Raw genomic sequence first — 72,089 nt, forward strand, 5'->3', positions numbered from 1 at the left:
ATATTTGTTGTCATTTTATATACTGGAAATAATGGTGGTGATGGGTTGGTTTTAAAGGACAAGCCAAGTTAGTGCAATAAAGTGCTCAAAGTCCTATGCAAGCTACTATTTAAAAGGTACCAGTGTGTAGAACCTTTGAACTCAGATTTTAAAACACACTGGAAACTCCACAGTTTTTCTGTGCTTGGTTTGTCTGCACCATCATCTGTTTTCTAGTTTTTCTTATAGCACAACAACTTAAATATGGAGTACAGCAGTACTGTATAAATATTCATATTGAGGATACCAGCCTTTATTACATGTAAAAAGCCAATTTCCTGGTTTTATTATGGCTTGTAGACAAGAGCGCATGTTCCCACTCATCCAGAATGGGAACACCTCTCACATCTGTCATAAGCTTGAAGAAAGATGAGAAAGATATCCTGGTGTCTGAATTAGTATAAGCAATTTGTAAATAACGGGCAAATCAGAAAATCAAAAAACCATGTATTTGAATAAATTGTACATTAGTAGGTACCAGTGAATCATTTCATGAAAGAACTAAACTAGTTAAGTTTAGAGCTTTAGTTCTTTGGAACTAGTAAGATTTAATATATTAAATGTTAGACTACAGTCTAAAATAAATTCCTTCTTAACTAAATAGTAATTACCCCCCCCCCCCATCTTTCTAGACAATTTAGTACACCAAATGAATATTCATCTACCTGATTTTTTTTTTTTTTTTCATTCTTCCAGGGCACTTTTTGGTCAGGGTTTTCTGAATCTTTAGATGTTTTTTGCAGCCCATCATCTCCAAACTGGAAGGCAAATTCTCAAGTCTATTTACATTGTTTTCTGTTGCTAAACAAAAATGTGTTCTTCACTTGTTTTCTATTTCAGTTCTTCTTATGCCTTGGATATGCATAGGATATGCACCCTTATGCAGCTAGGATCCTTCCCACAATAAAGTGACAGTGACCAAGACTGTTATCTTTATTTGTATTATACTATTGCTTTCTTCCTGTGCAGCAGTGGACAGAGTCCCCTCATCCCATCAGGTAACCAATCTGCCAGCAGTTACCTGTATCCTCTGGGGACCCCTATCAAGCATCCTTGGTAGGAGAGTGGGCTGTGTGTTCTGAACCACAGCATTTCAAAGTTCCTCAACCTCAGCATATACTTGTTTTTCTATTTCTGTCGATGGGCTTGCTTGCTCTATGACCCTCCAGTTTTAAGACGAGTCATATATAGATCACAAGTGGCTTTCCACTTGTTACCTGCAATCATACTGTTAGAGCTTGCAGAAAATGCTGAAGTACTGCCCTGGAAAGTCAGATCTGGCCTCTGTTAGATGGTCTTCCTCGTAACATTTCTCAGCACTTTCTGTTCCTCACCAGTTTAATTGTATGTAGATTACCGTTCATTTGGACCTTTAAGGTGTTTTGTTGGACTTAATACATTTACAATTAGTTTACAGCACATCCTTACTGTGAGGTCACACTTCTTAGTTACTGAGGTTGGATGGTAAAATCTGACCTGTTAGTTTTCTGACTTGTCAGGCAAACAGCGTTTGCTTTATTTTATCTCTGCAGACTTCTGATGTATTTAGCATATAAATTATTCTATCTTGACAAATATTCTAATGCTGTTTGAAGTTGCTATAAGTTGAACGAAATTTCAGTGTAAACTTAGCTTGTTATCTTATTTTTTTAGCTAATAGCAGTTATCTATTTCATTCACCTGTGACTATTCTAAAGCCTCATAAACAAAATAATATGAGCTAAAATAATACGAGCTAAAATCATGTTTATCTAGTATCGCTCTGGATACCAGTATTTTGGAGATACTGGAGCAACAAAGCAGATGGCAGCTTACATCAGTATTTCACACCTCTGATAAGAGATAAAGTAGAAGGATTAATAATAAAGTCTCTGAAACTTCACATAGGGCCTTAGTGTATGTGTTTCTAAAGAAAAATACTGCATCCAGTTTCCAGAGACTTAGTAAAGGGAGGGTGTCTTTGCAGTATTGATAAATTAAGAAAGCAGTATAAATAATGAGGGGCACATATAAAGAAAACATGCAGTGGAGGACCTGAGTCTGCAATGACAGTAAGGCATTTCATTAAATTAACTATTCTGCTATAACCCAGATGAAATTCCCCAGATGAAATTCTGACAGTATTTGAATAAACATTTGAAGGTTAACTCCTGTGGAGAATGCAGTGCACAAAGCAGTATATTGAACTGTCAACAGATAGGTACTGTGAAGACATAGGGGTGGTTCTAACTATACCTGGAACTTGTAGTAAACTGAAGACAAGTTAATCAACAAGCCAAGTAACATGTGAAAAACATGCATTTAAGTTCTGAAGGCTAAGCATAACAGCATTCTTTGTGGGAACTAATGGAACTTTCAGTGCAACAAAGTACGCCATCATTGTATTTATTGGATGTTAAATGTAATAATGAAATTATAGAAGAAATGCATTTTTTTCCTGTATATCTTGTTCCTGGAACGACTCCACAGCAGTGCTAAGGAAGAGAGTGATGAGTAGGCTGAGACAAGTAAAACTATAAGGCAAAACGGGATAAAGCTACCCTGAAAAAAATGTTTTCCAGTGTTGTTTGTGGCAGTGACATTTCATTTAAAATACCTGGGGGGCATGGTGGTATGGTGTGAAGTTTTAATTTTAGAATGCTTCTAGTGGAGGAGTTTATCAATGTTTCAGGGATTAGGATAGAACTTTTTTTTTTAACATTAGATTATTTCAAGGTGTAATTCCCCTTTATTTTGAGTAACAATGAGAAAACCGTACAGAGTTATAGCACTATTTTACTTCATCATCTTAATTTTTATGGCTGGAAAGACTTGTTTTTATATTCTTCATACTCTACCCTGTAGATAGTGATAATTCATTGCAATGTTTCTGAGCTAAGGGCAAACTTCTGCTTCTGTCAGACTTCAGGCCGTTTTATGTTAGGTACCCTAGCTACTTTTTCTTTCTGCCATCACTAATCATCTTTGTGCTCGTCATCTAGTAACTACTCTGTACTTGTCTTACAAAGACTGCCAACTGAGACATCAGATTGAGCTCTGTATCTGTAAAAGAAAAATTCAGCACCCCTGGGATCAGTAAAAGCACTTGGAAAAGTGGTAGGCTAGTCAACATCAGACAAACTAGACTTATCCTTGTGGTATACTGTGGTATACTTAAGGATACTTTTTTTCGTGATATGGGATAAGGTCACTGCACTTCCCAATGACATCTCTGACCAGATGGTTGATGGCAGATGAGTGAGAAGCATAAGAACTGCTGCATATAGGAACAAGGTACATCAGTACTTCTTAGACTTTGCTATCACAAGAAGAATGTATACAGATTTAGCAAATAGAAGTACAGATATCTGGCATAAAGTGGCATCCTAAATATCTCAGCATTACGATGGTTTTTTGGATCCAGCTAGGGTTCCCATAAACACTGACCAACTAACTTAAATAATATGGCATTATCTGTCATAACATTAGCACAGAAAACAAATCTTCTATTTCTCTCAAAAAAAGCACTTTGGCATTTCTGTACCCAGGTACCTTGGTCATGTTTAACAACAGAATTAAAATCCAGAAGACTTTTTGACCTTAACTTTTAGGGCTAGCTTGATCTTCTCTGGATGAAATCCTGACCTTTGGACTCTGTTTAGCAATTGGTGACATGTTATCTGTCCCCTACCTAACTTTACTACCTTGGACAGAAGACAGTTATTTAAAACTCCTATCTGTGAACGGGGTAGTGCTCAACAAGATAAAGTCAAAGAGCCAGTTAATAACTAAAAAAACCCTCTACAAGTAGACCATTGAGCCACTGCAGCAGGATCTGTGGTACTGCTCTAGTAACGTAAAGACCATATGTGGCTTTAGACCCTGAATAATTGTAGAGAAAGAGGGGCTGCAATTGAAAATCTATGCTTAGACTCCAGTATTCAGTAATACAACTGGCACGTCCTGTTACTTACAGGACAGACCTCCTCTTGCTCTCTCAATAGACGTATTTCAATATAGTATGGTTTTTTTCCCTATATGACACGTTCTAAAGCTGCGATGGGATTTGCTTGTCAGGAAAACTAGAGCATACACTGCATGTTTAATGTTAAGAGAATGAATATATTGTATTGCTTCTAATGTTTGCTGTATTACAGGATAGTATTACACGTCTACTTTGCTTTTCAGACCCTTTGTAACTATATCTGACACACTAGAAAAATTTCACTTCATCGTATGCATGTCAGCCTTTCTTCGGAAGCAAGGAGATACATCTCCAAAGCATAAGCAGTTAATTAGTCTGAGAGCTACAAGACAGAAACATGGAGTTTTCCCCAATCTTACACACTTAGTAGCAGTAGCTAGGTCCAATGCCAAAACCGGGAGAACAGTAATTGGTTGTTGCTATTGAAACCTTTTTTTTTTGTTGCCCAGAAAAAGGTATACCTTGTTATTCTCCCTTAGGATATCATCTCTGAAGAATTATTGACTCTATATGCATCAAAAGGTGTGGTTCTTTGAGGTGTGTAATGCAGCATTGAACACACTTTTTGTTTAATCCTTAAAAATAGGTAATCTGGGATTTGTGCAGTTTAGCAACTGAATACATGTCTATCTATACACATACCAGGGATTACTGTCTTTAGAGTGTTTAAAGACTGACAAGTCTGGTGAGTTTCAAATTTCAGAACAACACTGTATTGACAATAATTAACAATAAACACTGATAATAATTAGTTCTTACCCATTATCCATTATCGTCACTCCATATAGAATACAATTAGTCATTTAAGAGTTCATCTACAATTACCTGTGAGTATGCTACCCCAGGGAGCTGATGCCATAAAGCTAGCATTGATGGCTGTGATCCTTGATGGTCTTAGCTGTGGAGATCAAAGTAATGAGGCTTGAGAACTCTCAGTGAGGGAACTGCTGTGGGCTACTTCTTTATTCCTGCCTTTCCAGTTTCATTCTTTTATGTTCCTCAGCCTTCTCCCCAGAGGAAAATAGGAAGAATCTATCTGCTTCTGACATAGCTTATCTTAATTTTTTTGGATCAGGACTCATTCTGGTTTTCTCAGTCATTTTTCTTGTTTGTTCCGCAAGATTATTCTGGTTGCACCAGACACCCTTCTGCAGGATTATCTTGGTTTTACCACATATCTTTCGTGCTTGCTTTCATCCTTGGTTCTCATCTTGCAGATTTTACTATGTCCATGCTTTCCTGTACCTTGTTTGGACAACTATACCACAAGTCCCTATTTGTCCTTTTGTGGTTGCCTATTATTTATACTTAGTAGCGTTACAGTGTTAACAAAAGCTTATGTAGAGTCACCTGTTATGCATATTTCTATGCCTTGGTTCAAGGGAAGCTGTGGTGGGTTAGCCTTGGCTGGCTGCCAAGTGCCCATCAAGCCGCTCTCTTAATAACCCCTCCTCAACAGGAGGGTGGAGAAAATACAATGAAAAAGCTCCTGGATCAACATAAGGACAGGGAGACCACTTATGAACTACTGTCATGGGCGAAACAGACTCAACTTGGGGAAATTAATTTAATTTATTGCCAATTAATAACAGAGTAGGATAGCGAGAACTAAAAATAAAACCAAAACCACCTCCTCTCCAACCTCATTCTTCCCAGGTGCAACTTCAGTCCTAACTATTCTACCTCCTCCCCGTCCCCAAGTGATGTAGGTGGAGGAATAGGGGGTTGTGATCAGTTCATAACACTTCGTCTCTACCACTTTTTCCTCCTCACACTGTTCCCCTGCTCCAGCTTGGGGTCCCTGCCACAGGATACAGTACGGATATCTGCTCCGACATAGGCCTTCATGGGCTGCAGAGGGACAACCTGCTTCACCATGGTCTTTTCCGTGGACTGCAGTGGAATCTCTGCTCCAGTGCCTGGAGCACCTTCTCCCCCTCCTGCACTCACCTTGATGTCTGAAGTTGTTTCTCTCACATTTTTCTCACTCCTCTTTCACAGCTGCTGTACAGAATTTTTTAGTCTTTCTTAAATATGTTATCAAAGAGGTGCCACCACCGTCACTGACTGGCTCAGGTTTAGCCAGTGGTGGGTCTGTTTTCGAGCTGGCTCTGTTGACATGGGAGCAGCTCCTGGCCTCTTCTCACAGAAGCCACCCCAGCCCACACCCCCACTACAAAAACCTTGCTACATAAACCCAATACAGAAGCAAATGTCAAATGTATCTTGCTTAATCTGCTTCTGCTTCAGGAGTGCACAATGCTTATCTTAGAAGATACCTGCTCAGCACTTGAGACAGAAGGTCACTATTAACTAGTTACTGAATATTACATCAGAAACCAGTGAGCTGACAGACCTGATTTATTTCCATTGTCCTGAACTCAGACAGGAAATGTGAAGAGGAGTGGGAGCAGGTATATGTACCGTGGTCCACACTTAGTCTTCATTTTATTTCTGCTGAGGACCACTAAGCCTGAGTCCTAAGGGAACTGGGGAAGAACAACAGCCAGTCCGTATTTCCATACTATATTTAAAAAAAAAAAAAAAAAGCCAATATACAAACAAAGCCAAAACCAACCAAATAGGATCATAGGGGATAAAGGAATTACGTGATGAAAAACAGGTATGAGACTTCTAAAATAGTAACCAATATGATGAGAACAACTGCATGTAGGATTTGCTTGTACTTCTGCATAGATCTAAAAATGAAAGTAAACTGCAGCAGCCTTTTCTAGGCTTTTCAGTTTTATCCTACAATATGTTTCTGACTAATATTGCTTGAAGTCTTCAAATTATTTGAAAATCAAATACATTGGAAATCAGTTCTTTAAGAACAGAGAATCACGCTAAATGAGGAATTAGGGCAAACAGTTGTGTTGCTAAAAGTCTGTGTTTATATTTTATAATCTGCTGTCCAGCTCTTAGGTATTATGAGTACATGTCAGTCAGATGTGATTACATGCCTACTTTATCATTCAATACTATCTGAATTAAAGTGATTTCATCACTATCATAATTGTGTGTGTGATGCTATTTATTCACCAGTCTTTCATATGGGTGTTCCTGATTTCAACTATACTGAACTCAAGTGACTGCATTTCTTTTCTAGTACTTGGGAAAACAAAAGGGTTTGCATAATCAGGCATCATACCACACTCTCTCCTCTTTGATGGCTAAGTGACTCTGCAATCTGTGAAGAATCTATGCCTGTTGGGACTTGTTCTTTTTGATGCAGCTGTTCTTTATTCAACCTTGAATTTGCATGAGATATGCATCTAGTAGCTATATTTTCATGCCACAGATAGAAGTAAAAAACCCTTATATTTTTATTTTTAATACATTATTTCAACACTTTTTCCCTTCAGATATTTTCAGACTTTGTGTAGCAACAGTTTGATCATACTGTAGTTCATACTTCAATAGTATCTTCTGATTCTTGTTAATGTTTTTAACATTTTAATGGAACTTTTAGGGAAGAAAACCTTTTCTATTTGTTTTCTTTAAAGAAAAGCAAGTAAAGGTGTGAGATGATTTTATAATGAATTTAGAAAATAAATTAAGTATGTCTAGTTTGCCTTAAATATTCTTAAATTTGCCTATTTCTATGTAGGCTTTGCAGTAAAACAAAAAACCCAAACCAAGGAAAACTTTACAACATGAAAAGAAATATATTTCTAAAAGTTTATTCACTAAGTTCCTTTTTATTTCTAATCATTCTGCATTAGGTGCATTCTGTGAGACAAGGGATATTGGGTCGTCACTGAAAATTTAGAGTGTAGTAGGAATCGCTGGAGTTAACCTAGTTTTCCTGAATAAACTGTGAATTTGAGCTTCATACTCCAAAAGAAATATTTGCATTTTCAAATGGATATAATCCATTTACTGGTAAGTATAGCAAGCTCTTCTCTGAAATCTCACTGTCCCATATGCAAATGTAAAATTTGATTGCTATTCCTTTGATGTTGATATTGGAATCAAGGAGGTGTGCTAAACTTGAATCAAAATACCATGACTGTGGATAACAGGAAAGTAGCCAAAGCTTTTCTGGAATAGAATAATTAAAGGTAGTGCTCCATACATGAAAGGTTGAAGAGAAATGTTTTAAAAATTCCTTCCACCTCTGGAGGGAGGGGGTTGTCTTTAGTTACTGGAATAAAATAAAGCTAACTCTCTGTCATATGGTTTTCTGAGTAGTGATTGTACTCAAGTAGATATCTAAACCTTTGGGGGATAGGGGAAGGTACTCTGCAAAGGTGCAAGTTTTTACCATTTACATGAAAGCCTGGGTAAAATGTCATATATTATCGTTACTTTATGGAGTGTATATATACATATAAATATGTCTCTCTCTATATCTCATTACTATACTGGAGTATAATGGTCATCCTTACAAATTCCCCAAAAAAGGTTTAAAAAAAATCCTCAGAAATTTTCTATTTGGCTTGTTAAAAGAAACGGTGTTGCAGAAGGATGTAATTAGCTAGACACAAAATAACTATTTGGGTCCTTCCACAGGCTGCAGCTTCCTTCAGGAAATAGCCACCTGCTTGGGCACGGGCCGCCAGGGCCGCAGTGCAGACACCGGCCCCAGGGGGGGGGGGGGTCTCTCCCGGGGCCGCAGGGCCATCTCTGCCGGGGAGGGGGGCCCGGAGCCCCTCCTGCCCTCCTCCCGCTCTCCCCTCGGGGCTGGCAGGGCTGTTTCTCACCCCGTTTCCCTCAGCCCTTTTGCCCTTTCTTCCCCAGGCTTTCTTTCCCCGAGGCTGAGGGGCTCAGCTGTGCCCGGCGGTGGGGCCGCTGGAGCCGGCGGGAACCGGCGGGAACCGGCTGGGTCCGGCCCGGGGCAGCCCCGCCTCTCCCCTCACAGCCGCCGCCGACCCTGCAGCCCACTCTTGCTATCAAAACCTGGATAGCTGGACCTAATACAAATTTTTTTTTAATATAGAAGCCTTTAAAATCCATCTGTAGTTACAAATTAAATTTATTATAATTTTTTAAAAATAAGTTGGACATAGACATCACGTCCTTTCTTCTTCCCTCTTCTCCCTGTTTTTACACACACACACACACATCCCAGGGTATTTTTTGCCTGCATTTTTAGGGTATATTTCAGAGTTTTCCAGAGATAATTTGGGATGCCTTCATCAGGTAAAATAAATGGTTGCAGCTTACTTGTGTCTTTGTAGCAGGTGAGTGCTACTCCCTGTGTGGTGGCTACTCCAGGCCATGTCTGCCTTGCCATCCCTCACCTATGAGGAATGCTGCTCAGATGGGCTCCTACTTAACCCACATCACAGGCAGGACAGTTTCAGTGCTTCACAGGGTGATGTGTTGCATAGAACGATAAATGTACTGAAACGCTGAAATCATGTACTGAAATCAGAAGAAACAGGGAGATGATGAGAGGGGGAATATATGAGAACACAGGGAACATACAAATCTGAGCTTCTCTAGCACTGTTGTTTATTCCATGCCATGTATGAGTCGTTTCGGGTCAAATCAAGTCTGTAGTTTAGGCTTCCTTAGTCAAATATTTTTTTGTTCAGTGTCAGAGCTTAATGAATGAACCGAAAATTTTTTTTTAAAATTCTCTAGTCTGTTTTGTCCATTAGTTCAGCATCAAATTCCACTGGATTAAAAATAGTCCTTTTACATTCATCTGCCTCTTCATTGGTATGCCTTTGCCACATTATTCAGTGTGTGCACGCAATACTTCTGGGTTTGATCTGTCATTAGCAATGCTGAGAACTCATACAATTTTCTGAGCACTGTCATTTTAAGTAAGCATTAACGCTTCATGTTGACTGATGGCAGTAACTGTGACAAAACATTTCTTGATATGCTAGTAGAGAAAGTATAGTACTTTTCAACATGTCTTATGAGTGCTATAAATTAAATGTCGGTGTATTCACAAAGGTTCTTCAGAAACTTGAATTCTGCGGAGAGTTCTTAAGGCATTTATAAACTCACTGTATTCTTCTCTTGGTTAAAAACTTCATCTTTTCAGAGTAAATATTGTATACACTATATTTAAGTCAAAAGTATACTTGTTCTAATAAAAACTTTAAGGTATCTATGCCTGACTGTCTTGGAATCAGTTTTAAGTTCTATAGCAACAGCAAAAAATAAGTAGAAAACAAACTGTTTGTTTGTTTGTTTTCCTGTGCCCCCCCCCCCCCCCCCCCCCAAGGTTTTGGTGAAATATTCTTAGTCAGGGAGAAAAAAAACTTTATTACATCCTAGGACAAGAACAAATTTTTCTGCATAGTTGAGCAGCACTTTTTTGCAAAACTACAACAAACTTAATTAAAATTCTAGCTTTAAAATATTGAAGCATTCGAGCTGAGAATTTGAAACTATACATGTGAGTGCCTCATTGTCAATTCTGAAGCCTGCCCTGCTAGAATATCTAGCTTTAGTTGATTTCTGTTCCTACCAGAAAACATGTAGTTCACTTAAAAAGTGGGTTGAATCTATTTTTTTGTGAAGTTTATAACCAAAATGATAAAATCTACTTTCCACAAATATTTTGTTTTAATCAGTTGACCTTTCTGTGCTCTTCTGTTTGTATTATAGCCATAAGCTACTGTATTCCTGCTAAGAAATATGAAAACTGCTGAGGATGCTTTTTAAAAAAATTTGTATTAAGGTATTAATGATTTAAATTCATATTTTTAAAGAGCTAAGAGAGATAAGAACACTAATAAACAATGGTCTGGAGCTTTAACCCTCATGAAACAATGTATATGCCAACTGACTACCTTTGACAAATGGACTTTTGGAATAAGAAGGTCTGTTTCTGAAATAAACTACTTGATCTCCAGAACAAAACTGCAGATGGCTTTGGTAGCAAATCAAGACAGCTGAATGCCTCTTCTGTCCTTGTATCACAGTAATTCCTTTCTGTCCCTCTCGATATTATCTGTGAAATAGAGGGAGAAAACTGGTTGCTGCATCAGTAACCATCAGTTGATTTGATATGGTGGAATAAAAGACTTTCTGAGAGTAAGGGACGAGGCAGATAAATTGAGGAGGAAAGCAATATCAGCATCTAGAAGAGCAAGCATAAAGTTAACATAGAGATTTGGAAGTAAGAAAATCTGAAGAGCACTACTGATTGCATGATGAAAAATGAAGAGGACAACTGCCTACTTCTGGTTATTGAACCACTGCAGAATGTTTTCTTGCGTTGTATCTTCCTTCTGTTTGCTAGTGTCACTGTTTCATCTGTGAAAAAATATTTAATAATTTGAGGAAAATACCAACTTTCTTAAAAAAAAGACCAATGTGTGTGCATGCAAAAACACTTGCTAACATTTCAGATCAGATATTTTTTAAGTTTTGCTATTTTAGAAATATGTTCTAGGGGAATATGAAGCCTCTAAGAAAATTTATTACCCATTTTTGTGTATTTCCATACTATTTATATGATTCTGTAATTTATCCCCCTTTGTAAAAAGCCTGGCCGCACCTTCTCAGTAACTTCTCATAGGTATTGAAAGCTGCTCATACTTCCCCCTAAGCCAAGCTGAACAAGCGCCAGAGCCTCAGCCTCTCCTCACTCGGCAAGTGCTCCAGCTCAGATCTGCTTGGGGGCCCCCTGCTGAACTCACTCCAGTTTGTCAGTCTTTCCTGAGCTGAGGAGCCAAAAACTGGACAGAGTATCCAGATGTGTTCTCACAGTGCTGAACTGAGGGGGATAATCCTTCCCCTTGATGTCACAGAATCATAGAATGGTTTGGGTTGGAAGGGACCTTAGAGATCATCTAGTTCCACCTGCCCTGCCATGGTCAGGGACACCTTCCACTAGACCAGGCTGCTCAAAGCCCCATCCAGCCTGGCCTGCAACACTTCCAGGGATGGGGCATCCACAACTTCTCTGTGCAACTTGTTCCAGTGCCTCACCACCCTCACAGTGAAGAGTTTCTTCCTTATATCTAAGCTAAATCTACCCTCTTTCAGTTTAAAACCATTACCCCTTGTCCTATCACTATACTCCCTGTTAAAGAGTCCCTCCCCATCTTTCCCATAGGCCCCCTTTAAGTACTGGAAGGCTGCTGTAAAGTCTGGAGCGTTCTCTTCTCTAGGCTAAACAGCTCCAACTCTCTTAAGCCTGTCCTCATAGGAGAGGTGCTCCAGCCCTCTGATGATTTTTGTGGCCCTCCTCTGGACCTGGTCCAGCAAGTCCATGTCTTTCTTATGTTGGGGGCCCCAGAGCTGAACACAGTACTGCAGGTGGGGTCACATGAGAACAGAGTAGAGGGAGAGAATCACCTCCCTCGCCCTACTGGCCACATTTCTTTTGATGCAGCCCAGGATATGATTGGCCTTCTGGGCTGCAAATGCGCATTGCCAGCTCATATTCAGTTTTTCATCCACCAGTACCCCCAAGTTCTTCTCTGCAGGGCTGCTCTCAATCCACTCATTGCCCAGCCTGTATCCATGTGTGGGATTGACCTGATCCAAGGGCAGGACTTTGCATTTGGCCTTGTTGAACTTCATGAGGTTTGCATGGGCTCTCCTCTCTGTCCTGGCTGTGCCTGTATAAATACCGTCCAGGGCACCGTTGGTCATCTCTGCAGCCAGGGCACGCTGCTGGCTCATGCTCCGCTTGTGTCTGCCAGGGCCCGCAGGTCCCTTGCCTCAGAGCTGCTCGCAGCCAGGCAGGCACCAGCCTGTGTCCTTGCACCAGTGCTTCCTGCCCAGGGGCAGCACTCCGCGCTTGTTCTTGAACCTCATGAGATTCCTGTTGGTCCATTTCTCTAGCCTGTCTAGGTTCCTCTGCATGGCCCTGAGTGTATTGACTATTCCCGCTAGTTCGGTGTCGTTGCAAACTTGCTGGTGTCCTTTTCTGTGGCTTGTTGATAAATACATTAAACAGGTTGTTCTAACGTTGCATTTCACTGAAGTAGGTCATAGGTGGTTCCTTCTTCATTGTCAATGGTAGTTATCAATATCACGTAAAAATCCTAGTAATGGAGTGAGAATATTGTGTTCAGACATTTTTGCGGGTGGGTAACCCAAAATTTAGTCTTCCTTTTAAACTTCCTTTTTGTTCTTTTTAGTTCTCTGCAATATAGTTCAGGATTCACAATTTATCTACATTTATTATTTTTGTTAGGATTAGTGCGGGTCTAAAAGATCTATTTATCCAATTCTATATCCTTCCTTTGAAGAATTGAATGATTATATATTTTCACATGCACAACTCAGCTTGTGAATATACTTGCATTAGCATTATTGTATGATTGGCCTCTTGTAATAATACTTAGAATTTCCCACTCCCAGGATGACTATGACAGTAAACATTCTTTTAGTCAAGAAATTTTAAAAATAAGATCCAGCTGTGACTACTTTTTCTTTTGTGTTATTAGGGATTCTAATAATAGTAGGCAATAGTTTCCTGGTGTATGACTAAAGAACTTCTCAAGGCCAAGAGCTTATTTATTTATTTATTTAACACCTGAGGCATGTTCATTTAAACATGCATTTATTCAATACTTTGTGTCTGAAAGGGAGAATGACTTGAGGTTTGTCAACATCTATGTGATAATAGATGTTAGTCAATCTTCTGAAAGATGTATGAGGTAGGCTTCTCTCTTCTCTGCCCTTTCACTTTCCTGATGCTATCTAATTTCTCATAGCATTTTCAAATAGTGTCTTAACTGAAAGATTAATTTCTGCTACAGAATCAGTACCCACTTTAAATGTAGTTGAAATGTAAGTATTATTTTAATACCTTTTGTTCTGGGAGGTGCTGGGAGGGTGGTAGTATTTTGGAAAAGGTTCTTAGAATCTAAAAAAGAAAACAATTTCGGTTGCCTACTTACCAAGATTTATTTCTGTTTGTAGAAATCTGGAGTTAAAATTCTTGACAGGATGAAAGTCATTATTTATCTGTAGAAAGATGTTTCAGATGCTTTGCTAATTTTCTTTGAAAACCTGTGCTTAATTAATTAAACTTTAAAACTGCCACTTACCCCTTGATTGCAATTAGCAGAGCTCTTTTATTGCTGTTAAGGCTTACTGCTACTCATTTTCTTCATTCTTTGACCAGATGCAGTACCTTTACTGGAATACCTTTTACCACAACTTACTCTTCTGGTTATATAATTATGAATACTAAGGGTGTATGTTCATTTTACTTTGTCTTTATGGAGTAATGCTTACAGCTATCAGAAAGATTGTACAACTTGCAGATTACTGAGTATCCCTCATATAGTAAAGGTACATGTTTGTTTCCTCCTGTTTAATTCTTGCAACATTTCCATTTTGCTCTTCTTTGGATTTGCTGTCTCTTCTTTAGTAACTCATTCCTTCAGATTACTGGTTGGAAGATTTGGGGGGAAAAAAAAAATTCCTACTTGCATCTCTTCTTTTTAGTTAGTATATAACACAACTGAAACCACCCAAAAGATGACTGTTGAATCTTCTTTTATAACTATTACATATGTGATGTTAGCTGTTACTTCAGCTTTTTTATATCAACATGATCATGGTGGTGCTACTTGACTTTCAGCTTCTGTGAAGGGCTTGAAAATTTCTTCTGTGGTGGGAAAGGGTCCATGAATACCTGGCTTATTTCAGGAGCATTGATGTTGATTCCGCAGAGAGAAAAAGGAGATTTTCTAGAATATGACTTCATACAATTCAAGGTTGGTCATACGGCTCTTTTGAAGGCAGCAGTGTGACAGTGTGATTGATACAGTTAAGAATGCTTCTAGCTGGTCCAAGTTGCAGCATGCACTTGTTTGATCAAAGTGCTGCCTTACTCTTGCATGTTCCTAAATAAACATTTTTTATTTTTGTAGCATGTAAATTCTAGCATTCAGAGGGGATTTTTTTCTGCATTGAAAGCCTATTTTGCAGTGTAGTCATGGGTCATTGATAGCACTGCACAAGGCACATTTGCAAGGGAAGGACTTAAGTGATTGATAAACTAAGGGGATTTTTCAAGAAGTACTTTAAAGAAAAATGCATATTCATGATACTCTTACTTTATAAGCAGAGTAAATCAGGGCGAGAGCTAGATTTTTAAAGCATGAAGCACTCAGCTTTAACTGGGGAGTCAAAGAAATACCTGTATGGTGTTGAAAGGAGGGAGTGGTCTGGGGTTTGTTAAATGGAGGTCCACTGAAATTAACTTTTCTTATGTTGTCTGTATTAAAATTTAAAAATAAAATTGTAGTGTTAGACATTTGTCTACACATACATGTTTGCTCTCCAGGAAAAATGTTTATAAGATTCATTTGTAAACATCTGCTGCAAATCACCTACATTCTGGTTTATTTCAATTTGTAACTATGTGTTGGGAAGTGAGCGTGCTGGCAGGAAGAAGGAAAGCTATGGTTTCTGCTGGTCTCAGGATAGTAGCAGCCTGCCTAAGCCTCAGATAGGGCACAAAAACTAGGAGAAATAGCAAAGTGTCTTTTATCTCTGTGTACCAGGCAAAGGAAGCATTTCTCTTCAGGTATGAAAAAGAAGTCACATTTTACTGATTAATTACTTTCAAACTGGTACTGATAATTTATGGTCCTAAAAAGCCTGCAGCAGCATTTGTGGTCTGTTTATTCCCAGTGTCCCTGAACAGTTCCAATTTGTGGTGAAAAGAAGAATTAGAAAGGTATGTCAAAATTTAAAGTTTTTTGCTTTTTTTTTTTTTAAATTTTTTTCACTTAGGTGCGTACACACTGTGTAATTGCTTTTCACAGAAATACCTAGTAAAAGACATGAAAAGCAAAAGAAGAAATAATGGCAGCACATAAATGAAACACTAAAGATACAGTTACATAAAACAGATGTGAATTTTTAAATCAGTTCTGATAGAGGAAGATTCTGAGAGTTATTGAAAAAATGTTTTAAGTCAAATCTTGAAGGGTCAAATGAATCTGCCTTACTGGGGCGACTTTAAAGAAATTTAAAACAAATCTATACCTCGTAAGTAACTTTTTCTACACTTCAAAATTAACTGATACTATCATCAGTGCTGTTTACTGTAACCATGAAGAAGATTGCTTTCTTCTAACTGAAGTACAGTTGTATCCAAAGTAAGTAACTGTTTGGCATCGTTTAACCCGAAAGAAGTTTCTTACTTCTCTTCTAAGTGATACTCAGGAATTTGGATCAATAATTATTTTAACTTTTAAAATGGAACTTTTATCTACAAACCAGGAGACATCACTGCTAGAAGTATTCCAGCACACATGCTTGACAACACTACTAGTGACGACCTCTCGTATATTTCCAGTGTGGTCCTACTCTACTCTGTCGACCATAGACAGTAACAAAACAATTTAAAAAAAAAGCACCATTGGGATTCAGGACTGATAGGGCTCTTCAGAGAAGAAAAAGCCAGGAGGATGGTAGACAAGTAGAGTGGGAGGTGTGCTTGTTTTGCATTTGGGGGGTGGTGGTGGTGTTTTTTTTAATGGTAAACTGCTTTCTTTGAATGGTTTTCAGACTTCAAAAGTATCTTACAGGCCAAGCTGAGGTGGTATTGCTGAAGTGGTGGTGTTCTCTTGCAGAGAGGAAGGGCTGTTTCAGTAACATTTAGGAAGCCATTTGTGCCTACAGCCTTCTTTAGGAACCTCCCAGGAATTCTTCTACAGAGATACAGGGCATCATGGCATGACTACTCCTGCAACTTCAGGAAAAGTAGGATGAGGAAAAGGATCTGGTTCTTTCTAGAAAAAACGTAGTACCATAAAATGGATAATGCCGGGTGCCTGCAGAAGCAGTGTCCCCTCTCCATAACTGCAGAAAATTTCTTTTGTTCTGGAATGAGAGCTGGAGTGCCAAGTGAACCAGAGCTTTTAGTGTGTTGAGCAAAATCACTTTGCTTTCAAATTCCGTATGTAGTTCTTCCTGGTCAACCCCTGTAGGACCAGTCAAATGTTGCTGAGTCTGAATCAAAGATGAAGTACTATTCAGGAGGAATAATATCTTGTGCAATCTCAGTCTTCATAGTATATAGAACTGCTGTGTGACAGACCAGTTGAATTAATCAAAGGCAGAGTAAGTCGGGGAAGCACTAACAAATATCCTCCTTTTGGATATTTATTACTAAAGGTTACTACTAAACTAACAGTTCTAGATACCACAAGTATATAGTTATGGAACAATCATGCTATATGTATCCTGGTTGCATGTTCTTCTACTCTTCTCTACTGTAGTGACCTATTACCCAGAGAGGTTCTTAGGATGAAAGTCTCTGTACTAAAACAGCTGGGATGTGTAGTGAGACACTGACCTAAAATTCTATCTGCTCCCCCCCCCCCCCCCCAGCTCCGGTTTTTGTTAAGGTTAATATATTCTGCAGTAAACATATCAGCCTCTGCAAGATTCAGTCCTTTCATTTTATTTAAAAATATTAATATCTAGTTATATGTTTTTATTTAAGGTTTGACTGGATTTTTCTACTGATAGATAATTTAAGTTAGCACTATATACAAGGGATGTGACCTTACTCACTACTCAAAGAAAACTACAAGATTATGCTGCACATTAGCACTTTAACAAACCTAGTTTAATTGAATTGTGTTTGTTATTTTTCTTGCAATGACTTTTCCCGAAAGGATGAGGTGACAGAGAATGCTAATGTAGAATTGTTCTGTGAAACATGATAGTATGCTGTAAATGTTTGACCTTTCCATCATTTAAGCAGTAAGACACTCCAGGGTGTGCTGTTGAAGCATAATATTAACACAGCTCACCTACATTGAGTTTCGTATGCATGCTGATATCATACAGTAATAGGCACCCTGGAGTGTTTTATGGAAGTATAAAATGCCAGATAAATTGTTAGAGGGGGTTTCTTATGTCTGTAATGTTTTTAAATGATTAACACAAAGTTATAGTTAAAAACAAAACAAACAAAATGCTTCACCATGAAGAGCTCCTAAACAAATCCAAAGATTTTCTAATTATTAATAATTATATCTATTTGTTGGTATTCAAAGGCCAAATTAGCCTAGGGCATGTTGCCATAAGCTCTAGTATAAATACACAGTAGTAGAGAACCCCTGTCTGGACAGAGACTAATTGAAGTAGATAAGCTAGCTAGTTTAGTATTTATGTGTAATTACTAAATAGGATTAAACATATATGCAATCACTTTACTTCCAGGTTTCTGTATTCTCAAACTACTCAGTAGCTCAGTTCCATTTGACGTCTTACTTTCCAGGGCTTCAACACAAATGTATATTTTTACCTCTTCCTAATGTTTTACTGTGTCCCTTGCCACCATTAGTTGATAACCTCTTTTTTTCATTTTTCCTCTTTTGCATGCTCTTTTCATGTATGAATTTCCCTTGCCTCTTTGTATTCAATAAGTGCCTTAATAGGATTTAGAAACAAGAAGAATATATAAAAAAGTTCACCTAATAATTTCATTGGAAATCCTGTTATATAGGCCTGAATTTGCCTTATACTTTTATGTTGCAGCCATTATTTTATTTGCAGACCTGGCTTCTTGGGGAGTACAACTTACCAAATTACAAAGATAGTTTGGATCTTGTAAATATAGGCAGAAATATTTCCAAAAGAATAGAAAGACAGTAGGAAACCTGTTGTCAAACTATCATATGAGTTTGCATGTGCTCCTGTGTGGTGTCACAGCTTCTCCCTCACCCACATCTCTGATAGGCTATACATAAAAAAAATTATTCTGTGGATCAGCAACTTGGAAGTGGCTATCTCTTTAATCTTTGAATGCTCACTTTTTATGGTTGATTCCCTGAAATATACTACTTGAACTATAATTGTAAATCTTATACTTTTTTTAACCATTTCTTGGGATGTTGATAATGTTACAACAGGAAAATTCTACAGGGATGCACAGAGAGAATTGCCAGCTGGGCACAGTATGACATAACATACTACTGAGCAGCTCCTAGATAGGACAAAGATACAGGAATTGTAATGTGTAAAGCTGGGTGAGGAACCCAAAAGCTGACTCCCTCAGATCAGCTCCTCAAGACATAAGCTTCCTCCTATTTTAAGGTTTTTCCCAAAGGCAACGCAGGAATTTGGCGGAGTGGGAGGAAGGGAGGACGGAGAAGATGATACCACATTCAGTGATACCAAAAATTGTTAGAAGTCCCATGAGATTAAATGAGTACAGGTGATCCAACTTAACACAGTGTAGAAGTTGTTAGTCCTTTGGAGCTTGTGTTAGATGAGTTATTAATAAATGTTAATTATTTTTATTTGTTTGTCTTTTTTCTCTCCTACAAAGACTTGGAAACTTATAAACTAACCCCACAATTATTGACATTATTTATAAGCAAAAAAATTTGGTATTAAACAATGCATTTTCATAGATTATTGACCACAGTACCAAAGCAATCCACACACAGATTTTGGAGAATCTAACCACCTTCCTAAAATGCCATGTATAGTTCACATATCTAAAGGAAAAGGCATGTGCAGTGGAGGTGAGGGATGCTCATGTTACAAAAGGCAAGTTCAAGGAGTATGCCTTGCAATTGTAGCAGAAGGGAGCTCAACCTCCTATTACTGATTCTTAGAGAGGTGTCTGTAGTTTCAGGCTGGCACTTCAACTGAAATGGAAGGAAACTGGGTTTACTGTCCCATAAAAACTTCTTCCCAGTAAAGGAATTATCATTCACAATAAGAAATTATCCATCCCAGGATAACCCAACAGTAAAATAATTTCTTTCCATTCTGACCAGAAATTCTGATCATTCAAACACTCAAACTTAATAAAGTTTGTGAAATCTTATCTAATGTCTGAGGGAAATGCATAGGATTCCTCTGTTTTTTGGTTTTGTCTTTCTAAAAACTCTGTTATTGTTTCAGATAACTTCCACTTGACCAAAAAGAAGGTGCACTCTCCGTTATTGATGAACAACACTCTGTGTGGAAGGCACATTCTTGCCTTAGGAACATAGCTTGACCACAGGGTGCATTTACTTTAAATGACTGGCAGCAGCCAAAAACATGCAGTGATGATCTTGTTTACTGGTGGAGAGACCAGTAATGCAGTGTTTCTGCATTACTGTAAGACGTACGGATTCAGAACCAAAGCTTATGCTCCTCTCCTCTCTGACTTAGCTTTGGCATGCACCTGAGTGGTTAAAATCATTCATGTTTCCATTGTGGAAGCAATGGAGTTAACGTCTCACAGGCCTTTGCAGGGCTTGCTAGTTAAGAAACATTTGCAGCTAAGGGTCTTGCCAGTCCCACGCAAGTCAGTTAACAAAGGAGTGGATTAGTCCTGTCAGGCTGTACTGTCTAGACCCTGCTTATCAGAAGGATTTCAGTCGCAGTTGTTATTTACCATATGCTGCTTATCTGGCACAGTGCTGCTGAAGAATGGATTGTATAACCTAACAGTATATAAACTCTGTCCCGTTTGGGCAGAGCGCATATCAGCAGAGTCTGACACGTTGCTGCTGTGTGTTCTCTCCTATAGCTGCAGTCATACACTACGTCTGTCCTGACCCAATCTAAATTGTATTCCGTTTTTTTTTTTTTCACAACACTGTTAACTTTGATGAAAAGGCAGTTTTTGACAACATCAAAATTGCTGTTCCTTTCAGAAGGATCTATGAGACAAGCCTTTGTAAAATGCATGCCCTGAACAGGATATCATGTTTAATAGTGTGTTGAATCAGGAGCCCATGCATATGTGTATGTAAATTCCTTAACCAAGCTAGAAGAAAACAGTTTCTGATCAAGAAACCAGAGTTAGGATTAATGCTGTTTGTTTAGACATAATTTATCTTATTGATCCAGTATGTACATACAACCTTTAACCAACCTTTAAATTCCTGATCATGTGGTGGTGGGGTTTTTGTTATCCTTTTTTAATGTTTGGGGTTTTTTTTTTGGGGGGGGAGGGTGCGGCATGGGGGTAGGGGAAATGTTTCCTTGATTTGTGTACAGAAATATTACAAGATACCTTAAACATTACGGGAGTATAACTGTAAGACCATTGTATTTGTGCAGGTAATATGTATGCGCAAGTGAAATGGATGCAAGTTGGGAAACTTCAAATAACATAGAAACAGAAAATTACATATTCATGAACATATATTTTATTCTGCTAGTGCAAAGAATGTATTAACTTTTGTTCTTATTTAACTAATCCTTTTAAGTGGAAGCCCAAGCAGCAGAAAAGTTTAGACTGGGACTGTGAAGCTAGAGACCATAGTTTGTTTGTCTGGTTACGTAAAATGGCTGCAAAGGATATAAAGCTAGTGATAAAGATATAGTAAATGTGCCAAATGCTGTGGAATTCCATTTTATAAAATACTGTGATGTATCAATGACTGAAACTGGGTTATTAATTTTATTAAAATATGTATTTGTTACAGAAGAACAGACCCCTATCTAGGTCAGACATAAGCAAGAAAAAAGTTAATTGCCTGTAAAAAGTACGAAGGTCAGGCTCAAAGCCAATAATTACAGAAGCAAACCTCTTTAAATGAGAATGGGAATGAAGATAAACATTAAATTTCATTACTAAGTGATAAATGACTTATGATTGATTTAGTTTTCACTGCAGTCACGCATTTCAAAATGTCACATTTACACTCAAATAACCTTTCCAGGGAAACAAGAATCTGTGCGGGATGTATAAATATTTTGCTAAATGGTCTCATGCTTCACTGAGTTCTCTCCATTTGCAATTCATTATTTTGTTCATTTAAATGACAAGTGGTGTACTAGCTTTTTTAAAGAAACCAAACAAAAATCCCCTTTCTTTTAAAATATGAAAACCACTTCCTGCTTTAATACAATGCAAAATATAATTAAATCTGAACAAAAAATATAGAATTTTGATCCTGAAATCATTTTCAAATGGAATTTTTAATGTTATTTAGACCTTCTAGCAACAGTTGTTTTGGTTTTGGGTTTTTTTTTTGGTTTTGGGGTTTTTTTTTGGTTTGGGGGATTTTTTTGTTGTTGTTTGTTTGTTTGTTTTTTCCCTGAAAGATAATGAAGAACTCTTTGAAGGAAATGGTAGGATTTAAATATAAAACTGTGTCATATAAATACATTTCAGTAACTTTTAAAAAGCCTCTCAGCCTGCATGCAAATTTCTCACCATCTTATGATGGCATGTCACTGAAAGGTCATAGAGTCATTTAGTTCTACTTTCTCTGACACTTTTTCAACATTTTGTTCCATCAACCTACAATATTCAGCACTGCAAGGCACTAAAATAATACTGTAGAATAACGTACTGGGAGGGGGGCAGGGGAAAACCCTGTGCAAGCTAGTACACAGTATTTTTGTTTCTTCCTGTGATACTCATTTGCTTGCTAGCAGCAAATTTTGCAAAGAATTTTTGGTGTGAAGTTTGAAAAACAATATTATTTTACAGAGGGAGCAAACTTCAGATTTTCAGCTATGACAGACATAAACCCATAGATTTTGAGAGAGAGAGAAAGACAAGTTAGGCAAAATGTTCTGCCTGCCTTGCAAGCAGTTACCCAAGAAGTGAAGCATTGCATCCTTTAAGGTCTATAAACTTTGTATTTCAGTATAGAGGTTATGAAGTAACGCATGTTTAGATGTCCTTCTCGGTGAGCACCTTAAAGTGTTTCAAAGGGGGAGTCATGTTCCCAGAGGAAAATACCTGTACCTGAACTAATCCTGTGGATTTGTTTTACAGTCAAGGAAGAGCAAGATACTTCCTTGGTGCAATTGATTGCATCATGGAGTAAAGAAGTAAATGAAATCTGATGAAACATGTCCTAGAGGTGTGGTTTTGCTCCACTAACTGTAAAGGGAGACTGGGTGACTAGCTCAGATGAGAGACCAAACATAAGGCAAGATGAACTGTACTTCTTTACCTTATGGCCTTACAAATGGAAACTTAAAAAAACCCCAACCAACCAACAATAACCAAAAAAAACCCCAACCCCAAAACCCCAAGCACCGTTTGTAACAGTTGGTATGCTTAGATAAGAGGTAAAAACAATCCTAATGTTGTCCAAAAAGTGGGGTCATTTACCTGGTGTGCAAAATGCCAATATTCTCACAGAGCAGAAGTATTTTATTTCAATTCATGTTTGCGCAAAAATGGGGCTAGGTGGTAATCCACAAAGCTAGCACACCTCATACCTAGACAGGCAAGCAATTTATACAGTTCAGTTATACATATTTAATTTCCAAAGTTCTTCCCTAAAACTATTACTGGTAGTCGCTTATCTAGCACGGTTTCAATTGGGCTAAAGTTTTCCCCGCTTCGAATTAAAGGTACAGTGTTCTTTTATTCTACAGTGCATGCTCAAGAAGAGTGGGGGGGTAAGTCTTTTTGGTCTTGAATTGAGTCGGTGGTCGTGATCACCCCCTGCTGCCTTTACCTTTCCTCCAGTTTTTGAAGATCTTTGCTGACTTCATGCCTATTAGCGATTATGCAACTTTCGGCCCTCCTGGGGTAGGATGTTCCCTTCTTATCAGTCTTTTATTTCTTCTTCAGGGGCATAGTCGTTAGCAGGCATGCATTGGTTATACAAAGGGTATCTTGTTTCACAAGACCTTTGTGGCCTTTTTAAAGTGGCTTAAGTACATCATTTCTTAAGTACATCACTAAGATAAAGAAGTGTCTGTTGTATTAGCAATTTCTACTTCATCTCCAGCTGAGGTAATGGTATTATTTGCTTTCAGGTAATGTATGAGAAGGAGAATGTCCAAAATGCAGTAGCTCCTACTAGCAGGTGTAGAAACACAGCAATGTGGATACCTGTAAATTATGCTAGGAATAAAACTCTTCCAAGTAATGGAGAACTATTAGAACAAGAATATTGGGAAAGAAATCAGCTACTGTTGCCTTTTAAGCCCAGAAGGCAGAGAGTGTACTGTACTCCTGAAGGTACAATATCTCCTGTTTTAGCTTAAAACTGAAGAAATATTGTTGACCTAAAATGATTTCTTTATACAAAGAACATCTCTGACAGCTCAGAATTTGGAACTATATTGGCCTGCTTGCTCAGCATGATGTTTTTATTTTTTTTATTTCAGAAATTATTACTCTTTATGCTAGAATGAAGAGAGGAATAATTGGCTATTAGAACATTTGATAGCAGTATTGGTTGAGTGATGCCATTATCAGCATCTGGAACAAAGAAAGGCATCCACTTATTGCAGAGCTAAGAACCTGAAACAGAAAAAGGAAGACTATCTCATCCTCTCTGAGGGTTACCATTCCTCCAGGAAAAATAGGTGCCTATCACATCTTGAGGGATTCCTGTCCTTTCCTTTGTTCTCTTCTTATCTCAGATCAAATGACAAACTCCTGTAAAAAGTAACAAAATATAATAAAAACATGTATATAAATCAGTTTGTAGTCAGTGCATGAAAAATCAGTATTTGGACATAATGTAATTAATGGATATTTCTAAAACTGCAATTCGCTGAAAATTAGTACTCTCAAATTCTTCTGTTACATATTTAGTGTAGAAGGTACAAATTAATACATAAATAATGGCTTAAGTCTGTTGCGTGCTAGTACTAGTGCTTTTATAAGCAGTTTTGTACATGGAATACCCAGTTTTCAAAGCATAAACACCTATGAATTCCAACATGCAAATTAAAACTTCAGCCTTTATTTTACTCTGCTTTCAGTATGTACTGAGACACTAAGGTCTTTAAGGCACAAAGGTAGTGCGGGAATATTCTGAGTCTTGAGAGTTCTTGCCTCTTGTGTTTCTAAACCATCAACTTATATGCTGATTGCACACTTGGTAGATGGATGGGAATTAATAGTAACCTTACTTGATAGAGTGCCTAGGTTAAGCAGAGGTGTTCTTTGATTTTTGGCTTGCTCTGGCTAGAGAACTGTGATGGTATTCAGTTCTGAGAAGGAGTTGCCCGTGATTTACCCAATTAAACTGAACAGTTACAAATGAAGCTCTCAAACAGCCATGTAATCTGTGTATTATGTATGTATAATAGGAATGAAAATGCCAGGATGAAATATCTTGGGAATTTTGAAAAGTTTGTTCAGAAATGCCTAAGGAAAAGAGTAAGTTGGATGGGTAGGGTACCTGTTAAAACATACTCATTTAAAGTAATCTGCAGCTATGGCATAGAATGTTACCTTCTGTCCTGGGAACGGAACTGAGAAATGTGAGACAGCTGTGAGTGCATGATGATACCTACTCATCTCAGTAAAGCTGTATGTACCATATAGTATTAGCCTAAGAAGAAATAAGGAGTTAGCCAGAGCTTACAAATTGATCTTTCCAAACCTTTCTGTAGCTGTGAGTTTCTCAGTGGAACCCCAAAAGATTCTGAGACACAAAATTTGGAATTTTTCAGAATATAAGCCCCCATATTTGCAATTTCTAATAGCATGACTGTGTAACGTATTAGAATAAAAAGGTCTATGTAAACAACTCCCTGCCTATTCATGGATCATTTCAAGCTGGATCGTGCTTCTAGGCTTAGTTTCAGTCTATTCAGTGTCTATCTGGGTTACTGCAAATTCTGCAAAATCCCCTTTAGATCTTTTTTCCTGTCCCCACAGCAGCCTGCCTGTGTGCTGCCTGCTTCTTTCAGCAGTCTATGTCTTTGCATGAGCTGCAGTCTGGCCACTTGTTCAATGACTGCTTGCTGTAATTGGCAAGGTGGAAACTCCTCTGGTGCATATTCACTGCCTTCAGGGATATCACTGCCCTCTTTCCAGATCTACCTTGTCTGGTCACTCTTCTTGAAGGAATAAAGCACAAAAACAAGAAGCCAATACATCGAAGAGATACTACTGTTCAGCAGGCTGCCACGGCACTTACCAAGTCTGTATAGCTAAGGGTTAGAATTGCGAAGAACCAGCTACACACATGATGGATGGCGGGGGTGCATAGGAAGCAAGCAAACATAAACCAGCCAGATATTAATGTCAGGCAAAATCCTGCAGCATCATTGGTGGAAGCTTGACTGGAACGAGGCTGGACAGCTAGGATCTGTACTATCATGGTTTGCTTTCTGTGTTGCATTTTGCGTGATGTGGATAGTATAGGTCTGAAAAAGCGTTTGATTTAAAAAACAGTTTTCAGGGGATGAAATCAGTTGTTGCAGTATTAACACAGAAAATATATCTCAGGGTCCTTGGAATTTTTGCCTGTGTAAGGCCATGGAATTAGATTCATAACACTTGTGTCATATTTTAACACCTAATGCAACCAAGGAATTGTAGAAAAGGTCAAATATTTTTATTTTTGGCTCCAGCAAGCCTGGTATAACTAGGAAAATAATTCTGCCAGACAGACAGGCTTGTCTGCAACTTATACTACTGCCAGTGGAACTGAAATATGATGATGGTGCTCTTTGTAATATAATTAGTGAGAAACATTCAGTAAATTACTGAAGAAATCTTCAGTCATAGTAGTGCATCTTCAACCTAATAAAACAGGTGGCATTTGGACTATTTTCTGCGGGAGAACTGAGATGGATGCAAGGAGAAAGACTGATGGAACATGGGTTAATATGCACAATGATGATAATTTACCATGTTGTGCATTTGCTATAATTTCTTGGAAGTAGTACTCTGTTGTATCAGATCAGTGGTACCTTTTTATATTGGTTTGAGAAACCTTTTTTTTAAATTATTTTTAAGTTGAGGCAATAATCAAATTTTCATAGATGTGTAGTAATGTTGCTTTTTCTAACTTGTTTGGTTTCCAAAACAACTGATAAATATTGGGGTTTGTAATTTACGGTTTCCTCTTTTGGATACCTGTCTGTGTTTTTTCACCACATGGAAAGGTCATGGACAAGAAATAGAAATGGGATGATGGCAGCACTTATAAACCAACTGATTGTGGTGTCAAAAAATAGTAATTAGCAGTGAATCCTGTCTAATTACTGACGTTAGTGCATGCAGGCATGCTGCCTCCATTTTCTGTCAGTGCTGATAAGGCAGCACAGGCCTCTTATAAATTTTTACAGGCTTTTAAAAAATACCAGGTTAGCTGGTAAATATATCAAATTACTTTAGATGACTACTTTTACTCTTGGTGTGCTTTTCATAGTTTGTTGGGTTTGTTTGGGGGATTTTTTTTCTCCCTAGTTGATGAGTTACAGTGGAAGTGATTTTGGAAGGAGTTGTTGGTTTTCTTATTTCTTTCTATTAGAAATAATTTTAGCAGCATTCAACTACAATATATCTGGGTCAGAAAAAGACTAGCAATATGGGAGGATGATAGAATGTAATCTACCATAGAACAATACTGTATGAATGTTTCACGTGTTTCACAAAACAAATGAAACGGATATAAAAAGCAATTCTCTTTGGTCTGAGATTTCACAAACACAGCAATTACAGCCTCATACTTGCCTCATGGAATGTATGGTGCTTTCCACCGTGGATTTTAGTCTGCATTAGTCAAGCTACAGTTTAGCCTACAGTTTTTCCTATGTTTTTCTGTTAGTTGCAATTATTTTTCTCAGAAGATAAATTTATGTTGTAAATTTATGTTCTTCACTGGAAATAAATCTGCTGACCTTAGAAGATGGCAAGAAAACATAGGCTTCCTTTTTTGCCACCAGAAGAAAAGTTACTTGATCAATTGATCTGTCAGTATGTATGTGTCTGTGAGTCTGTGTATAAAAATTATTTTTTTTCCTGAGAGAGAAAGAATTTGACAACCTAATGTATTTACGCAAATAGCACTCTCTATGCTTTTTTCTGGGGAGAGCTGAGTTTTATGGCTCAGTTGTATTTCCTTTGCACAGGCTTCCAGTTTGCTGTGAAGTTAAAGTTCCTCAGGATTTCTTTCTCTGAAATCTTCAGGTGTGGTTGAAATGCTAGCCTGTCAGGATAACTGGCAGAAGTAGACTAAAGCAAGACACAGTATAAGATGCCCTCATGCAACTGTGATAGGAAGATACAGTGGCTGAGAGCAGGGCTCTTGTCAGGTTAAGACACCACTGAGACTGTGATTGTGGTTGTAGTTGTAGTTTCCTTCAAGAGCAGAATGGAAGTGTGGGATCTGCGTGCATAGCCTGTAAATATGATTTTGGGGTCGTTAGCAGAAGCCCAGTGGTGCCCTGGGGCCTGCGGGACGGTCCCGGTCTGGGTGGCACTGGCCACCCCAGCTGCTGGGGGTGAGTGACTCTGGCTTCCCTGGGGTGAGCTGGGGCTGTGCGGCACCATCGGTGGTGTGGGCCGTGCTGAGGGAAGGTACAGAAATAAACCCAAACAAGCCGAAGGCTGAGGAGGAGGAAAGCATCGACATCCTGCTCCTTTCAGAAAACAGGAGGAAGAAACCCTAACCATGAACTTCTCCTGGCAAAGACCTTGCATGTGACCTTCCCTTCTTCCCCTGATGCTTTTGTTTGAGGAAGGCTGAAGCTGCCCACGGGAGGATCCAGAAGGGCATTGCAAGGGTGAGCTTAGCAGCAAGGAAAAGGCATCCGTATTAACAGTTTTTCTTGTATGGTGTTTTTAAAGGTGATACTATTAATGAGGCTTTACTGTGGCAGTTGGACTATGAATATTAATATTACTGAACCAGTGATAACTGTTGTGTTTTGGTTAAATTGCTAATACTTTAATTAGGCTAACAATGTTTTGGGGTTTTTTTCCATATATATGGTGTTTTCCCTTTTTGTCAGTAACAAGATTTTGAGTGTAGTGCTGTCTAGTCTAGTTGCTTTAGGTTTAACTAAAAAGTTAAGTATTCTGGTTTATATTCTAATGAAATCTGACTTTTGAGTTTAAAAGGGGGTTTTGTGCTCATTGTAGAAAATGAATGACATGGATCTTTCTCAGGCTTCTGAGTCCCATTGCTACAATCATGCAAAGATCTAATGAGACTTGTCCATTGTTCCACATCGGTGTGGGTCCTCTTGAAGTATGGCGTCCTTTAGAGGAAGGAAAAAAAAAATTATCTAATATTAGAATATTTTAGAGAGATTTTATAGTTTAGTACATTTTTCTGTTCTTCTGTCTAGAAAATATAATACACGAAAACCTGAAAACCTATGAATATGCAGTGAAATGTTCTGCTGAAGGAGGGGGACTACTTTCAGTATTCTTGAACAAGGAATGGCAATTATACTTTCTTCTCACAATATAACATACCTTTTATTTTGTCCTGCAGCACTGTGAGAATTCACATTTTAAATCTGTGCAGGTCTGCATCTTGCTTCTCTTTGACTTTGCATCAATGACTTCTTATAAGAATATATTAACATTTAGGGTACAAGAAAAGTTGCTTTCTCTGGAAAGTTTTTTTGTCTTTCCACTTTTTATAAATACTGGCTTAAGGTGAAAACAGACCCTGGGAAGAGGTTTTAGTTACCAGATAGAAAGTGCAGTTTTATAATCAATTTCATGATCAGTTTATTTTTTATCAATTTATCATCAGTATTTACACAATGTGTTTTTATGTATGTATACACAGAGTAAAACCTACCTGCTGCAGTTAAGCAAAGGAACAAAAACCTCACCAAAACCTGGTAGGAAACATTTCATGTGGAGATGATGATTTTTGTATTAGGATGTAGTAGAGGGGAAAGGCAAATGATTTTCAAATTTCTGTTCTAGAAATGAATAAGCCTTTTGGTGAATTGGCTGTATAATACTCCTTTTCCTAGTAATTATGACCTCAACTTCTTGAAGCAGTCTGATAATCCTCAAAGGAATTCTTTTTCTCAGATTAGGAAATCCCGGTCTAGATTATTTCCACTAGAGCATATCCACTTAATATTCTTCAAAAATAAGCTTTGGTAGAGAATCTGATACTGTGAAAATTTCATTTGGAGTATTTGCTATAGTTAAGCCTACTTTTGATGAAAAAATCCATTTATAAGATATGTGGTAACTAAAAAAAAATTGTCTTGGGGAACCTGGAATCTGCTTGATAATTGGAGCAGGGGGGATTTGTGTGTGTGTATATCATCATATTTCAGTTTATGCTTTCTTTTTCAGTATTGTGAATTTTTTCCTCAAATAGCATATTGTTCAGATACTGTTAGGTTTTCTGGTATTTTAAGAAATGTTTCCCTATATGCATTCTTGAACACATTAGTCTGAACTTTTTCAGTGTGTTTGGTTAATTGTAGTTGAGTTCAGGGCAGTGTGGTCTTCGGGAGAACAGTTTACTGTATGTTATAAACCTCAGTATTTATAATAACCTGATGTATGTGAGTGTCCTTCATTCCTCCACAAATCCTTGTCAGAATAACTCTGGAAGCATTCCTCAGTTCTGATCAAAACAGTGACTATGCTTAACTTCAGGGGTGAAAACACAGTATAATTCCTATGACAGCAGCTAAAGAAAGAATATTTCATAATGCTAAATGTTTGCTAATTGGACACCTGTGAAGGTTTCTTAGTGACTGTATGAGGTCATGACTAATTTCAGGCTTGGAGAAGCAGTGGCTTTACGATGGTCTTCTGTGGGAAGTGAGGTGAAGTGCTCTTTTTAAAAAGAGATACTTCAAAAACTGGAAGAGGAGACATCTGGTCTAGAAGATCTCCTAGATAAAGGTGACTTTTCAGTCATACTGAAAATGTGACAACAGACAGTGAAGTAACTTACAGCCCCTTGAGTGCTAGACTTGCCCCCCCCCCCCCCCCCCAACCCCGAACAGTAGGAAGAGGCCACAAAATTTTGAGTTTTCCTTTGGGGTTTGTCTGCATAAGAAGGATCTTGTAGACATGTCTACTCTGCATGAATCTGTCTGTTGATGTTGCCATTAGTTTTCATGGCATAATTGTTCACATTCCACAATTTTTGTAAGTGATCTAAATTTGTCTACAGTGATTCTACAATGAAGTTATTCCAGGTGGAACATGCAATAGTTATTGTGAACTTTTAGGCTTCACTTTTTCTGGCCCATAATGTCAAATTCATTTTTTCTTGCTACTGCCTTAATGACCTAGAATTTCAAGAAGAAATGGGAACCATTCAGATCCTGTATAGATAAATGGTCTTCTGCTGACCTCTAATGGAGAAGATAAATCTGAAACTACCTCGTAGCCAATTTCATGTTCATAGCTCAACAGAACAAAAACACGTAGCAATAACACTGTGATAATACTGTCATCCTGTTAAAAGCATTTATGTTGTATGAGAGGATGTGAAGAAAATGATACTGAAAAATAATAGTTTGAGAATTAACTTGTTTTGCAAACCTCAAACCTGCTTTGGATTGAAAAATCTGTGCCTGCTTTTAAAACTTGGAAATTTTAGACAGAAATGGAGAGTATATGTGCTTATGAACTTGGCTGTTGTGCTAGAAAGTCCTGCACTCTGTGTGCTATCGCCAGTGTGGAGTTAAAGACAAAAGAATATGGGAGTTACACTGCCAGATTAAGCAAGAGGTTCTACATAAGGGGTCTTCAACAATTGGAGTAAAGGAATAATGCTTGCCTTTGCTTTGTCTTTAATTCATAGGTCTAGAAAATGGTGCCAGAGGTAGTTACATACATGGACTACCAATTTTCACTTTTTAGATTTTTTTTTTTTAAGATAAAAATCAATATAGTAATGTAGAGAGAAATCCTGTGGTAAGTCAGCTCCATATGTATGATATTTTAGAAACACAGAATAGCTGAGGCACCAGAAGGCACCTCTGGAGATTGTCTAGTTGTGAGGGTTGACCCTGGCCAGCAGCTAAGCCCCCATTCAGTTCCTCATTCATTCACTTCCAGCAGGATGGTGGAGAGAATCAAAAGGGCAAAAGCAAGAAAACTTGTGGGTTGAAATAAAGACAGTTTAACAGGTGAAGGAAAAAAAAGGAAAATAAAAAGTGATGCAAAGGCAGTCACTCACCATCTCCCACCAGCAGACTGATGCCCAGGAAAAATACCGTCCGTTGTCCCACTCCCCCGCCCTTAGTTTTGTTGCTGAGTGTGATGTTATATGGTATGGAATATCCCTTTGGTCAGTTCAGGTCAGCTGTCCTGGCTCTGTCCCCTCCCAATCTTTTGCTCACCCCCAGCCTACTCGCTGCGGGAGGGGAGAGGGCAGAATGAGAAGCAGAGAAGGCCTCAATACTGTGCAGGAACTGTTCAGCAACAGATAAAACATTGGTGTATTATCGACACTGTTTTGATCGCAGGTGTAAACCCAGTGCTGTATGGGATGCTATTAAGAAAATTAACTCTATCCCCACCAGTAAACTAGCTGAAACCCCCTGCCCAGAGCAAGGGAGCCCAGATCTAGACACAGCACTGCAGATGTGTCTCACCAGGGCTGAGCAGAGGGGAAGAGTCGCCTCCCTTAACCTGTTGGCAGCAGCACTCCTGCTGAGGTCCAGGATGCTGTTGGCTGCCTTTGCTGCATGGACACATTGCTGGCTCATGGTCAGCTTGTTTTCCAGGACCCCAGGTCCCTTTCTGCAAAGCTGCTAATTGGTATATCAGTTTTCCTTTTTAATTGGGTACAGTTTACCTGCTTTATGCCAATTGTTTTTGGACTGATAGCCTAATATAACTCCATAAGCCTGAATTTCTTGTTAAACTCCCGGCAGCTTTTTAATCCGTTGAACAGTTCCAGTAAAATTTTCAGAGTCTTTTAGCCATTCCAAGAAACAGCTAACAGTTTGCCAAACAGCACATGTACTGGTTGAGGATGTGCGTAGCTCTGAACTAGCCAGAGTGTGAGTAGCTATTGTCCAGTGAAAAGAAACCCTTCTTTGAAGGAGCTTCTGTGAAGAGAGCTGTGTATCACTCTGCAGAGGAAGGCAGGCACTAGTGATGCAGAGGGAGCTGGCAAGGTTGGGAAGATTATGTGCTGAGAGACACAGTACACGAGTCTGTTTGAAACCATGCTTCATTAGTTACTCTGCTCACAGAACAATTTGCTAAGCTTGTTGCATATATAAACATTTATTTAACTGAAACTCAATGCTCTGCTTTCACTGTGAAGGGTCGTAAGTACTTCATTTACTCCAGAAGATGGTGCTCTCTGCATTTATTTTAGAATTTATTGTGACAGAAACAATTTATATCCAATTCAGCCTTTGTTGAGTTGTAAATTATTGAGGATACCTTTGTAATAGGAGCTGTTAATGCAGCCCTGCTCCTGAGGCTTTCACATTTACAAATAATTTGCATAACATTTCCACATGAGAGGTTAGAAAATGCACAACTGCTCCAGTAATCTTACATTAATATAATCTGATATGTTAAAGCAACCTCAGTTATTTTTCTACCACTAGAACATACATATTTAGATCTAAAAAAAAAGATGAAATAACATTTTATTCAATGCACTAACTGCAAGGTTGACTTTTTAACAAGAATATTTGTAAATTCCACTGTTATGATGATTCTTTACGGAAAATATTGGGTCTTTGCTATAAATATTTATACATGGTTATAGAAAGATGCACAGAATATGCATATAACTATTGCTTCTGATGTAATGTGTGAAGTGTAATGTTAAAATCAGTATGGGAAATTACGCTTTGCAGTTCTGAAGTACATCCTCAAATTTGTTACAAACTTCATATTGCAGTGTTATGCTTCTGCATTTGTAATTGATTTGCTACTCCTGTACAATTAAAAATGGTAGAATTTTCTAGCTTTCTGTCTTTCTCTTCATCCTGTTTCCACAGAAGATGCTAATACAGCTTCAAAAACTTTCTAAGATAAGCATACATTTTATGTGCGTATTACAGTCTCTGAAATACTGTAGGTAATTAGCTTTTGTGCAGGGTCTCAGAACAGATGACAAGCTCAACCCGAAAGATACATTGAATTGCTGCCTACCTGTAGTCAGTAATCACAACTGTTCCCGATCAGCCTCTCAGGTACAGGTATCGTATGTTTACTATTTTGTACTATTTTGGCTATTTTGATACAGCTACTGAAGTTGTTTCATGTCTGGGGTTTGGATGAGAAAGCAGAAAGATGTGGGAGGAGTAGTCAGAAAATCTGAGGAAGGAACACAGAAAGTGGAAAAAGGGATGTGTGTATTATAGACTAGAATTAGAGAATAGTTGAGATTGAAGGGTATCTCCCTAAGTCCTCTAGTCCAACCCACTGTTCAGAGCAAGGCTGATTCTGATGTGGGATATGGCTTTGTAGTTCAGTCAGGTGGCTCAGGCTTCATCCAGATCTCCCTGGGCAACCTGTTCTGGTGTTTGACAGACATTGTGAATTCATTTTTTTCAAATATGTTACTGGAATTTCCCTTGTTGCAGTTTGTACCTGTTGTCCTTCTTTTGTTGTGTACCACCAAGAAAATGCTAGTTCCAGCTTCTCTGCAACCACACACTAAGTAGTTGAAGACAGCAGTAAAATCCTCCTTTAACTTTTCCTTCTTTAGGCTAAACAAATCAAGCTCTCTCAGGCAGTACTTGCATGTCTCATATTGCAGCCCCTTAATCATCTTAGTGACTACCATCTGATAGGAACAACTGAATTGTGAACCTCTCAAGATTCTCCTGTGATGTTCCACATCTCTCACATTGCTCTGGTGTTGTTCTGCAATATACAGCTTACTTTTACTTTTAATATATGTGTGAAATATTGCTCTACCCATGTGTGCAAATTCTCTCCTGACTATGTTGACCATAGCACTGTTTTCTTGAACTCTTGAGTGTTAAAGTAAAAATCAAACCTAAAATTGCTTATTAGAAATCTCCCTAGGATTTGAGTTGCGTGAAATTAAAATATGCTTTATCGCTATCAAAAGACATTTTTAGTTACTGCTTTGAAATTAAAAAAGGCAGCATGCATGTTAAAAAAGAAAAAAGTCGTCTCCTTAATTAATATATGAGAGAGAAATCTATAGTTTTCTTTGCATAGATCTATGTTTATAGATATATAGAGAATCATCTATACTGACTTTTTTAGTAAGAATATTTCTAAGTTACACTGGGTAGCCCAGGCTAACAGCTATAATCTGAAACACAACTGTTCTTGTTCCAGTGGGTATAAATGAATAGTGAAATATTTAGGTTCTGTTCTTACAGGTAGGATATGCTTATCACTGATGAATAACGGTAATGGTGCCTTTCATAAAGGCTTAGTACATGTAAGAAATTAATTATTTCCCGCTTTTTTACATTATTTCATGTTGTGACCAGAAATTGGAAATTTAGAATTTAGAAATTCTAAAAACTTTTGCACCAGAATGTGTGCTATGCAATTTCCAGTGACTTAGAGTACCCTCTGGGTTGAGAAAAAACAGTGAACTTAAAACCTTTGTTCTCCAGTTCACCTATTGGTGGTTATGCTGGGGCTTCATAAACTGTCTCCAAAATAGTTCCCTTTAAAAATAAGGTAAAGCATGATGTAAATTCATTCTCATGCTCTAATGGAAACTCCCAGTTCCCTGCTTCTTAACTATCTGTATGTATATTTTCTTTTAAAAGCTTTCCAAGGCATCAACAGATTAAAAAGACCTCTTTCCAGCCCACCTTTTTTTCTCTTCCCCCCACCTCCCCAGGTTTTTTGTTTCCCAAAGTTCAGATGTACAACATCAGACTCATGGTCAAGGTTAACCTGGCCTCTCATCATGTAAAACTTGGATTGATTGACATGCCATAATGTATATAAGAAAAGGCCAGGTAAGACAGTGATCAGAAAAGTATTTCATCATTGATAATAGAAGTTTGAAGAATTAGAAATGGAGTGAGCAGGTTGCGAGAGTTATGCATGGCATTTGAGAGGTTGGAGAAAAACAATGCTGAGAACTCTAGTTCATCATAGAAAGCTAGAAGAAGATTTAGGATGGTTTGAACGGAGTGAGAAAGACTTTTGCACTTACTTTTGAACCACTTTGCCTTTAGACCCCTTTCATAGCTGCTAATTCTTGTTGTTTTGTGGCAGTGCTCTCGTTATTACTTTTTGAAGTCACCTTCTTTTTGGAAAGAGTGATTTCCAAAAGAAGTCCATACTGTGCCATTCCATGTTCCAGCAACCTAAAATAACCCAGTGAATTGTGTTAAATAAGAATGAGCAAACCACATGGAGTTAAATGAGTCATCTTCCAGGTTAAACTAATTGTCATAATTTTTCGCCCCCACAACTGTAAAGCAAGGGTAATTCCATTGATATTTATTAAGCATTTTCTGGCTTACACTTTAATCTTCTTCCTTTTTAACTAGAATAATTTTTTTTGACCTTTTTTTTTTCTCCACAAGGTTGATCTGATCTGAAAAATTAACACCTTTGTCTAGTCCAAATGAAATATTTTATTAAGCTTAAGTGCGGAAGAGCTTTGCAAATCTTAGACTTATCAGTAATAATTCAGATTTTATAAACTATCAAAAGGAGAGGTGTCAGAACATCCCTTCTGTTTATTTTGACAATAACTAGGAAAATGTATTTTATTTTACACAGGAAAAAGTTTTCCCAATTTGGAAGAAAAAATTGTATCTGTGACTCTTAATTATTCTAATTCAAAAAATAAGCCTCGAGGAATGAATGAATCATAAATATAAATAGTTATTAGAGCACTAAACATTTCCTTAGCTTGGTTAGCAATAAACCTAGGAACTGGCATAATCTATCTACTGGCATAATCTATCTAGTCTATCTTTTTATTTAAAGAGAGGAAGCCTGATAATTCAGTAAGAATTGAATAAGCCCTATAATTGTTAAGAATAAATTTCTGTAATGGGTGTAGAAAGCTTATTTTGGATAGTGAAAATAAATTAATGAAATGTTTAGATGTTATTGATCATAACAATGATTCACTTATCTGAAGAATTAAAACTAATAGTCTGGATTTTGGGGGGAGGGGGAGCCACATTTCATTAGATAGAACAAAGATAATTCATTAATCTCATTTGATCTCCCACAGTAACCTAAACACCTCAGATCTTTCCAGATATGTACAGTTTAACTGTGAAAAAACCAAAGACAAATGCTTATAAAATACTATAATCTGAAAAGTACATTTGGGACCTACTGCGTTCTGTCTTTGGAAACCAGTACTGTGAAAGAATGTTCAAAAAAATCTTTCTGTGGATTGCTTAGAGAAATAAATACCTCAGAAACTATGTCTGCTGTTAGCAAATTTACCTAGGAAAATCTATTTTCTTACATAAAATAACAGTTAAAATAACAATGAGATTAAATTAGGTATTGTTTAAATGACCTTTTTAATGCCTTTTTGTTATTCAAATTACCCGTATCTGTAGATAGAATAGCAGGGCAAATCAATCAGAGGAACTATTGCATACATCTTCCTTTATTTTATTTAACTCTTTAGTGGAGCATAGAGAAGTATTTTGAAAAAGCATTAGAAACTGATTCAATATGATGCATTTAAATCTGATTAAAAGGCTTTTAAATAGCTATGAGGTACTGTGAAAGAGTACCACAGAAATTTCTTATAATGATTTGATGAACAAATATTGACATTTAATTTTCTTTCTCTTGCTCCTCTACTCTCCATGTCCTGGACACCCAATATTATTCTTATTACGTTTGCTCTTTCTTACTACAGAGATTAATCAGTGGGTCTGAGCATTATGCAAATGGAGCCAGGTGATAGCTCCCAAAATGGCATGTTTACAGGGAGCTGTCAGGCCATTACCTTATCGTTAAGTTTATATAACTGTTTCCCCTAACAAAACCATCTTGCATTTGGTAACTTAGATTTTTGCTGAACTTTAATTTTTAGGGAAATGAGTCCTTCTGCAAACTGTAAAATGGAAGACTGACTCTCTCTGGAAGATGTTACTGTGGTGTTTTTTTCTCGTGCTATGAAAATATTCTCATTTTATCTTGGTATAAATCTGCAGACACGAAAAAAGCATGTAAAACTCTCTCCAATCTCTCATCCTATTTCTTAGTTAATTTTTGAAAATTAGTTAGTTTTTACATGAAGCATTCTGGAAACATTTGCTGAAACTAAGCTGTATCACTAACTTAGGGATGACATGATAGATTTCTGCAGATTACTTATTTGAACAAGTCTGCTCTGAGCATGATCCTTTAAAGCTTTTCTCTGGGACTGGGACTCTCATTTGACATTCCTGTGACCTCCCCATTCCTTCTTGGGAAATCCTGTTTCTTGAGCTTCCATCGTTAAAATGGAGATGATTATAGAAAAAAAGCTTTGGAATACACCTTAACATATCCAATTGTTTGTCCTCTGGACTTTCTGTATCTTCATTGAAAGATGATTGTTCAGACACCTTGTTCTATAATACCATATTTTTTGTATGCTAATATGATTTAGTTCAATATCTTGATTCATGTTCAGTTTGAGTAATTAATTACAAACTCTGATCTTTTTTTTTGCAAAAAACCTATCTACTTCACACTATTGCTAACTAATGATTATTCTTTGCTCTTCTCTACATGTAGTTGCATCTTGTTTTAAACAATTTCCGATCTTTCAAATAGTGCTGCCTTTTGATCCTTTCTTCCAAATCCATGAAGTTCTTCCATCTGCAAATGCAAATATTTTCTGCTCCTTTATCTTTTTCATTAATACATTGAATAGCAGTGATTACAAGACCTACGCTGGCAGAATCTTACTGGATAGAACCATCCAAATTAACAAAGAATATTGATCAGAGTTTTGAGTGTTTTCATAATGAATTCTGTGCCCACCTTTTAAGTATTTTCATCTAAAATGTATCACCCTAAAATCCTTGAGAGATTCTCATAAAATCCAATCAAAATCTTTCTCATATTTGAAATATACTGCACGTATTTCTTCCCAAACTACCAAGTTTTACTATTCCAGTAGTTTCCTAGGAATCTCATTTGTTAAGCTGTCTGGTTTATAGTTTCTTGTGTCCTTTTCTCCTTCTCCCCCTTCAAAGATACTGTAAATATTTGTCTTCTTCCAGGCTTACTCTTTGTTGGTTCTAAAGCTTAGCTGTTAACAGCTCTGAGACAGTCTCATAGGTTTGCAGAGTAATTTTTAGCGATTTCATGGCTTCCAGCTGATTTGAGAAAATTTACTTTAAGCATTCTATACACCATTCTTTCAATATTCTAGTTTATGTTCTTACCCCTTTATTCCTGCCTATTGTGTCAATCACCTGTTCTGTATGTCCGTGATTTATATGCAGTCACAGATTGGGACTGATGTAATAGAGGGCACTTTTACATGTATTTCCTATAACCAATGAATAAGGCATATTCCAGAGTCAAGCCCATGGTCACAGTTTCCCAAAATGGAAGATTTGTTTTTACAAGATTTTTAAGTAAAAAACTTTTTTTGCAAGGCTTTTGATCCTGCCCTTTTGCTCCAGCATTTACACAGATATTTTCAGCTTTTTACTGTCCCATTCTGAGCCATAGTTCACATTTTCACAGTCTGAGCCCTTTTTTTTTTTTCCTCTGAGACACTTGTCTATGCTGTACCATGGAATTATCTCTCCTGCCACTTACATATTTCTTAAGTGGAGGTAAATTTGAGTCCATCTTTTCCCATGGAATCTAGACTTCTCCTGCTGATTCTTTGACATAAAAAATTTGAAGGAGTCTAGAGCAATTCTGGAGAACTAATTTTTGATCGCTACAAATACTGCTGACCAAGTATCTCTTCAGATGAACCCCTTTCAGCTGACTGTTTTTCTCTGGTGTAGATGAGTGCAAATCCAATTCTTGCATCTTCAGAAGGCAAATGTATGCTTCTGAGCTCTTTTGGTTCTCTTTGTTGACTAGTTTTCTTCCCAGAAGCTTCTACATGGGGGAAAAAAAGAGGGTGGAATCAGTAATTCACTGAGAAAACACTATCCATCCATCGTCCAAGCAAGGTAAAACCTCAGCTGGTTATCAGGGTGTCCTGGTTTCAGCTGGGATAGAGTTAATTGTCTTCCTAATAGCTGGTATAGTGCTATGTTTCCGAGTTAGGTATGAGAAGAATGCTGATAACACACTGATGTTTTCAGTTGTTGCTAAGTAGTGTTTAGACTAAGTCAAGGATTTTTCAGCTTCTGATGCCCAGCCAGCAAAAGGCTGGAGGGGCACAAGAAGTTGGGAGGGGACACAGCCAGGGCAGCTGACCCAAACTGGCCAAAGGGGTATTCCATACCATGTGACGTCACACCCAGTATATAAACTGGGGGGAGTGGGGGCAAGGGGGATCGCCGCTTGGGGACTAACTGGACATCGGTCGGGGGGTGGTGAGCAATTGCACTGTGCATCGCTTGTATATTCCAATCCTTTTATTATTGCTATTGTCATTTTATTAGTGTTATCATTATCATTATTAGCTGATTCTTTTCTGTTCTATTAAACTGTTCTTATCTCAACCCATGAGTTTTACTTCTTTTCCTAATTCTCTCCCCCATCCCACTGGTTGGGGGAGGAAGTGAGTGAGCAGCTGCATGGTGCTTAGTTGCTGGCTGGGGTTAAACCACGACACAGGGGAAGAAGTCTTTCAGCTGTGTTGATAATGTTAATTTTTAGTCATGTAATTAGTCTTTTTCATAACTAAAATAAAAGAAAAAAGTGGCATATTAAGTGCTTCAAAATTTTTCAGATAATTTGTCATCAGTTTTCTGTTACCATTGAATAATTTACTTGTTTTCATTGGCTTTCCTCTTGCTGCTGAGGAATTTTAAAATATTTTGTCACCCTATGCATCTTTTGAGGAACATAAAAATTTAATAATATAACCTTCTCTTGTAAGGTTATGTGAAAATACATGTATTGTAAATGAAGAATTTTCAAGGTATAGTAAGAAAACTGTACAAGTATTGAGAAGTTACTTTATGCTTCTTATGTTCAGTGAAATACTTCATATAAGTCCTGGAGATGGACATTGAATGCGGAAGACAGAACGAAACTGTCCATGTACTGAACAAGGCAGGAGCCTTGAAAAAAAATAAACACCAACTGTCAACCAGTCAGGTAATGGCGACTATAGGAAAATGTGCATGCAGTAGGAACAAATTAAGGAATGACATTAGTAGCACTTCTGAACTTTTGAGTGCTTGGCTTTGAAGCTTTCCATACAAGATTTTTTGATAGAATGTGTTTTACAGGTTAGTGTACTAACACATTGTGGACTTTTCATTCATATTTGAAACAATTTTGATACTGTAAATGCCAATCTGGCTCCTGATTCCAGCATAATTTTTGCATTGTTATAGCTTTTGATTTCAATACAGATTAGTTACAAGCCAATTACCTTGAAAAAGAAGTAAAATTAAGTACTATGCATCATGTAAAGGGAAAATAGTAGATTGCTGGGATGTTAAAATGGTAACTTGCACTAGAAAGCTTTTATTTCAGAAGAGATATTAAAACAAGATAATTTGTTCTAAAAAGTTTAATTTCTGCAAATCCTTTCTGTATTGTTGTTGTATGAATATTCTGGTATCTTCTGGAGAATGCACAGTTGTCATTTTTCTTAATTCTGATTGTATTCTTTTATCTTGTGTAGTAAGATATGTTCTGTCTTATTACACTTTCACAGATGGCAATGTATTTTCCAGTGCTTATCATATGAAGTAATTCTCAAATATAATTAGGAGTATTACAAGTTTGTTTCTGCCTAATAATTCTTAGTTTTGAAAGAGATATAAAGAAATAAAAATAAGAAAAAGTTCCAAATGTTATTGTTTGATTTTAAGCTTAAAAGAAGTTTAAAAATTGGCACAGGATACTCCAATATTTTTCTTGTAGTATATTAATACACCTAATGAACACTAAGAACTGGTTAAGTCATCAAGGGACCATTTCTTACATGTCCTTAAACATATACATACGATGTTTGGCTCAAAGTAATATTGAAAGAAATAATGGTGCCCAGCTTATAGTTTTCATTTCTCTTTTATATTTCTTGGTGCACTAAAAAGTTGTAAGTGTTGAACTGATATGGGGCCAGATTGGTTTTGTTGCCTTTTAAAGAAAACATCTTTTTTGTCATCTCTCTGTGACAGCTTTCTGACATGAAAACTGTCATTAAGGGTGTTTTCCAAGTGGAGATGGAGAAAAGCAAAGTAAACAGCTTCAAAAAGTGAATATAAATGTCAGAAATAAAAGGCAGTTCTCTTGGTCCTCACTTTCACATCTTGTCCAATGTATCAGTGATTTCCCCTTAGACGCAGATAATTTCCCTAGGCACTCATATGCCTCTGAGGTGGGAACTGGATTGATACAAAGGCACAGAGGTTCTGGTGCAGATGCTCTGTGGTTATGTGGAGACCTATTAGGTTTTGGAGTAGGATCCAGGTTTTCTTAATGCTTAGTTTTTATATCATTGTTACAGTAACATAATTTATTAATATTTCACAAAAAAATGAAGAACAGACAGTAAATATTGTTCATGTTCACAGATATGCCTGTAAAAGCATTGGATTCAACAAGAAGCTTACATGTAAGGATGGTATCCAAACATCTACAAAAGGAAATCAAGAAAAATAATGTGTTTAATGAAGTAAGTAGCAAGACTGTAGTAGTACTTCCCTGAATTACATTTCTTTTCTACTGGTTGAACTGGTTTGGGGGAGAAAGAATACATTCTGTATGTTCTTTTTTTTTTTTTTTTTTTTTTTTTTTGTGGAGAGTGAATAATCTCTTTTCTGTTGATAAAAGGACTATATTTATTAGGTGGAAGAAAACAATGAAGTTTTAATCTGTGGCACCGTTGTATATGCTTGTTACTCTCATCCCCTTAGGCTCTTGCACTGCTCATGCTATGTCTTTTTAACTTAAAAAAGGATACTTTCTGTGCATTTAGGCCAGCAGCACAGAGAAAATATCATGAACAGTTAGGCTCAAACCAACAAGGAAACATTCAGCAACAAGGTTTTGGTAAAAATGTTATAAACCAGATGTTGCATTCTCACCGACATAATGTTTCAGTCTTTTGAGTGACAGACAGTCCAGGGCAGACTGGCAGCATTAAGCAACAAGTAAAGTAGGTAAGATTTACCAGTCCATCACTGTGGAGTTACTGCCTCATTATTTTATTCAAAACCCAAACAAATATTTCAATTTGAAAAGGAATGTTATGTCTTTTGTCTAAGGTATTGTGCTTTCGATGTTGAGTATTTTAAAAAATATTGGTCAGTTCTCAATTAACATGAAAGATTAGGTTTTTTTTAATCTTTCTTCAATAACAGAAAGCAATGATGAACTTAATGAAACAAGGCAAGTAGGCTTCTATTAGTAATTTTCAAGGTGGCTCCAAATCACTAACTCGTGTGTTTTCTGTCATATTTTTAAACACCAGTCAAAACATAATGATGATAGTTTGCAGTAATTGGCGCCAGAAAACTACAGTCTCTTTGCCATTTAATAACTAATATTGTTAAAGATAAGGTGAATGTTCAGTGATACCTGAAGCTAAAAGAAATTGGGATTGGATTCAGTTCAAAATTCAGAGACACAAAGTTGGATGTCTGAGTTCAGTGTAACCTGCAACAGTATTCAGCTGGCACCTACTGGCTCACATTTTGGAGTGGTTGTAAGCTCAAATTTGTATAATTTGGTGTCTTCAATATTGCGGGCACATAAAATTTTACTTGATTTTTAAAATTATTTTCCAGAGTTTATGAGATAACTCGGGTTTAGTTGGTACCTGTCTGTTTTTATTTGGGGGCTTAGGAGTTATTTTTAATCAAGCCTGTAATGCTTACATCGTGTCCATAGCAGGAAGCCTGTTTCAGTCCAGGTCTTTCTTAGAATATTGGCCTTTTCTTAAGGTACAAAAGTGGATATGCTTTACAGTAAATTCACCTGTATAAAGATGAATAAAAAAATCTATGGCGCTCTGCCAGGGAAACCACTAAATTTCACAAAGGTGTAAGCAGGACTTCCTGGAGGGAGGTGGACTCCACAAACCTTTCTTTAAAAATAAGCAGACTTCATGAAAATATTAGGCTAAAACACTTCTGGCTTAAGTAAAGGATTCTGTGTGTTTGCTTGTACTGTAAGAAAAGCTTTGGAGCTACCATTAAGATCAATTTCATTCCTCATCCTTGCTGAAGGCCTTTCTCAGCCTAAGCACTTCTTTGGGCCTTGCAGGCCTGCTGTTTATCCACTATCATCAGAAAATAAGGCAGTCTTTTAACACATCATAGTGGTGTAATGTATTCCTAATAGGTTATATTTGCTGTGGTACAAATGAGAGGGCAGGTGACAGGTAGCTTCTGTAGTTACAAGAACTGGGAAGGAGAACAAAAGTGTATGGGTAATTTGATAACCATTTTATCACTGCTTTCAGTATCTTTGCATTCTGAGCATTTGTGAAATTCCATTGCAAGTATCTGGGAAAGTCATCAAGAAAAGCTTTCTGTAGTATGACTCCTTTTAATAGTGTCTTCAGTGTAATATTGTGTATATCATCCATCTTGAAAGAGGTAAACAACCTACTGAGTTTTAATTAGGAGACAGCATATAAAGACCTTTCCAAATTGTAGTTCTCACAGCAGTAATTTATACATTCTTTCTTTTTATGGTCTTGACAGTAGGAGCCTAGCCTTGTTGGTAACCTCATTATGTTGTGTAATCAGTAGCTTTTCCTTACAATCTGAGTGAAATATATTTAGGGGCGGGGGGGGGGGGGGGGGGGGGGGGAGGTGGTTGGTGGTGGTGGTGTTTGTGAATGTTTGAAGTATCCTTTATATATTTCCTGAAATATTTTAAGTATTATTGTGAATTATTATGTGACCTGTGATAGAAACATAAATGTGTGTGCAGTCAGATGAGATATCTCACAATTGAGGATGTAAGAACAGATCATTAGAAAAAAACTCCATCTTCTTGAACACTTAATAAGAAATAAATCCAAACTGAAGTTATGACACATAATCTGGAAATCATTTTAGAGACTTTATAAAACAGTAAAACAATAATTTTCTATTTACAAATCCATTGTTTTAACAGTGGAAATATGTTTATATTCTGTTTTCCTTTTTATACAAGTTTAATATCAAATATTTAAATACATAGTATTAACATTTGAGTGAAGATGCGGAAGTCAGTGTATGTTTTAGTACCTGATTAAGAAACCAGATCAGTCGTTTGACTTTACAGACTAGTAGTGAAGTAGCATGTACTTTTGGTATAAAAGACTTATTTGGGAACTAGGTTTAGGTTGTATCTTTGGGATTTGGAATTTTCTCTAAGGAGTGGTCACAGGTTCTGTTGTCATTTGGGAAAAGTTCTGCTACATTCAAGTTTCTGCAATACAAGAATTGTACAAGTTATGTAGAAATGACAGAGAAGGTTGTAGAGGAGCATTGCTATAAAAGCAGTAAAAAGTAACCTATATCGTCAAACTACATGCGTTGGGTTTTTTTAATGGATTTAAAATCTATATGTATGTAGGAAGAGGACAGGATTGTTAATGATCAGGAGTAAGTCAGCTATTACAAAAAGTTATGGGAGATTAGGGAAGCTGTACAGATGAAGACACAGATAAGCACTTTTGGCAACCTCCATACGGAGTGGGTAAATGTTACCTCACTGTGTGATGGAAAGGCAAAATTTTTTCAACAGTACAAAATACTTAACTAGAAAAGAGCCACTCTGTAACAGTAACCATAATGAAGTTGTAGGAGGAATGTGAAGAAAAAGATACCCTTCAAAATGTTGGTGTCATGTCTAAACAAAAGAAATGGGAAAGACATAAACTTCAAAAAGATGTATAATCATGGGGAAAAAAAAAAGATTTTAAAAAAGACAGCAAAAAAACCCTAAAGCGCTTGTTGTTAGAGGCATAAAAGCTAAAAATAGATGTTTCCTCAAACACATCATAGAAATGTAAATATGACCATGGTACAAAAAGGAATTTTAAGACTATGATAGAACAGATAAATTCTTTTTGTCATTGTTTACCACAACCAATCTCAAAAGATTATCAAAGCAGAGATACTTCTGATGGAGAAAGATATCATATATGAGGAAGATTTTAGAACAAAGTTATGAATATTATAAAACAGTAAGTGTAGAGGCACTTGCCAGAATTGATTGATTTCTACACAGGATAAATACATAGAAACTTCAATAAAGAATAGAACCGTTTGACCAAATGTGTCATAACATGTTTGGGAAGAGTCAGCAAATAGTGAATCACGAATCTGGCATTGTCATTGGAAGTCAATTAGATATTGATAAGATTGTTAAAGTATATGAATTTTTCAAGTAGTTTTACTCAAGGAGCCATACATGTATCTTTTATCCTATGTCAACTTTTTTCCTTAGGAGGGTATGTTGTCTCATAGATTAATGACATAATGAAAGATAAGTGAAAAAGTGGTAAGAATACATGGTCCCTTTCCACAAGAGATGTAGGGTACCTGTCTGTAGCAAAGGAAGTTGTGAAGTTGAATATATTCATAAATGATCTGAAACTTAAGAGTTGAAATAGCATCTTACAGAAAGGTATCATGATACCAAGTGACTGGGTATACCAAAATAGGTGGAATTCAGTTTTGTTAACTACATTTTAAAGTACATAGGTAAAAAATTTCTAACGTTGCACATGATGGCTATCATTACTTAGGAAAGAGATCTGGAAACCACTGTGAACTGTAGTCCAAAAACTTTGTTTGCTGTTAGCAGTGATGAAAAACACAAATAGACTATTATGAATAATAAGGGAAAAGTTGGATAAGAAACCAAAACCGGATTCTGACCGCATCATGTGAAAAACTAAGTGCAATTGATACAGGAAAGCTTAGGCAACAGACTTTATCAGAGGAATGGACTGGCTTTCATATAAGAGATTAAGGATTCTTTAGTTTGAAAAAAGGTAATTTAAGGGACAGTATACTGGGGAACAATAAACTCATAAATGGTGTAAACAGTGAACAGTCATGTGTAGTTCTTATGTCTGTCTTTTTTTAATTTTCCAAAATTAATTTATTAAAAACATAAAGCCTGGTGCGTAAAGTCAATTGAGATTACCTAGAATGACAAGCCTCTTGATGTCATATGTATTTAGTAAGTGATCTGCTCTCTGCATTTGGGTACCAGTTGCCATTATGAAACTGATGTAATAGTAGAATCTTACAGCAATTCTGCTGTGAAGTTTTAACAATGAGGTTTTGGTTATGTTATTCCTTTATTTTTATTTATGCTGTACCTTCATATGAATGTACTTTTTTTAGACTTTTATTTAAGAGTATAAGATGACTTTTTCTCTGCATTTTCCAAGAGTCTTTTCTTTCTCTTTAACATGTTTAATGTCTAATTCTGCTTCATTCTTTGATTTATGATACTATGCCCAATCCTGGTGAAATCCAATATTTTAATCTCATTACCTCTGCCTCTCTTATATTCTTGCATTGCAAGAATGATACCATCTGTGTTCTTCCACATGTTCTGGTCATTCTTTCTATCATTCTTTGTTCATCACCTCACCATCAGTCTTTTCTTCATGATTTTCTCTTTATCCTCCTAATCTCTCTTCTTCTTCCCTCCCCCCATTATTTTCCTATTTTTTTCCTGCATTTTTCTCATTTGTTTAATTCTTTAAGATATTAAATATTTAAGAAGCTAGGACTGCTTCTCATCAATATATGTAAAGGGTTTATGATCTCTTTTTAAATGATTTAGTCTACCAGTAATGGTCTGGTTCTCAGTCTAAGGTTTGAAATCTTTCCATTTCTATATAAATAAGGACAATGCTATTCAATGAAACTGTTTCATTCTGAAAAGGAAACAGTCATGTCTTTGGTACCAAAATCCTTTTGATTGCTTTGGCCTAAACTACTGCAGTAAGGTCCTTTTAAAATTTAATTTAGAAAATTTATTAAGTAGCTTGTTAAACAAACAAAGGCTTTCTTCTATAGAGCGTACAGGGAACATAATTGCTACAAATCAGTTAACATTTTTTGAAGGTATTTATATTATATGATGTTGTGTTATATATCTTTTTTGTAAGGAGCACAACTGTACAGTTTGAAAACTGAATTTACGTACTCAGGAAATAGGATTTGTAGAAGCCATAAGAAAATTTGCTGTAGACAACTACCATGACTTCAGCAGGCTCCTACAGCTGAAAAAGACAACCAAGCTTTATGCCTCTTTTTCCCCTCAAGTGAGTCAACTTTTCTGAAAAAATAGAGAAATCTGTTAGAAAATAAAAATTTGTTTTTTCTTTTGATAACAAAAGGTGGAAAGCTAGAAGTTGAAGACAAATGTATGATGAACCCTTCAGTAGGAGAAATACTCAGACCTATTGTTATTATAAGAAGGTCCCCTAAGAAAAGGTATGTGACTCACTGCTGAACAGGCATTGTGATGAGCTTTAGCATGTTCAGAATTATTTACCAAAGCTGTTGTTTCACAACAGAGTAGCCTAAGCACAGCACAACCTTGTGCCCTATTCTTAGGGCCAAATTTTGCTTTGACACACTAGTATCATTCTATTGAAAATAATGAAGTTACCCTAATTGCTTACACAACCAATAGTAGAATTTTATTTTTTTTCCCCAAAATGCAAAATCATGAGATTTTTTGGCATATGATTTTGAAATGCACTTTAAAAATCTAAAATCTCCCCTTTTCAGTGCCATCTGAGAAAAGACCATTGATAGTATCTTAATTATGGCACTGTTTCATACAGCAGCCCAGAATTTTTTTTTTTTAATTTTAAAATAAAATACTTTAAAATCAAAATGCAATGCTAATAATGCCTTGAAATTGACTTTCATCAATCTATCTGTTCAAGAGAATTTAAAGGATTTTTTTCTGGTATTGGTTTTAATACACTTATTAGTTGGCTGAGATTGCAAGACTGTGTCCAGTATACAGCAATAAAAACATGTACAGAAAAATGAAAAATAACTTATCATGAGAGAATTGGCAAGTGGTTGGGAGTTCTATTTACTCCAATGGTACTGGAATAGACCTTTCTAAATGCAACAAAACCAACCTTCTTTGAAGTGGTAACATGGAAGTTGAAAATATTTTTTGTGTACATGCACTGACCAAGCTGAGATGACATATTGTACTTTCCTGTTTCTTTTGTGAGGAGTGTTTTGGGATCCAAAAATCAGGACCTATGGTTTATTTGCTAAGAAGCGTATCTGGAAGTTCGCCAGAGGCTCAGTGATTTGGTTTTATCCCTGTCATATTTGTAAGTACACAGAACAATGTTGTAATAATTATATTGTGGATAATATAGATTATGTTTTGCCATTTATAGCAAGCATCAATATTATATATAATATTAAAAAAACCTTATTCTTATCCCATTCCTTTCACATCGTATAAATAGATTGCCATTTTGAGTAGATTTAACAATAAAACGTATAATATCGTGGCCAGGCAGAGCTCATTCCTTTGGATTAGGTATGTGCAGTATTGCATTTCTTATGAAAGCATGATGATGAATTATACAGCTTTTCTGTGCTTATCCTTTTTCATGTGTGTACACATTTTTTGGTTTTCACAGTACAAAGTTACAGGTTTGGTAAGTTTTGGGACTAAGGATTGGCAGAAAGGACAGTTGGGGAAAGAAATGAATTTCAGAAGGGCAGTTAAAAGAAGAACTTGTGTGTGAGGATGCTTGGGTTTGGCTGCCAAAAATTTAGGGAATCTCTAAGGTTAGCAGTGAAAAGGATCTCATAGTTACTGGGAAAGGGACTAATGAGGTAGAGAAACAGTATCAGACTCCCAAGTCTTCAGTGTTTCAGCCTATGGTGATTCTTTCCAGATACAGCTGCTGCTTCTCCTATGAATGACAGCAGCTGGCTTGCAAGGAAGGGAAAGAGAGAATTTTTTGTCAGTCAGGTACAGGGATTGTTTCTGTAGTGAATATTTGCCTTGCTCAGAAGTTAAATACCTACAGAAAGACTGTGTATAACACACTGGTCCATGTGCTCTACAGGTTCCACTATGTAGATCTTACCAGTCAGATAATACTGCTTCCAATACCATTACAATACAGCTTCCATACCACTAACAGTCCTTAAATAGCATTACTCAGCCAGATGTATTGCAGACACATAAGCTGCCAGGTTGCCTATAGCCGCATCACTATCAAGCTACAGTCAAATAACTGTTTCCTTTTATGAATAGGATTTTATTGTACATGTCAAATCTTTCAAAGTCCATGTTAGAATTAAGAAAACAATGCAGGAATGTGGTTCCATTTTCAGGTATAAGATACATGACATACAAGTAGGAACTATGATTCTTGAAAACAGAAAATAATATTTCTAGCCTATGTAAGTAAAAGTGAAGTAAATCTGCATATATCTAGGAGTGTACAATGCCAGTTCTGAAAGAGTAATTTAACTAAAATTAGAAGAAACCTTTTAAATATTTGCTCTGGTCTTATTTTTAGTGGTAAGACTATAGCAATTAAAATGACCATATTCCTAAGCATTCTAATTATGTGCAGGATATTTTGTCCTAAAGGTTCAAATCTTTAAGAATCAGATAGAATAGATTGATGAGCCAATCTTATGACTCTCTTGGAATAGAGAAGGAAAAAAATACGCATAATGACTAAATGATGGAATACTACTACTGCTGAAATGCAGAAATTTAATACTGCAAACTGTATGGCTATTATTGGATGGCTACAGTATAAGGTTTTGTGAATGGCCTAGGTTGTCCTTCTTGTAGGGTCTTGTATCTTTTGGGATTATTCTTGTTATATGTCCTCTGATGTGATGCTGTGTTAGTTTAAACCAGAGGCATTTTAGGGATATATGCTATAGCTCCATTATTATTTCATTGAAAGAATTTAATGATTCTCAGAAATTACAGATAACATTTGTACAGAATTGATTTTATAAGAGAAGGGCTAGTCTGAGAACCTTCCTGTGGTAGAGGAAGTCCAAAGGCAGTTCTGGCTGCAGGGTGTTATCTGGAAGGAAGACTGGGAAGAGAGAGCTCCAATTCACCAGTGCCTCAGAGCTCCTTGATCTCTCCCTATTTACCTGTGGGACCACCTGCCCTAGGTTTACAACCATAATTCATGGAGGATTTAGGAAGATATTTGAGGAAGCTTTGTTCTCTTTTCTGCTTTCCTGGTAATGAAGCAGGACTATTTGGTGATTTTTGGATAGATAGCTGAAAACGTGAAGACTCTGTAGACTGGATTCTTACAGGACAGCCCAACACCACTGAATATAAAAGAACATCCAAGAATAACAGTGGCAATCATCTCTTTATTCCTTCCCTACAATAGAAAGGCCTGTTGTGCATCCCCCCTCCCCCTTTTTTTTTTTTCTGGGTTTTGTTGAGATGATAACAAACAAGCTCCAATATTATATTTTTCAGTCTAAACTATTCTATTTAAAAGGTCTAAAAAGTTATTTTGAGCAAAATCAGCATTAGTCCCATGTGCCAAAAGAGAAAGAAATATGTTTTGCCTATCTTGAGCTGTCCATTCCATTTTCCATGATGCTTTTAAAGTGATTGTCATGGTTTTGGACAAAGTTTCTTTGTGGAAGGCCAGGCCTTTTTCATAAACTGGTTCTTCCTTGTTTTATTGATCCTTATTCACTGTGGTAGGGATGAGGGATATCACGTCCTTTGACCTAGGATGTGATATGAGGTATCATATGCTCCTTGAGGTGGTTTAGATACAAGTTTGTTTTTACACACAAATGTACGTGTGACTTGGTAAGCAGCAACACCACAGCATAAGTACAAACTAATAGACTTGCAAAAAAGTATAGGGAGAGGAGCAACTTCATCATGGATGGAACTAAAAAGGAAGACAGCTTACCCGAGGACACACTGACTTCAACAATATAAATAATGCTATTTGACACTTCAATGAGGAGATGCAGTTATACTTCTGGCTTTGAGCTCCATCATTTGGAGGGACTTTGGCGTCAAAGTCTTGAATCAAAGTTTTTTCCTGAAGTCCTGAGAGTAGCTCAAAACCAAAGGTTCTTTAGGTCCGTCATGAATAAAACCTTCTGAATGACCCTTTGAATGAATTGAGAACAGAATAATTTGAAGCTGAACTGTAATTCTAATCTGACATTAAACCTGAACTGCAAATTGCAGATTTTTTTGTATAAACTAAAAGTTAAAGCAGGCATTTTTTGGTAAATCTAGAATTCTGATTCAAATACAAGTTTTCTCCTTGGTGAATGATACTGAAATTGAGGTTTAGTTTCAGTCTGCACTAGGATAGTTGCAATGGCATAAATGAAATTTATTCTAGTTTAAGGAGGATTTTAGGTACTACATACTGGTCTGTACTCATCTGCCTTAGGGGGAGGCAAAATTATATTTCGGGAAAATGTGTGCATAACCTAGAAGAGAAGAAAACCTATAAAGATTTCCAATTTGTTTATATACAAATGGGTTTAGATGGCCTGAAGTAGTGCATTTGAAATTAAGACTGTTTTTTAGCAATTTAGTACAAAAATGGAACCCTGAAAACCATGTCTTCTTACGTGATAGAACTGAGTACATTCATAAAAGCTATGCAAGCTAGGAGATAAGGGCTATGTTTCAGTTATAATAGGCCAAATGCAAGTTTTGATGTTGTGCTAGTTTTGGCTGGGGTAGAGTTCATTTTCTTCATAGTAGCTAGCATGGGGCTATGTTTTGGATTTATGCTGGAAACAGTGTTGATAACACAGGGGTGTTTTTGTTACTGCTGAGCAGCGCTTACCCAGAGCCAAGGCCTTTTCTGCTTCTCACCCCACCCCACCAGCGAGGAGGCTGGGGGGGGCACAAGCAGTTGGGAGGGGACACAGCTGGGACAGCTGACCCCAACTGACCCAAGGCATATTCCAGAGCATATGACATCATGCTCAGCAATAAAACTGGGGGAAGAAGAAGGAAAAGGGGGACATTCAAAGTGATGGCATTTGTCTTCCCAAGTCACCATTACTTAGCATGCTGGAGTACTAACAGTACTTAGCCCTGCTTTCCTGGAGATGGCTGAACACCTGCCTGCCCATGGGAAGTGGGGAATGAATTCCTTGATTTGCTTTGCTTGTGTGCACAGCTTTTGCTTTACCTATTAAACTGTCTTTATCTCAGCCCATGAGTTGTCTCACTTTTACCCTTCTGATTCTCTCTTCTGTCCCACCAGGGGCAAGTGAGCAAGTGGCTGTGTGGGGCTTGGTTGCCAGCTGGGGTTAAACCACGACAGATGTAAAAGCTGGCAGCTAGTTAACTCTTTCAACATGCTTTGCTAACAGCATAAATCTACAAAATAATAACAGACAACTGTGCCGTTTCTTTCTCAGATTATTGTGTAAAAGTATAAACCTGTCATGGTTCAGCATACGAATGTGTCTTTTGAAAGTGCTATGAGCAACGTCATTCGATCAAACATTCATAATTCTTTTCCTGAGCCATTGCCTATTTTAAGAATCCATGTTAATATGTTCCAGTGATGAGTGGGGTATGGTAAGAGATGCCTTTCAGGGTAGGCTCTTTTTTTTTTTTTTTTTTTTTTTCCCTTTCTTGCCATACGTTTATTTCATAAAATGAAGAAAAGCAGAGGTAAAGATTACAGACACAAATTTACATGAGTGGATGAAAGAGTAACTTTAACCTAAAGACAGTCTGGGAAAATGAGCTGCTTGACATCTAGTTAGTAGGGCTGATCAAATAGCACAGGCAAGGTAATATTTGTTCAAATGCAAATTACTTTTGCCCCTCTAAAATTTGATTAATCAATGTAATCATAAGAACGTATTCTTGATCTCCAAATTCCTTGCTGAGTAACTATTCATACATAATAGTGCCAATATTCAATGGCAGTATGGATTTGTACAGAGATTTTACAAGAGCCAAGGGCTTTCTGGGAGAGGATAAATATGAGAAGAAAAAGTAACCTCTCTTTAGTGAAGAGGCAGTGGTGGGAAAACTAAGATTTTTTTTAAACAACCCTGTAAGGTGTAGAATAAATTAAGAAAATAGCAGAATATTCAAAGATGGAGATGAAAGAATTGAAAAATATATTCCAAAGCAAAAAATCCCCAAATCTTCAGTTATTTCCCTGTATCTCTGAGTTTGTGTATATTCTGTGAAGTTCTCTATTCTTAGAGGATAACTTTACAGTAAATTGTATTTGTGTAAAATAAAATACAGCAGTCAATTCTTCTTTGCTGATGTATGTAATGGAAATTCACGTCCAGTTTTTTTGCCTACTGTTATTCCATATTCTTTCACTATTAGTGCTTTTCATTTTTTTTCAGAAAAAAACCCTTAATTCTTCTGAAATTCTTCCTCCAAATAAGGTAGCATAAATATTTCACTGATAAATGTCACTATTTCATTATTTCTACATTTATTACAGTTCCTTAAGTATACCTTTTTTGACGTTGTGCACACCTTATCCATAAATTCCAAATTGTTTCTATACTTGTTATGCGTATGCCCCTGCTGCTTTCATATGAGAATATAAAAAAATGGAGCAGACACTACCCTTTCCCTGCTGTAGTTGTAGCAACAAAAAGGAATAAGGGTAACAGCAGTTTCAGTACCTAGCCCATGTTTGGCAGTTCCTGGATGTTCCATGATCTACCTTTCTCCCTTCCCTTCCTAATTTGATGTGAAAAAGATATCTAACTCCAGCAATTCTTTTGCTCATTTTCATCCAATGTATGATGAAAAATGATCCTTTTGTTAGTTATCAACTCTGCAAGAAAAATGGATGATCTTTGGGCAGTTACAGTAGAACTGCCGTATAGATTTCATTCAATAAGGACAGCCCAATCCCCCAAAGTTGTGAAAAACTCATACACAAAACCTGATGTCCCTATCTTAATTCCACTAAGGCCAACACATTAATGATTTGGGTTCTTCTCCAAATTATTCGTGTGACTCAAGGAAGCTATGTACTGTGGTCATAAGGAGCGCTGCCTGGTTCATCTTTCATATTACTCTCTGTTCAGAATTCACCATGTTCATAGCTGGGCTTGTGTGCACTCAGGTAAAAAGAAGCACGAAGATTTACAAGATGCATAAGCAAACCCAAGATTTGAGAGTTCATGCGTGCAAGATGCATGTAAACCTACAGCAGGATCAACTACTGCTGCATCTGTAAGAACCAGAGTTACTTCAGTGAGACTATTTTTAATTATTCCTCCATTTGTGACAATTCCTTCAAATTAAAGCAGTCTGCCGATTTTGTTAAAAGCTTGTTACGTTTTCCTGTGCTTTTAAGATGTTCCAGAAAAATAGATTTGGCAATGTTCTCAGTATTACTTTCCCAAACACCAATTTGTTTTTGCAAACTTACCTCAGTTTGAGTTACTAATGTGATTCATCTATTGGTTTTGTGTCCAGGACATTTATAATTTACAGTCATTCAGCAAGTTGGCAGATCTCATGACAATATCACATCGAAGTCAGTTTGAATTAATTCATTAATTAAAGAATCTATCCTAATTTGATTTCTTTTCAACAATTGTCAGTGATTGTGTCAGCTACCAGCTAATCTTGATTATTTAAAACAACAACAAAAAGAAAAGATAATGGCTGGCTGAGTAGAATTGCATTGCTTAAGGCTTGCAGCTGATCTTACATCTATGTTGCAATTAGTTCTGATGTGATGTTCAGATTGCATTTCCTTGATAAGGGAAAAAAAAAAGGCATCAGAGATTTGACTATATAGGCTGTTACTCATTATGCAGGTGATGGCAATGGTTCTTTTAAATTAAGTATTCGGGTTCTTCATTGGGATTTATATAACGTGATCTTTGATTATATATGGACAAATCAAGCATGGTGAAGGCTCAAGACTGTCATGTCAGGAACAAATCCCAGGATAGCTAGAAAAAATATGGTTTTGATTTAGCAGAATAAAATATTCAAATCCCAAAGCCTACATGTCTTTGAATATTTCTAATGTTTAAGATTCTGATTAGCCTTACATTTTCCTTTGTCAATTAGTAGTTTTCTTTGTTTCAGAAAAGCCTGTTCTCCTCCTTTCCTTCCTTTTATGATATTGTTTTCTCCAATCAAAGAGTTAGTATGTTTAATTATTCAAGAACAAAAATATATTCTCCAGACATATATGAAATTACAAGCTCTCTGGAATAATATACATGCTGGGCTGACTCCTGCTCATGATAAATTAGTGTAATTTTGGAATGGCTTAATAAGAATAAATGATATTCAAATAGGAAGCAGCAGAATTTTTAGTAGTATTACCCCCTCACCCCACTACCTATCAACCCGAAAACAAAGCAAGAGACTTGAATAATTTTACTGGGAGAGGTTTCTGTTTATCCAACATTTTTTACACTGCACAAATGTTACTTTTTAGGTGTTTGTATAATTACATGGTGTCTGCTAGCACTGTCTTAGACGCAGACACCATTATCCACAGCTTACTCTTTCTAAAGAGAAGTCCTGGAAACTGAACTGTCTCATCTGAATTTGCTATGACTATACAAATTGCCATCACTTAAAAAAAAAAAAAAAAAAAAAAAAAAAAAAAAAGCCAGCAAACCAAAAAGTTATATATGAAAAAATACTTCAAGTCTAGCTCTAAGCTGAAGAAAATTCAACTCAAATTTTATCACCATCTATATACTAAACAGTTTTTGCTTTATAAAAAATTCATGCTGTACCATCTCTTTTTCCTTTTCTTTACACAGAGTTCAACATTACCAAACACAAATGTTTTTGCAATGTTCTTTCACTGTCTTCCTCCTGGCCAAACCAGACCATTAATTCCTCTTGGCATGGCATGCAGCTAGCACAGGGGTTTCAGTTATTCAACAGACCAGCTCCTGCACACTCTGTATTGAAACATTCCCAAGTTTAGCAACAACTGAAGACCCATTTTGCTTAATCAGATTCTCGAGGCAAATGGTATGATTTCTTTTTCTACTAATCTACATTATATGTTCTTCTTATCTCTGTTTGTCCATGCTGAATTCTGAAGTTAATTCTAAAATTAGCTTCAGTTCTAGGAATAGATTCATAATCATATAGTTTAGCTTATATGCAAATTATATTTTAAATGCAGTGCTTTGGCTAATATTCCAAGATTTTGCTGCCTAAGTTATCTCCACATTTTGTATCCCACAGAGGGAAGGACCGCTTGATTTTTATGTTCAGGACCAAACTGTTTTTTCTTTTGAAATAATGAAATGAGAATAATACAAACAAAAAATATCTTTATTGTAACATAACTGGCCATAGTGAACCACTTCCCTCTTACTGAGGTGTGGAATATACAGTTAACAAGGGAGAGTCTTATCTTACAATATCTCACATATGTTACAGTGACTGTCAGTTTTGAGTAAAGTTTTCTGCGTTTAGAATTGCTGTCATGTAAAATTAGAATGACCTGAAGTTTAATTAAACGTTGTAAGCAATATCTGTCTGCTCATTACAGGATGAGTACTTTTCTCTCAGAATGGTGAGTTAAATTTCCTAGATTTTTTCTCTATTCACATTGATGCAAATCTAGTTTTTATAATGATTTTTTTCCAATCTTCCCCCCCCGATTGTTATATAAGTTATAAAACATATATATGTTTTTATATGCATATATAAGTATGCCTCCCTGCCCCCAAATCATCCATATATGTAATTTTGATGACATCATTCTCTTTGTATAAAATATCTAGTGTGAAGGTGTGGGAATGGCATGGCTTAGATCTGGCGGGTATGTCTATTCGCTACAAGAGAAAGAAAGATGTGAAACAATAGTAACAAATCTACAGTTTCCATGCACAATTTCCTGTAACTGATTACTAAAAAACATTGTCTATCCACACTTTGTTTCCAGTAGCTGACCTTCAACTTACCTCCAACAAACTGAGCAGGTGCAGGTATGTAATAGTAAAAATAATATACCTGCACAAACATTACTCTTTCTTTTGGAATAACAGACCACACGTAGTGCTCCTTGGTTTACAGGACTGACTAGGACAGCAATAGCTGTAGTAGATTTTCATAGATCAGATGCACCTTTTGGCACTGTGCTAACTTGATATATGAAAACGTGGTATGATATTCAGAAATGTACCATAAAGTAATTCAAGCTTATCATTGGACAGGAGGCATTGAAATAGCTTGTGTTTCATTTAGGAAATGCTGTACTAGACTCTGATTTGTGGTTGATTCTAGAGGAAACTATTCAGTTAAGATAATACATAATATACTCTAATTGAATTTGCATTTTCTTTTGTAGATTAGCAGTGACATATTATACTTTATGTATGTTTACATATACATTTAGAGAGAGTGGCTGATACCTGATATCATTGTAAGTTTGGAGATTTGTTGGATGCATTATTTTAAACAAAAAAGTGTGTGCTGATGTTGTTCTTTCCATACTGGCTGAATTTAGTTATTTCATTAGAAAACATTTTAGATATGTAGATGCATAAACTTTCTTTGTCAGGTGAAATCCAGAGACTGATTAAGCTCTTGAAAAAAACTTCAGTAGTGGGCACTGTATGTTACCTTGCCTATCTATCAGATAACGGAAAGCTTTTCTTTCAGCTACTTCTGCTTGTTTATATTAGATGTGGAGTTTAAATTCTCACTGTCCTCTAAATAAAATACATTCATAAAATGCAGTTTATTTGACTCACCTTGGTCGGATATCTCATCATACTTCTGCAAATAAATAAGAGAGAATTTGCCCTCTACTGGTTTCAGCTTGTATCAATTGAGACTTTTTAATTTAATTTTCAGTAACCCTCTTTGCATCATAGATGAACCTATGCTGTTTATACTGTGATAAAAATTACTTCGTTTTTTACACAAACTATACTCTGGTGATGCACATGACAGGAACATGATCTTTTCTTTTCTGGCCTCATTTTAATTCTCTTTTTTCAAGCTAATATTCTCCTATTTGCTCTCCACCACCATTTATTTTGGTTTCCTTTTGTATCCCAGCAATGAAAACTCAGATGCTAAAGTTAACATAGAAAAGATACTCATGAAGCACATTATTACACTGAATTTCAAAAAGGAAGTGAAGGTATGAAGAATGGTTGACAGAAATGTATTTTTCCCGCACTAACAATGGCAACTGAGCAGGATAAACAGCTTCCAAACTTCATTTGAAGGAAGAAAATCAATGCTTATAGTATGAACATTGGAGAATGCAGGCTGTTACTGGCCATTTTTTTTTCCAGTTAGAGAATGTTTAAGCTTTGCAAGAATAAAAAATTAAGTACGCTTGCCTTGAGATTTTACCTTTTATCTGTTTCTTGGGAGACCAGGGCAAAAAGCTCTGTGCCTCTTGTAGCAATGTCTGAGGGTGACAAAAATTGGAGTTGAAGCTACAAACAGCCTTAAAAATCATGAACCATTTTCAGGTCCTTTCTGAGGATAACTAGAGGGAAGACTGCTATAGAGACTTACTCTTAAGTCCTTGTAACAGCCAAATGGCATGTAAAGGAGAATAAGGTAGAAAATGTGGTAAATACTACTAAAAAAACAGTGAAGACTACATTTTCTGACTGTGTGCACCATCTTTGGTGGGTATTGTTCTTCTGAAGGGCACAGTTTGACTCAGCAGCTGGAGGACAACTCATGATTGTTACCCTTTCCCTCCCTCTTCGAAAACAAGGGATTAATTTTGGAATTTTAAATTTGGGCTTACTACATTTGCTACATTTTGAGATGCTAATGTGAGTTTTCACGTTAGATTTAGGGAGCTCAGTACCCATCTTGATTACTGCAGGTATGTCTGCATTTCAGGTCCTTGGAAACTCCTAGCTAACCAATTCTTCTAGTAGTACTAGTCATTGCTTATCTGTTAAGACTGGTAATGCTCCTTAGCTCATGCTGGTAATGTACTGTTATGTAGGGCCGTCTTTATCACTTAATTCTATTTGTTTTCTTAGACCTGCATTTCCTCTCCCATAACCAATGCGATTGTATGTTACGAGCTTGAAGCCGTAGCAGTTGCAGTGTATGATTATATTCTTCAGCATACTCCTGATACTGTCAGTGTTTACTTATTAGGTTGGTTTTTTATTTGTTTGTTTTTTCTTTCTTGCATGTAACTTTCTAAAACTGTAGCTTGGTTTTTTGTTTATGAGAGAAAGAAAACTTCTGCTCAGTTTAATATTCTCTCTAGTGTGTGATTTATAACTTTCTTTCCATAACTAGTCAATAGTTTTATCACAACAGATTTCCTTAAGTCTCTCAAAGATAAGAATAAAGGAAAGTTTTGTGAAGTTTTGCTTCAGTTATCATCTGAGATGAGAAAATCTTGTGGTATTTAAATGTTATTTACTGCACTGTTGCTTATTTTCAATTTTAATCTATTGCTGCTTAGTAGTTTCCGTCTGTAGCATTTTATGTATCCCTTCATGTGCATGCAGCTCTGTAAAGACACTAATTAGTTGAAGCATATGTCTAGCCATAAATCTCTTGCCATGTTTGGGGTGGGGGGGACGCCAATGAAGAACCTACTGTCTCAATTGACTAGTAGTTTGAGTTTTTAATCTATCTACTCACATAATTATACAGCTATGAAGAGGCTCACTTGTCTCAAATTTCCATGGAGTTACTGACCTGATTGTCATCTTGAGCAGTTCTAGGAGGTTTCAATATTATTCCTGAGAGATATCCAGCAGTTGCAACTCCTACCTCACAGTATCAAAATTTTAGTAGTACAGTGTTTAAATGAGGAACGGGGAAATAAAGCTTTCACGACAGAGAAGATTAAAAAGTCTTAGTATGCAACTAGGATTGTATATGTGCAACCTGGTATAAATCCAGAACATGGAAGGGAAATGAGTGCTAATACAGTTGTCTGAAGTTTTGAGATCTCTTCTGGCATACTAGCACATGTAGCTCAATCAAGTATTATCTGTAGAGCAATTACCATGTCAGAGTCATTAAAAGAAATCTTCAGATTAAGGCTTCTGCTTCTTTTAACAGAAGAATGAAATCTTTCAATATTCGTAAAGTGACAGTTAACCTTCACATGCCTTTAAAGGGGATCTTTTATTTGGAGAAAGGAAAGGGTTACAAAATATATGGATTTAAAACAAATTAAGACATACTACAACAATTATTGCATCAGAAAAAAAATGAGAGGAACAGTTGAAGATGGGTACTATTGAACATAGAGCATTAAGAAGAGCTGACTAAGGATGTAAGATATCTTTTAAAGCAATGACTGGTGAACTAAGGTCCCAGAAGTTGAGTGTGGAAAAGATTAGGAAAAGATTTTTTAAAAGAGAGTATGAATGAGATCTTCACACTGATTTAAACAGTATGGATGATGAATGTATGTGAATTTGCTTTCTACATTTTGTTCTCTGAGACTTCATCTCTCGAGGAAGACTAACATCTTCCCACTAGTAATAACAGCTGTTTTCTTACAGTCTGCATTTTGATTTTCTGTCCTTTCCCCCCTCCTCTTTCTTTTTCTTCAAGTTTTATGGCCTTTGGAGTGACAATGTTGCTGAACAAGAAAAAGTAATGACTTTAATATCTGACAGTTTCATTTTAGGCAATACAGCAGAATTTGAATAGGAACAAACCCATGGTGTTATCTATAACAAAAAGCTTTTTTGAAATCTCTAATCCCCTTATGAAAGTTACTGTATACTTGAATCTTCAATTTTGGTATGCTTATTAAGTCTATGATTATAGGAATATATCCATGAAAATTTCACTTAAGAATTGTCTAGGGCTGAAATATATCTACTGCATTAAATAGCCTGCATCATCTTGAAATAATTACAGGACTACCTAATGCCCTTATTTTAGCTGAACTGGTTTCAAATCTGATTATAACTTCAACAGAAATTTAACCGGTTTGCAGAGGCTTTAGAATATACTGTCAGAAATGAAGTCATATAATTAATCTTAAATTTTTACATAGCTTATCCCTTCTGTCAACTCTCCTGGTATCTCCATCCTACATAGTGTTCTGATCACCAATCAGATGAAACAGACATTTTGTTCCATGATTTGATCAGAAGTTGGTATGGAATTCAGACCCACAATGCTTAAGAATATTGGATACAATTTGTCTTTCCAGATGAGAAATCTACTTGTATCATGGGTGTATGTAATCCTATCATTGATTTATGGATGCAGCTTTCCCCGGAGCAGTTGATTTGTGCACTTGACTACTTTGTACATCAAATGTGCATTTGACCGACTGCATTTTAGAAGGGCTCCACAAGTCCACCTAAAAGGTTTTTGTGATTTTTTTTTTCAAGTTTCCAGTATTTTTGTTGAAATATATTCCAGTATATTTATCTGTCCTTCAAAAAAAAAAAAAAATTACTGTCCCCACCCCCTTCAAACTAGGAAGAAGACATCAAATATTGTGTACAGTGATAGTGAAAGTGTAAAGATAAGTAGTTGCATCCGAATTGAAGGATGCAGGCTTTGCATTTTGTTTTGAAGATAGGCTAAGTTAGGACTGCTCTTTGTGCTGGGTTCTGAATTTTCAGCCTAATTCTCATGTAAACTCTATTTCCCCCAGATGAAAGGAAATATTTGCCCTCACATTTTATTTTTCAATGGAGCAAAGAAATTGCAAGAGGGGGAGAAAGGATCTTTCAAACAGCTAAGATCCAAAGCATATAATGCTTTGAAGATCAATACAGCAGCCTTGAACGTGGGATCTTTGTGATCACGTGAGGAACTAGTGCAAACAGTTCTGTAGGGAACAAAAATGCTGGATAATGATTTCTGAACCAGTTACACCATATGTTCTTTTATATAACAAGATATTTGGATAACCTGCACAAAAATGGACTCAAACAAATGGGAAGAAGCATGAGAGAAGCTCAGAAACAGGAGAGCTTTTGTGAGGAAAAGGAGCAAATTGTCTGTTGAGCAAGATGGAGAGTTGGGTTAAGGTTCCTTTGTGTGCCTACACATTCAACACTGCTACTTGATGAGAGAATTAAAACAGTAAAAGATAACATTAACCCACATTAAAAATGGCATAATGAAACTACAAGAAAACAGCCTTTTCCTACACTTTGTCAAACTTGCTTCCTGTGCAAAAGAAGCTCAAACATTTTGATAATTGTTGCTGCATTCAATAAGACAGGGTGTCACCATTCAAACCGCAAATCAATTCAATGTTCTTTTCCACTGTGCTGTTTGGATTGTTTTCCACTGAGATATGGTCACTCATGTGAACTGCTGCTGCAGGCTTACATGTGTGATTGATAAAGTTCTTGGTTTTGTGCTAAGCAAGAAAATACACAAAACTTACCATTGCATCTGGCACTACATGTCACGCCTGGTGCCTCAAAAGTAAGACTACAGGGAGTCTCTGTGGAAAGTCTATAAAGTTTCCTCTTTTTGCCAATACATAGTCCTCCCACCTATGAAATAAGATAACTGAAGAGAATAATGGGAGGAAGCAATTTGTAATTTCTTCTTTACTTTACAGTGCTGATGACTCACCAGTACTACTATTCTGTTACTTCTTGAAAGCACTAGATTTTTGTTAACAATTATGAAGTTGTTTACCATATCATTGCTTCTCTATGATTCTCATATGTTGAAGGTGTTAATCTCTGGGAGTAGATTCTTATGTACTTTATTAGTTGGACTTCAACAGATTTCATTAAAGATGATTTTCATCATCATTAGTAGTGTATCTACAGCAAACACAATAGAGAAAAAGCATTTTAAATAAGCCTCTGTATATTACAGAAAAATGGCATTGGAGACCATAAATTTCCTTGAGTGCTTCCAAAATGCAAGTATTTTATATGTATTATTGTTAATTCTTTACAGGCTCCCTTATAAATCTTCTTCTAGAACATGAATTAGAGATTTGATCATGAACTAAACAGAAGGCTGTAATATAGCATATCGTGTACATTTAAAAAAAAACAACCAACAATGCAATAGTAGATTAGTTAGACATTAATATTCACAAAGATGTATCTCCCAATTAAATTTTCATAAGGAAAAGAAGTTGAAATTTTTTAAACTCTTAATTAATTTCATTAATGTCAATGCTCTGTTTTCATTATCTTTTCACAATATTTTATTTCATTTATTAATATTTATTAAGGCAGGGTGGTATTTTATATTAAGTATCTTATGTTAGAACATTTTGAAGAGGTGTTAAGTATTGTTCTATAAGAAATCTAAAAATTTGGGTATTTTAATTCAAATGTTTATTAAATCAAGTTTGAAATGTTTGTTTTCCTAATTGAATGGAAACAGAAAAAATAAAACCAACTCCCTTAACTGTGACTTGAAGTGAAGCTCAACATTACAATTAAGTTCCCATCAGTAATTATCATTGTGTTCTGAGCTGTTATGAGTCAGATACTTTTGAATATTAAAACTAATTTCTGCTATGTGGTGAATCTTCTCCTTTGTTTGTTTTATTGTGTTCATTGTTACAACCTTGCCAATCTTGTCTTTTGTTTTTTATAAATTATCCATTTATCTGAAGTGTATGAACAGAGTTGATGATTAGGAAGGGCGTGTAACTCAAGAAAGATATATTTTTCTGAATCTTTGAAATTTACAATTGGTCCTCTCTAACAATAATTTTTTTTCTTTTTAAATATATCTGTCCTTTTTGCTATAAATAGAACTTACACTTATTAGTCAATTACTAAACTACATTATTTTAAAATTGTAATTAGTACAACATTTACACATGCATATTTTTAAAAAGGCACGAGAAATTGTACAATAGAAAACCCAAGAAAATGTAAGCAGTACCCTATGCAGAGAGTCAAGGAGCAGAAATCTTTTCAATAGGTTGAAAAAAGGTAGCTCAGTATTAAAATACACATTTCATTTACCTAGCTTATTCTTACAGCATCTGTCAAAACTTACACAATTGAAAGCATTCATCTAGAGAGAAGTATGTATCTATGTAATTGCCTGTCAGGCTGAGTAATTTGTTTAATGGCCAGGGCTAAAAGATTCTCAATTAATTGTTTTGAAGATTAGCAGAATCTGTTGCGTGTAACAAAATGCATGTTTGGGGCCAGACATCGTCTCTAAACCAATTTGAATTTGTAACATCTATAAAAAGTAGCACCAATCATTCACGCCTGAAATTCAAGTTCTGAAATTGTATCTGCCTTGATCAAATGTCTCCAGATGAAGAGAATAAAAGATTGTCTGTCAGATTAAAAAAAAAAAAGAAAAAAGGGCTGTGTTCTTTTCATGTCTGTCATTATCCACACTGCTGATTCTTTTGACTCTTGTAGCAGGAGGAGTGTGAACTCCTGGAGGACCGATTCTGTTTCCGATGCAGGATCAAGCCTGGCCTCAGAGCAGGTGTTCAGCCGGTTGCTCAGCCCTTTGCCAGCTCGGTTGCAGATCTGTTAGACAAAGCTGGCTGGTGCCAGGGAGGCAAAGCAGGAACTCCCTTCTTGGATGTTCTGGCAGGGTTGGTAAGATAGGCTGTCTCAGCTGGCATATACTTTCACTGCAGAAACTGCAACTTTTATTCATTGTCGAGAAGGAGGAAAAAAAATCAAGGCAGACAGATTTTTTTTTTTCATGTCTGATCCCCTAATAAAATGAAGAAGCAGTGATGCACAAATATTTTTTTGCTGTTAATAGATAATTTATGATGTTTATTACTGAAAACTTGACTTAACATGCCACCAAAGCAAGAACTTTTAACGTGCTGTTTAAAAACAACGTATTTGGCTAGGGATGTGCTGTTAATGTAAAAATGTCGATTGCAATATTTCTCACATATATTCTGGGGGAAAGAGAACATTATATTTCTTTGTGATCATAAGCTAATTCTGCTGTGTAGAAGACTGTTGTCCAGAAAAATGGTGATGCAATTAGCAATGTGTGGCAAGCTGACAACACTCAGGCATTTTACATTGGCCTGTAATCTTGGCCGTGTGAATTTCTTTTCATAGTCTGCATCAAAGGGTCTCTATTTGTTTGATGTGGATTGAGGAGGAAAAGGTCTGAGTTTAGCAGGAACTTCAGAAAAGGCGTGAAATGTTTTTTAAACAAATAATTTTATATGCAGGTGTTTGTGGGGAAAGGAGTTAGAATAAGGTAAAAGAGATGGGGGACTGGAATTGATGAGAGGTGTCGAAAACGGTTGTAAGAGGATGGGTTGCTGGAAAAAATAGAGGTTTGGGGAGACCCAGCTGGTCAGCTGGAGGAGAGGAGGATTTTAGAACATAAGAACATGGATAGGAGCATGCTGGAGAGAGAGAGAAATGGAGGATCAGGAATAAGGATATGTCAGTCAGGTTCTTCTGTGTATGTTCCTTCCTCATGGGAACTGAGTAATGGGGGATTTTGTCCTGCTGGGGGAAGGGGAAGATTGATCCTCATGCTTTGTTCTGTAAGAGAAAGCATAGATGTTCAGGCAGTGTTCCATCATTATGGGGTGCAAAGATCTGAGCTCATCATCTCTCTTTATGTCAGGATGTTTTGGCTGTATGAGCTTGTTTTTCTGGCCCTTATGTGATCCACCATTTAGGAAAACCTTTCTGGTTTAAGTTAACAATAATCATGTCAGAGAGGCATATCCAAATACTGACAAGATGTTAGCCTTGCATTATGTGGATTAAGAAGATGAATGCAGATTCCTTGCCCTTGCAACAAGCGTTGCATAACAAGGACAAACACAAGCTGAAAAGGCAAAAAATATTGATCGTGTAATCATTAGTGGCCATAATAACTTCCTTGTGTAAGGCAGTTAATGTGTCCAATAGTGACATGAGAAAATTTTACTAAAATTAAGATCTAGAGAAATTCTAAGTTCTGGTATCTTTGCTGAAAAAAGAAAAAGAAGATCATATATAGAGAAAAACAACAGGGTTCCTATAATGAAAGGAAGGAAATATAGACAGGAAAATTCAGATGGCAAATGGTAGTTAAAAAGGTCAGGATGGATGCATGTGAAACAACACAGGGTCAGATTGCAAGAGAACATGTGAGAGGACAGAGAGGAAGGAGCTGAAATTTGAAACAGGAGAGTAATAATGAGCAAAAATTTATTTAAGGGAAAACAAAGGGAACACCAAAGAAGTTTTGCAGTGACAGTGTAAAGAATGAAGAGTGAAAATGTATTGTTACTGGAAAATTATTAGGGTAATGAAAAAGCAAAATATGTGATAGACAATACAGCAATTTTCAGCTACTAGATGGAGGAAAACTGGATCAGCTGTGTTAACTCTTGTTGAATTTACCTTAAAATTTCCTTAGAAGGCAAATGGAGAAGCAAAGTACCCACATACAGAAGGAAGTCACGTGAGGCTGATTTGTGGAGTACCTTTCTTACTAGTATGTGAAAAACAAGATCAACAGTGCACATTACATTAGGAACACAGTATTGAATTAGATCACTGGAGCAGGCAGAATATGCTAGCAGAGGACCAGAGCTGGTGAAGGAAAAGGAGGTAGTGGTACCCACTATTGCACCAGCTGTCAGAACTGGAGTCTTTCTGCAGGGAGCAAGAGTGGAAGCAATGAGGTTACGAGTGCTGTGGTCTCTTCTAACCCCTCACGCCCCCCACGCTGGTTCTGTTGACAGCTCTCTAATCTGTGGTTCAAATACCTTTAAATTAGCGTGTTTCGAACCAAACCATACCAAAACTAAATGCCTCGGCTTAGTCTTACCGTTTGCAGTTGACGTGTATTCTCATAACATTTGGAGTCAAAAGCCTACATCCAAAAACTCTGGCTATCTGGTATTCAGACTTTGAGTTGTGATCCACAGCTGCATCACTGATATAGTAAATAATAATAAAAAATGTGGAAACATAAGCGGTATGTTATTTAAGAGCAATCTCTTTTAGACTATGTATCTGTAACAAAACCAACACTATTGGTTGTATCCGTACTTTGAATACAGAACTTTAATGCAAAGGTTTTGTGCCTTGTTGGGCTATTCTGAGGATCAAGGTGTGAAGCAAAATAGGTGGCTATTTCCAGATCTCTTTAGTCTCCCAATGCTTTATGGTGTAGTATTTTATCTTACTGCTAATTATTAATAAATGCAGCTTAGGTTTAGCAATAGGAAGTTTCTTTGGGAGCCTTCTGAGCTTAACAGCACTGAAATAAGAAGTATCTTGCTATTTCTGTATTTTGCACACTGTTTTATTCCTGTCTCCGGAAGACTTTCATCTTTGATAGTTATTGAAAGGTGATACATATGCCAAAGAGATTGTATTCATATTCTTGGTAGTTAATGAGAGGCATTATGTAACAATATGCCATATTGCCACACTTTAAAATTTTTGAGCATTTTTGCACTGCATAAACTGCTAATTTCTAGGCAAACAGCTGCATTCTGAATTATTTACAACATTTGTTCTTTAGCTAATTGACAGTTAATTTATGCTTTGAGAGACAGTCAGCTAAACAGCATGTGAATGGATTCAGGCCTTGCTTTTCATGGAGACAAGAGACAGTTTGAGCTACTTCCACCAAGGCACCTACTCTCCTTTCTTGCCAGAGGCAGGCTGGAGAAGTTGCTGCTTAAACTGCAAAAGCATTAACAATAGTCCACAAGACTGTTGAACAAACCTATCAGATGTATTAGACCTTGGGATGCAAGAGTAGTTATTACCTTGTAGCATTCTGAGAAACAGAAAAACAGAGAAAAGCAAGAGTGGAAGCAGTGAGGTTACAGAGTGCTGTGGTCTCCTCCATGCCCCTCTGCCCAGGTCCTGTTGACTACTTTCTAATCTGTGGTTCAAATACCTTTAATTTAGCACGTTTTGAACCAAACCATACCAAAACTAAGTGTCTCAGTCTTACCATTTGCAGTTGACATGTATTCTCATAACATTTGGAGTCAAAAGCCTGCATCCAAAAATTTTGGCTACCTGATATGGATGTAAAGGTTGTAAAAATCTGGATTGTTTTTATTCTGAATGTTCTTCAGGATCACCAAAGAACATGGAGTGTTTGTTGTGAAACTCCTGCACAGAAGTAAATGATGAAGATACACAGTACAATATTGAAGGTTACTTCAACATTTAGAAACACACAAAGTCCACCTATTTTGAATCTGCAAAAACATTTTCATGCCAGGGTTTCCAAATTACTTCAACAGCAACAGCAAAGACAGTACCATTCAAAACATTTAAAAACTGCTGTCAAAATGTCAAATTTTGTCAAATTTTTCTAATTTTTGTTTAGAAAAATTTTTCAATCCAAGTAATAGTACAATCAAAATAAAATCATATTTGGTGGACTAAACTCAGTATCCTCTCTTAAACTATGATTTAACATCACAGGCTTAAGGAAGACCAGAAGAACAAGGGTAAACATGTAGAGCTACCTCCCTGACACGTTCTCCCTTCTACTAGGAACTTGGAGTTCTTCCTCCAGAGATGGTGTCTTTCTTTTAAGGAATTACTGAGGTATTCAGAGGGTGGCACATCTATTTAAGAAATGCCTTGTTTTACCCAGTCTCGTTTATCTATCTCTCTTCAGATCTCAAACATATGTACAGTAGTGGCTTTGGCCCAAATGATACAGTATACGAGAACAGCAACTTGCAGATTCCCAACTTTATTTTGGGGTTGTGAATACAGTAACTGATTTTGTACTTCTAAGGTGTTACATTTTTTTTCTCTTTATTTTTGAGTAAGTTTTATTAATTTGAAATACCTTGCCCAGCTTGGAACAGTGTCTTCCCTCTTACAGAACTACAACGGTTGTCTTCTGTATTTCAGTACTGGCTTTAACTACAGTGCCCATCTGACTGTTATTCTCTTGGGATGTTACACTGCCTGCTTCCTCAGTCACTCATTAAGGTGTTGCACAGGATAGCAAGATTTATTGAGCTGAAAGAGAAAAAGTAGGATCGGACTTATGTGGGACTTGTAAATCAAAGAGGAAGTACAGTCCTTAATGTATGTAGGTGTGCATTTGACTTCATGGAGTACAGAGGAGCTACAGTTGTTCTGCAGCATTTTTGTAGCCTTACAGATTTGCTCTGTATGGGAGAAGAGTGTGATTGTTTTCCTCTAGATGGCAGGTTTTAGCAAGCTTTGTTGTAGACATATAAGTAAATAGTCTTTCAGGATAATTTACCCAGTTTAGGCACTAGCTTCATCCTACTACTTTCTGTCACTACCCTAGGGGTGTGTGGGTGTGTGTAAAAATCCTCTGTGGTAAGGAACTGGTTTTGGATGCCACCAGTTCCCCTTACCTTCTGGACCCCAATCTCCATGTTTAGTCAGTAGATAATGTAGGAATTAAACCCCTTGAAGGCAAAGATCTTAAAAGCCTCTTCTAAAATATTATTGAATGAAATAGATCAGGAACATTAGTTTTATTTTAAAATGAGTATATAACTTGTAGTCACAGGAAAAGTCAGAGTAAATCCTAGTTTTCTATCACTTTCTGATTTGTTGCAATTGCATCCCAAAGGATGACAGGGTGAAACAGGGTGGAACAACTGTTTTTGAGACTTCAGTTATTACTTCTGAATTGTCACGTCTTTCAAATACAAAATTCTAACTTTTAGGTTTTTGTCTAGTCTAAACATATATTTGCATATAATGGGAAAAAAAAGCTACTCAATTTCTTAAGCAATGTTAGTATTCTTTTTAATAAAATGAAAATGTATTATATGTTTACTCCTTCACTTGCCACATTTCTTGTGCATAACTAGGTTTGTCTGAATAAGTGTGTGTGTGTGAGGAAAAAACAATACGTAAGGCAAAGCTCAGGATACAGAACAGCAGCATTTTTTTTCAAAAGGAAAATAAAATAAAACCTGAAGTTCAGATTTATCTTTTTGTGAAACTTCTGTGGCATTGCTTTTTAACCCACTCTTTATACATTACTTGTGAATGTGAAATTACACTGATCATTTAAGTAATATATTGCCACCATTTCAAAATCAGTATTTGGTAATATTCATTCCACACACAGTAATGAAAATTCAATCATATAGTTTGCAGTGCTCTTTGAATTAGACATAATATTCATATCAGCTTTTCAAACAGGGCAGCCAGGAAACATATTTTCTAGAATCTCTTCAGCTGCAGAAATGCATTGTGACTGAAATATTGCTAGAACAGATATTGATTGCTGTACTTGCCACCATTTCATGCAGTAATATCCCATGCAAACTCTTTTGTACTTGTGTGTGCTGTATAATTTTTCATTCACTACCGATAACCAAACCCACAGTTCCTGTAATCACTAAACTCTGGATCATTGTGACGGTACAGGAAGCTAATGATGTTGTGAACGGGCTCTTGAAGAATAACTGCTAGCATTCTAAAGATTATACTTTGAAGTATAAACAGGCTTTTGTGCAGTAAGATTGTATTCAAGAAGAATTGCAGACCACCCTTTAGAGGGCAGAGAAATGAGGAAGCAGCAAAATGTTCAGAGAAAATACTTAATGATTTTCAGGGAACAAAACATATCCACAACATCATTATATCATTCAGTACTCTGTGTGTTGCCTCCACATGTGAAACTGCCTTTTCTCAATGTTAGTTTTTAGTAAAGTGTTCTCCTTTTTTTTATAGTTTTTGCTCTGAACCAGGTTTCCATAAATACAATTACCAAAAAGCACTGTGTCGCCAGTGGTGTGGAAATTGGCAGATTTGAGGCTAATAGTACCTTGTTCTCTCCCTCTGAAATGTCACAAAAATTAACAAGTTGTAAAAACAAAATTAAATGCTCATGGTTTCTCTGTTTCTCCAGTAAAATTTTCTTCTTGGACAAGATTTCCAGGTGTGATGGTAATGCCCAAATGGGGCAAAAAATAACACAACTGTAAACAGTACAGTATCTGTCATTTTTGTCGAGTGAGAGTTCTCTCTTAAGGACTGCTTTTATATGCTGTCCTATAGTGCAAGATAAGTTTAAGTACTTTGGCTTATACAAACAAGTACTAATCTAAGAAAACGGAGAAAAAGAGGAGTTATGTCTCTTGTTTACTGGTGTGAAACATATGCAGCCTCCCTGTCACTACAAGCACGTCTTTGATCTCTCTTTCTTGTCAGAATTATTTTCTGACCCTGGGGGTAAAGCAAGAGGTTTTTTAGAATACCCAGGTGTATGCCAAGAAATACTCAAATATTCAACGAGATAGCCCTGCTACATTTGTGTCCTGGGTTTGTGTACAGGGTTTATTTTTAATTTAAAATATTGTATAGCTTCTTTTGGGATATGTTGATTTACTAAACTCTGCTTTGTAAGGGGATATATTCAATGATTCTAAAAAATTATTTAAATAATTAAAATTTCATCACTGTTCTGTACAGAGGGTAGTATTCCTGAATACCTCAGGGCATAGAGTAATCTGCAGGTTTTAACAACTTCCACTTTGTAATTCTTTACTTCTGTGCCACCAAGGAGCAATACTTTTGCCTGCATTCATGGTGACAA

The 72,089-nt window shown here is 36.7% G+C and overlaps 1 long non-coding RNA gene across 1 annotated transcript; it reads left to right on the forward strand.

Moving 5' to 3' along the window:
* The first annotated feature begins 23,062 nt into the window (after window positions 1–23,062).
* On the forward strand, window positions 23,063–41,156 carry LOC115353112. The gene is made up of 3 exons (XR_003927426.2): window positions 23,063–23,190; window positions 36,210–36,214; window positions 41,145–41,156. It is a non-coding gene; the product is annotated as an uncharacterized LOC115353112 (long non-coding RNA).
* The last annotated feature ends 30,933 nt before the right edge of the window (window positions 41,157–72,089 follow it).

The sequence above is a fragment of the Aquila chrysaetos genome, chromosome 18 (genome assembly GCF_900496995.4).
Source record: "Aquila chrysaetos chrysaetos chromosome 18, bAquChr1.4, whole genome shotgun sequence".
Lineage (NCBI taxonomy): Eukaryota > Metazoa > Chordata > Aves > Accipitriformes > Accipitridae > Aquila > Aquila chrysaetos.